At 41.8% G+C, this 72089-nt stretch overlaps 1 protein-coding gene across 4 annotated transcripts; it reads right to left on the bottom strand.

Annotated features, from left to right (window-relative positions):
* Positions 1-43959: 43959 nt before the first annotated feature.
* Zfp90 (ZFP90 zinc finger protein) lies at positions 43960-60289 on the bottom strand. Of its 4 annotated transcripts, none has more exons than XM_076837747.2 (5): positions 60119-60289; positions 59786-59852; positions 52647-52773; positions 52211-52306; positions 43960-44019 (listed from the first exon to the last, which is right to left on the bottom strand). In XM_076837747.2, the coding sequence occupies exons 2-5, from the start codon at positions 59816-59818 to the stop codon at positions 44009-44011; spliced, it is 267 nt and encodes an 88-aa protein (XP_076693862.1). In that variant the 5' UTR covers positions 59819-59852; positions 60119-60289; the 3' UTR covers positions 43960-44008. The 4 variants fall into 4 exon arrangements, with proteins under 4 accessions (XP_076693862.1, XP_076693859.2, XP_076693860.2 ...); XM_076837744.2 differs by lacking the exon at positions 43960-44019 and adding an exon at positions 44144-47859; XM_076837745.2 differs by lacking the exon at positions 43960-44019 and adding an exon at positions 44144-47859 and having other exon boundaries at positions 60176-60289.
* Between the last annotated feature and the right edge of the window lie 11800 nt (positions 60290-72089).

Here is a 72089-nt window from a genome sequence, read left to right as displayed (position 1 = left end):
CTATGTCACCTATGGTCATTTTTATCCTATTGAAGTGCTGTCCTGGATCATGGGAGGTCTATGTGTCTTAGAGTATGTATCAAGAAGTAGAGAGGGTTGGGACTAGGGCTCAGTGGCAGAGTGCTTGTCTAGCACGTTTGAGGCACTGGGTTCAATCCTTAGCACCACATACAAAATATAGACAAATAAAAAATAAAGGCATTGCTGTCCATCTACCATATATATATATATATCTATCTATACACACACACACACACACACACACATATATATATATATGCATACATGTGTGTGTGTGTGTGTATATAATTGCTAGAACAGGATTTTTTTTAAAAGAGAGAGTGAGAGACAGAGACAGAGAGAGAGAGAGAGAGAGAATTTTTTAATCTTTATTTTTTAGTTTTCAGTGGGCACAACATCTTTGTTTGTAGGTAGTGTGAGGATAGAACCCAGGCCACAGGCTTGCCAGGCAAGCGCGCTACCACTTGAGCCACATCCCCAGCCCCTAGAACAGGATTTTTCAACTTCAGTTTTTCAATTATGCAAAGTTCTAAAATTGAGATGTAATGTACATAACATTCACCATTTAAAATTAAAAAAAAAAATTTTTTTTGGTATACCACAGATTGAACCCAGAGGACTTAATCACTGAGCTAAATCCCCAGCCCTTTTTTATGTTTTATTTAGAGACAGGATCTCGCTGAGTTTCTTACTACCTCTTACTACCTCACTAAGTTGCTCTCTAGTTGCTGGGATTATAGGTGAGCACCACCACAACCAGCAGCATTCACCATTTTTAAAGTAGTCACTTCAAGAGTGCAGATTGTACAACTGTCACTACTATTTAATTCCAGAACGTTTTTTATTAATCCACAAAGAAACACTACCCATTAGCAGTCACTCCCTATCCACGCCCTTCTCAGCCCCCTGGTGATCGCCTATGGATTTAGCTAGCTATTTGTTACATTTAATATAAATGGAATTATATAATATGTGGTCTTTTCTATCTGGCTCCTTAAATATAGCATAATGCTTTCAAGGTTCATTCACCCTGAAGCATGTATCATTACATCATTCTTTTTTTGTGGGTAAGTAATATTCCATTGTATGAGTATGCTGTATTTTGTTTGGTTGCTTAGTTGTGCATGTTTAGGTAGTTTCTGGTTTTAGGCTATGCTGCTGTGAACATTTATGCACAAGTTTTTTCAATTCTCTATATATCTGAGTAGAATGAATCATCTTACTTTTTGAGGAGTTGACAAACTATTTTTCAAAGCACTGCATTCTTTATTTTATTTTTTTTCTCTCCTTGGTGGTAGTGAGAATTAAACCCAGGTCCCTCCACATATGAGGCAAGCACTTAATACTGAGCTACACCCCACAACCCACTGCTGCACCATTTTAAATCCTCTCCCAAACAATGTGGAAGTTTCTATTTCTCCACATCCTTGACAATACTTGTTGTTATATATTTTTTTGATGATGGCAAATTTATATGAAATGGTATCTCAGCATGATTTTTTTTTTTTTTTTTTTTTTTGTGGTGTACCAGGGATTGAACCCGTGCAGGGCATTTAACCACTGAACCACATCCCCACCCCTTTCTTAAATTTTTGTTTTGAGACAGGTTCTTGATAACTTACTTAGGGCCTTGCAAAATTGCTGAGGCTGGCCTTGAACATTCAATCCTCCTGCCTCAGCCTCCCAAGGAGTTGACAATGTGATTTTGATTTGCATTTCCTAATCACTAATGGTTTTGAGCACCTTTTCAGGTGCTTGTTGGCTATTTGCATATCTTTTGTTGGTAACTGTTGATTTAAAACCATTGTTCATGTTTAAAGAGGGTTATTTCTCTTTACTGTTGAGTTATAGGAGTTCTTTATATATTCTGGGTATACTAGACCCTTTTAAAACATATGATATGCAAATATTTTATCTTGTTTTGAGAGTTCTCTTTTTATTTTCTTAATAGTGTCTTTTTTATTTTTTGCAGTACTGGGGCTTGAACCCAGGGGCATTCTACTACTGAGCTACATTCCCAGACCTTTTAAAATTTTTCTGGTGAGACAGCATGGTGTTAATTTGCTCAGGTTGGCCTTGAATATAGGCGTGCACCACCATTTCCAGTTCATTAATGTCTTTTAAGGCACAAAACGTTTTTATTTTGATAAAGTCTAATTTATTTACTTTTTTCTTTGATTACTCATGCTTTTGGAATCATACCTAAGAAACTGTTGCAAAATCCAACGTAATGAAGACTGATACTTATGTTTTCTTCTAGGAATTTTATAGTCATAGCTTTTAGCTCTTTGACTCATTTTAAATTCACATTTGCATATGGTAAGAGATGAGTCCAGCTTCCTTCTTTTGCATGAGAATATCCAGTTATTCAAGCACCATTTGTTGAAAAGACTATTCTTTCCCCATTGGATGGTGTTGACATCCTTGTGGACATTTTGTTGCTTGCCATTATCATTCTTGCCTCTTTTCTGGTTGGGGAATGGTTTCTTGCTTTACCATTAAGTGTGCTTTTGATATGGGTTAAAATATATGTAATACGTTAAATATGCAATAATGTGAACAGGAACAGGAATTTCCCTTCAATTCTGCTCATTAATGTTTAATCTCAAATGAGCACTAAATTTTGTCAGTTCCTACTCTTTCCTACAGGTAATGAGGTGATTCTGTTTTTCTCCTTAACCAGGCAACGCAGTGTGGAACATGAATGGATTTCCTGCTGTTGAAATGCTCTTGCATTCTTGGGAAAACCAACTGCAATTATTTTCTACCGTGAGTTCCATTTCTAGCTCTGTCTTGGTTCATGCCTTGGAGGGGCAATGTCATTTCCTGTCTTGGCTCCTTGTCAAAAACCCCAGTTTCTTAGTTGGAAGTGTTCTAGAAGCCTCCGGAAGCTTGGATTTACTCATTAATGATGTGGTGGGAGGGGTCAAGAGGCTGCAGGGGAGAGCCTGGTGCTTTAGGCTGTGTTGGTATTTGCTACAGAGGGACAAGTAGAAAGCCAAGTTGGGGGGGGGGGGGGCAAATAGCAATCTTCTAAAGTTACCTATTTTTTTTCTTCAGCAACATATTTCAAATTCTTTGCCCTTGTCTGTAAAGTTGATTCTGTCTCTTATACATTTTTGCCTGTGAAAAGTCTAACAGTTATCATCTTATTACACTTCCCGTGTGCCAGACACGGAGTTCAGTGCTTTGTGTGCCTTATTATCAATGATGCTGGCTACCATTGATCCATTCCCAGTTCTGGGCTCTGGTTCAAGTGTTCTACATAGAGTATCTCATTTATTCCTTTCACCATCCCAAGGGGTAGGTATTATTATCTCTGTTCTACATGTGAGGAAACTACGGCAGAGAGAGGTAAACTTGCCAAATGGTCATAAGGCAGAGCTGAGGTTCAAAGCCAGGTTTGTCCCACTGCAGAGCCTCAGCTCATGACCACTGCTTTCCGTGCTCTGGGTAAGTAGCTCTGTCTGCCCAAGCGTGGCATTTATAAAATGGCCTATAAACTCCTATGATCAGTATTAAGTACTGGCAGCAGCGTGTGACCAGTGCATGATTGAGCATTGCCAAGTGCAATTAGTTGGAGTCATTTGTGGTTTGACTGGTCTCAGTGTCAGTTGTGACACATGCTCACACGCTCACACATGCTCACAGTTCCCTTTGGGAAATTGTGGTATGTGTTTTCTTTTTTTTTTTTTCCTAGTTTTTTAAAAATAACAGCCTCATTTAAGATGTAATCCATCTGCCACACAACTCCCTAATTTTAAGTGTACTATGAATTGATTTTTGTATATTCACAGACTTGTGCAGCCATCACTATAACCAATTTCAGAACACTTTCATCACCCCCCAAAAGAAGCCCCATACCCATAGACCCTCCTCGTTTTCTTCCAAACTCCCCAGAGCAATGCAACCAATTTGTTTTCTGTATCTGTAGATTTGTCTATTCCTGATATTTTGTATAAATGGAATAAAACAATAGTTTTTGTCACTGGTTTCTTTCACTATGAATGATATTTTCTGGGTATATCCATGATTTAGCACACACTTCATTTTTTTTTAACATCAACTAATATTTCATCGTACGGACATACCATATTCTGTTTATCTATCATCAATTGATAGATTTTCAGGTTTGCTTCTGCATTTATTACAAATAATGCTTTCAGGTTTTGTTGTTGTTGTTGTTTATTTATTTTTTAGTTGTTGATGGACCTTTATTTTATTCATTTACCTATATGTGGTGCCGAGAATCAAACACAGTGCCTCACACAGGCAAGGCAAGCACTTGACCATTGAGCCACAACCCCAGCCCTGCTTTCAGGTTTCGCCATAAATATTCACATATTTTGTTTTTGTGTGGACATACGGTTTCAATCCTCACAATTTGGTTTTTACACAAAACATTAGCATTATTTGTTCATCCCTCTCCCTTATTACTGGCTTCCTAGGCAAGCACTCTACCACTGAGACAGTCTCACTCACTAAGTTGCCTAAGCTGGCCTCCAACTTTTGATCTTCCTGTGTCAGCCTCCCAGTGCTGGGGTTGAGCCCAGGGCCTCCTGCATGCTAGGCAAGCACTCTACAAGGAGCTGGAATTACGGGTGTGTCCCACCAGGTATGGCAAACATGATTTATTCTAAAATAATCTTGGCCTAAGTCGAATTTAACTTTCCATAACTGAAAATACTCAAGAGCCTCCCCTTTAAGAAACAACTGGAAAAAAAAAAATGTGCTCATGAAGGCAGCAGTGGGTTCACTCACCAACTGCAACTATGTGAGTGAGGGGGAAATGGATTGCCCAGCAAGGGCCACCCGCTCTGCCTTCAAGGAATGTTTATTGCATCCTGGATTGAGTCAGACCTTAGCAGAACTGAGGTCCAGCTCCCCTTAAGGTGGAACCTCCTCTGGCCCTTGTAGGTCCTTCCAGTGATTCCAGAGTTGGCCCTCATCTGTCCCCAAAGCAGACTTCCCAGCTCAGTGATGGCCAATCAGTTCAGTGGCTTAGGCCACAAACTTGGAGGTGACGCTCTCCTCTCTTTTCTTTCTCTCATATTCCAATCCAATAAGTCCTGTTGGCTCCATCTTTGAGATGAATCTAGGATCTGACCCCTGGTGCAAGCCTCTGTCATCTTCTCCTACATTAGACAACAGTCTCTTTGCTGGTCTCCCTGCCTGGTCCCCATCATCTGTTCTCCCGTCAACAGCCAGAGCACATCACTGCTCTGCCCCAACCCTCCTGTGTCTTCCAGTCTCCTCAGCATCAGAGTCCTCTCATGCGAGCTCTGAGCCACTCAGTCTCAGGTCTCACCTCCTACTTCCGCCTCACTTCCACCTTTTCAGCCCTTTGAGACTGCTCCCATCCAGGGTCTGGCCCTACTGGCCCCTCTCCTCCCCCAGATAGCCACAGGGCTCCCAGCCTGGGTCCTGTAACCTTGGCTTAAAGGGCACTCTCCCCTAGAGGCCCGCCCTGACCTCCCAGTGAAGGGCTACACTCCAGCTGGTCACACACCGCGTCCCAACGCTCTCACCCGGTTCTGTTTTTCACCTTGGCACTTCTCACCTTCTCAAGTAGTAAAAAATTTACTTTTTATTATGTTTATTGTTCTGCCCCACTCCCACTCCCACCCACACCTCCTGTCAACACAGGAGGGCACAGATTTTCCTGTGGTTTGCTCCAGAGCTTGACCACAGTACCTGGCAGACAGTAGGGAGGTTCAGTAGCTATTTGTGGAATGAATATATGGTCAGGTGCCTGAGCTGGACCAGCCCATCCCAAGCCTTACCCCCTCCTCTAGACATGAAGGTGTTGGGATTGCTCCTAGCCCCCCACCCTCACCCTAACTAATGTCCCACCTGGAGGTGGGGCCCCTGAAGCCTCCCAAATTGCACTTTGGGTGAACATTTCCACATGAGAAGTCTCAGATTTGTGTTCATCTGCCTGCCCTCTGGGCATGCCCAGTTGTGTGTGTGTGTGGGGGGTGGACAATGTTACCCCCACAGCCTCCTTTGAGGTAGAGGCCCTGAGGTTCTTCCTGCCTTATGTTTCTGTGGATCAAAATTTGTGTTCAGGGCTGAGTTTGTAGCTCAGTGATACAGCACTTGCCTAGCATGTGTGAGGACTTTTGTTTGATTTCTCAGAACCACATAAATAAATAAAATAAAGGTATTGTGTCTATATACAATTGATTTTTTTTTAATTTTAAAAATCTTGTGTTCATTTGTTCACTGGCAGATCCAGGTTTCATGGGATTTTGACAATATACAGTTTGGGAAAGAAAAAACACAAACTCACAAGTGTCAAGTTAGACATCTAAGTCTCTAGAATGTAAGAATAAGTACTACAAACTAAACATTTAAAAAAATTGACAAATCCATAAACATCACAAAATGCAGAAAATATTACTTTTATTAGTTAATGGTTTTGACATTTTAACACTTTTTAAATGCATTTTTGACTATAAACTCTTCAGTCATCTCTTCATATGGCAATGATTTTAAAATATTCTCTATAAAACTACAGAAAAATAATTTGTCTCTTTTCCAGAATAGTTAAAAAGTGTTATCATTAACAGTTTTAAAAAGTTTCTCATTATTAATGAGTAAATTTCCCATTAAATTTTTTTTTAATTTGTAGATGGACACAATACCTTTATTTTGTTTATTTATTTTTATGTGGTGCTGAGGATCGAACCCAGTGCCCGTACATGTGAGACAAGCGCTTTACCACTGAACCACAACCCCAGCCCCATTTTTTAGGTATATTAAAAACAAAAAAAAAAAATATTAAAAATAGGAAAATGTTTTGACCATCAAACTCAGGAAAATTTCCAAAATTTTTTTTCATATATACCAAATTCACTTCAGGACATTTCATATTTTCTTGTGCAGAGATAATCAACAACACTTGTTAGGCATATTTTAAGTTCTTTTTTTTTTGTATTGAGGATTGAACCCAGGGACACTTTACCACTGACCTACATCCCCAGCCCTATTTATTTCTTTATTTGTTTATTTTAAAATTTTGAGACAGGTTCTTGCTTCTTTTAGCAAGAGGTTGGTCTAAAACTTGGAATCCTGCCTCAGCCTCCAGATTCACTGGGATTACAGACATATGCCACCATACCCAGCTCAAAACATACTTCTCAAAAGAGCCATTTCATTTACTTGTGATCTTTGGTCAGCAATTTAGATTGAAGTCAGCTAGATGATTCTCCTGTTGGTTCACCTTGGATCTCATGAAGCCATCCTGTGGCAGGACTAGGACTGGATGCCCTGCACTGCCCTCATTCACAAGTCTGGTAGTTGGTGCAGGCTCTATTTGCTGGGCCCCTCTCTCCATGGGGTCTCCAGAAGGGTGGCTTGGGCTGCTGATTTTTTTTGCAGTGCTGGGGTTGAGCCCAGGGCCTCCTGAAGGTAGGTGAGCACTCTACCACCGAGCCACACCCCCAGCTCTAGGCTTCTGCATATAGCAACAGAGGAGCTTCAAAAGGGCAAGGGCAGAGCCAGGTGTGGTGGTGCAATTTGTAATCCCAGCAGTTTGGGAGGCTGAGACAGGAGGATCAGGAGTTCGAAACCAGCCTCAGCAAAAGTGAGGCGCTTAGCAACTCAGTGTGACCTTGTCTCTAAATAAAATACAAGATAGGGTTGGGGATGGGCTCAGTGGTTGAGCTCCCTTGAGTTCAATTCCCAGTTACTGACATCCCCACTCCCCCCTCCTCGCCCCCCCCACCCCACCGCCAAAAAAAAGGGCAAGGGTAGAAACTGAAAGGTCTCTTGGGGTTTAGGTATGTGTTGGTAAGTTTGTGTGTCTGCATAACTGTAATAAAGGATGCTCAGATAGCTGGCAAACATTATTTCTGGGTGTCTCTAAGGGTGTTTCTGGGAGATGTTAACATTTGAATCACTATACCATGCAAAGAAAATCATCCTCTCCAATACATGTGGGCATTATCTAATCCACTGAGAGCCCAAATTTAAAAAAATAAAAGGGTGGGGGTGGGGAGAATTCTTCCCTTCCTGAGCTGGGTCAGGTATTTTCTTCTGTTCTTGGCATTGGAGCTCCTGGTTCTGGGGCCTTCAGCTTCAGTGACTTGGGACTCACACCAGTGTCCACCCAGTTACTGACCTCTCACCCCTGTCCAGTTCTCAGGCCCTTGGTGTTAAACGGAATCATATCATTGACTTTTCTAGTTCTGCGGCTTGCAGACAGCATATCGAAGGGCTTCTGAGACTCCATAAACCTGTGAGATGGCTTCCATATTAAATCTCTTCATATTTATCCTATAGGTCCTGTTTCTCTGGAGAACTCTGGCTAATACAAGACTTGAAACTCCCACGTAAATTCTGCCACATAAAAGCATATCACAAGACCAGCCCAGATTCAAGAGATATGGAAATATACTCAATTGTGATGGGGAGGAGCACCAGTGTCACACTGCAAAAAGGTATTTATACAGGGATTGGAAGAATTTTTTAGGCAATCTTTTCAAATGAGCCAGGCGCAGCGGCACATGGCACATGCCTGTAATCCCAGCAGTTCTGGAGGCTGAAACAGGAGGATTGTGAGTTCAAAGCCAGCCTCAGCAATTTAATGAGGCCCTAAGCAACTCAGTGAGACCCGGTCTCTAAATAAAATACAAAATAGGACTGGAGATGAGGCTCTGAGGTTGAGTGTCCCTGACTTCAATCCCAGGTACCATAAAAAAAAAAAAAAATTTGCAAATTATCTCCAGAAGAGGGTCCCAAAGCCAGGGGTGATGGCAGATGCCTATAATCTCAGTAATTTGGGAGGCTGTGCCAGGAGCAAATTTAATGAGACCCTGACTCAAAATAAAAAATAAAAAGGATTGAGGATGCAGTTCAGAGGAGTAGTACAATCTTCATTACCATACAAAAAAATGTTATGCTAGATATGGTGGCACATGCCTATAATCCCAGTCGCTTAGAGGCTGGGGTGGGAGAATCACAGGTTTTGAAGCCAGTTCAAAACCTGTGATTTGTGAAGCCAGTCTCAACAATTTAGTGAGACTGTAAGTGAGACCTGGTCTAAAAAAAAAAAAAAAAAAAGGCTGGAGGTGTGGCTCAGTGGTTAAGCACTCCTGAGTTCAATCCCTGGTGCGCCCCCCTCCAAAAAAAATCATCATGTGTCAGGAGAGGCACAGAGGTTTATTTAGGAAAGCAAGGAATACACTCTCAAGGGACAATGCAGGCAGCTATCTCTATCTCGTCTCTCTGCAGAGTGAAAGATGTGTTTTCAGGTTTTGCTTTTAAAGAAAACTTGGTGAGGGGTGGGTATGGGAAGGTATGTAAGAATGACATCAGCCCGGTGACCTCAAGAGGGGTTCTGGTGGTCTGGTCATTCTCAGGATCTTCAGGCTGTCACGGTCTCCATTATCTGATTAATAGATAATGCTGGAAAATCCCCCAAATTATAGGTTTCCTAAAATGTCATATCTCTCTTTACTTAATCTATTTATTAACAGTGCACAAGGTAGGTGGACAGATTTCCCAGAAATTTGGGAATGACAGGCCTGGGAGAGAAATTGGCTTGGAGAGGGACAGGCCTGGAAAAACAAGTGGAACTTTTATATTTCCTATTGTTCCTTTATGTCTCTACCTGTTTTCTATTCCTTCTACCCTATTTCAAGAGGAAGGCTCTGTCCATGAAGCTTCTAGTGGGAGAAAATGAATGATAAACCGTGATGGGTCCGATGGTGTCGAGTGCTATGGAGAGTTCGGCAGCAGGGTACAGAGACTAGGGTTGAACGGAGCTGGGATGTGGCAGGGCTGGGGCATGGTGCTCTTGATGATCAGAGGAGGTCCATCTCATAAAGTGACACCTGAACAGACATCTGGAGAGGTCACATAGGTATCTGGGTCACATAGGTGTCATAGGGGCAGAGTACTTTATACAAAGGGAAGGACAAGTGCCCAGCCTTGACATAGGAGGGCACCCTGTGTGGTTCAAGGAAAGAAAAAGGCTGTGGAGGCTGAAACAGCTGGACAAAGGGAAAGAAGCAAAAGGCAAGATTAGAGACAAATCATGCAGGGTCTTGTAGGTCATTATTAGAACCCTAACCTCTACTTGGAGTGAAGTGTCGAGTTCCTGCAGCATTTTGACCAGAAGAATGATGCGATTTGACTTAAACTTTGAAAGGATCACTTTGCCTGCTGGGTGGAGAGGTAGAGGAGAACAGCAAGGAGGGAAACAGAAAGCCAGGAGGAGACTCCTGCAATACTCCAGGCAAGAGAAGATGGTGGCTTGGACCAGGCTGGCAGCAGTGGAGGTGGTAAGTATGGACATCTGAAATTGTTTTGCTTATTTGTTTGCAATATGAGGATTGGGGATTGAACTCATGGCCTGGCACATGCTAGGCAGGTGCTCTACCACTGAGCTGCATCCCCAGCCTCTTTATTTTATTTTGAGACAGGGTCACAATAAATTGCCAAGCCTGGCCTCAAGTTAGTGATCCTCTTACCTCATCCTCCCCAATAGCTGGGATTACAGGTGTGCACCACCACTCCCCGCTGGATATGGTTTAAAGGTAATGATATATCATTTGCTGACACACTAGATGTAAATATAAGAAGGAGAGTCAAGGATGAGTCCAGGATTTTTGGCCTAAGCAATTGGAAGAATGGAGTTAACATTTATCAATTTATGGGAGGAGTTTAGCATGGTGGTGCATGCCGGTAATCCCAGCAACTCCAGAGGTTGAGGCAGGAAAATCGAAAATTGGAAGGCAGCCTCCACAACTTAGAAAGACCCTACCTCAAAAAAAAAAAAAAAAAAAAAAAAAAAGAAGGACTGGAGATGATGTAACTCAGTGATGAAGCGCTATTGGGTTCAATCCCCAGTATTGGAGATGGGGGGTTGGGGGAGGAGCAGGTAGTAGAGAAGGTCACTGAGTCACTCTTTTCACTTCTCTGTTGCAGGAAAATACTGCAAATATACTGGCTGGAAATGATTTATTATTTCTCTCAGTTATGCAGTTGGTAATATGGTGATCTGGGGATTTTCTGCTGACTGCTGGGATAGATCCTTCCACAGAGGTTATCTGATAGCTCCACTGGGCTGGAGGCCCACATTGCTGGCAGCTGCTGGGGCCCCTATCTCCTCCTCTACATGGGCTATCAGCCTTAGTGATCTGGCCTGGGATTCTTCCTGGTGTTGGTATCAAGGTTCCAAAAGTGGGAGAAGGAAATTCATGAAGTCTTTAAAGTCCCAGGCTCTGGAATTCACACTCTACTATCTTCTATTGGTCAAAGCAAGACGCAAGGCCAGCCCAGACTCAAATGGGTAGGGGACCATTTTAATCAGCTTCTTCTTTTTTTTTTTTTTTTTTTTTTTTGCCACTGTGACCAAAAAGACTTGACAAGAACTTTAGAGGAGAAAAATTTATCTGGCAGTCATGGTTTCAGTAGTCTTGTTCTATAGACTGCTGACTCCATTGCTCTAGGCCCAAGTGAGGCAGAACATCGTGGAAAAGTGTGGTGGAGGAAAGCAGCTCAGAAATGGCAACCAGGAAGCAGAGAGAGCTCTGCTCACTAGGGACAAAATATATACCCCAAAGGCACGTCCCTAGCGACCCACCAGCTCTAGACTTACCCTACCTGACTACAGTCACCACCCTGTTAATCCATTCAAGTGGATCAACACATTGATTAGATTAAGGCTCTCATAACTCAATCATTTTTACATTTATGCCCATCTATCCATCCCAACGTAGTTTTTTTCAAATTTTTTTGATTTTTCATATCAGGGATTGAATTTGGGTAGCTTAACCACTGAGCCACATCTCCATCCCTTTTTATATTTTATTTTTTGGTTTTTTAACATTTTTTTTAACATTGATAAATTACAGGACTCTGAAGTTGGTGGAAAGAAATGAATGCCTGGAGGAGACTGATAATGCAGGAGAAAGCAGGGAGGGATTATTGAAGGAATGGACTGAGTGGAAAGGAGGGGCTGGGATCTAGTGCTATGTGAGGGGTTGGTCTTAACAAAGGAGCAGTCCTAGGAAGCGAGGTGGGGTGTGGGGTTGATGGAGGAGGTAGGTGCAGGCTGATGTGGGAGCTTGTGGAAGTTCTCTTCTGATGAAATCATCAGCTGAGAGTGAGCACAGGGGAGGATGAGTGTATATCGGAAGAGTCAGAAGAAGGGGTGAAATAATCTTCTGGGCGAGTGGGAGAGTGAATGGCCTAAGAAAGGCAGTGAGATTGCCAAGCTACCCTGGGGGTCCACCTGATATGACTGGGCAGGCATTTAAAACCAAACAATGTGGTTGTGCATTTCCCCCAGGCCTGTTCAGTGCATGAGTGCAGGTGCAGAGTAGCAGAGTTGGATTTGAAGATGTTTTGATCTGGGTGAGTATAGCAGAGGGGCCAGGAAGCTGAGCATGCATATAGAGGAGTGACCGTAATGATCTTTAATGATGTAACATAGAATTTAAGGCACCCAAAAGAGGGAAGTGAGGGAATAAGTGTAAGAGACAAGGAAGGGTGATAGGACCCATGGGCTGCTGGTCTCAAGGGAGTCAAAGAATTGCTGGGAGTATGGAGAGTCCTTAGAAAACTTGGAATGGAACCACCATTTCACCCAACTATCCCACTCCTCAGTTTATACCCAAAGAACCTAAAGACAGCATACCACAGTGACACAGCCACATCAGTTTATAGCAGCACAATTCACATTAGCTAATTGTGGAACCAACCTAGATGTCCTTTAATAGATGAATGGATAAAGAAAATGTGGTATATATACACAATGGAATATTAATCAGCATTAAAATCATGGCATTTGCAGGTAAATGAATGGAGCTGGAGAATATTAGGCTAAGTGAAGTAAGCCAATCCCAAAAAAACCAAAGGCTGAATGATTTCTCTGATAAGTGGATGCTGATCCATAATGAGGGTTGGAGGGAGCATGGGAGGAATGGAGGAACTTTGAATAGGGCAAAGGGGAGGGTGGGGAAGGGGGGGTCATGAGGGTAGGAAAGATGATGGAATAAGATGGACATGATTACTCTAGGTACATGAATGAAGACACAAATGGTGTGACCCTACTTTGTGTACAACCAGAGAAGTGAAAATTTGTGTTCCATTTGTGTACCATCATCTGAAATGCATTCTGCTGTCATTTTTAACAAATTAGAACAAATTAATTAATTAATTAATTTTAAAAAGAAGAATTGCTGGGGTTGGATGTAGAGGTGGTGATTATAGATTTTACCAACAATCTGAACTTTGACAATCCAATATGTGAAAAACAGCACCTTACTGATTTAATTGGTATTTATTTTATTATGAAAGGACCAGCAGCTTGTCTCATAGGCCATCAAAATGTATATCTCTGCAAATAAAATACAGTACGAGTGCTGTCCTCTGGAGCTGTACAGCATGGAGCTCCTGTAATATGGGCAAATGCCAGTCACTAGTTCCATCTGTGAATTCTTTATGACCCATGCCCTCTTATGGCCTGCCTTCCTCCCCCCTCTCTTTCTCTCTCTCTTTTCCCATGATACTGAAAATATACATGGGCACTTAGAACCTAGCATCTTTGGAACTATTTCCCAAACCTGACATTATCCAGTGAACAACAACTATTTTTTCTTTGGGCCATTTTCCCCCAGGGGATGGTCCTAGTGAGGGCTGCACAGGGGCAGACTCTAAATGAACTGTCACAGCATGTCAAGTTTGGGAGCTCTAGAATTTTGAAATTAAATTGCATTCAAAGCACTTTCCCCATGCCAGTTTGCACAAAATCCTTGTTTGCCTCTTGCCTGCTGCAGGTTTAATTATGGATCCTTCTGAATGGAGGGATGAAGACACAGTGTGCTGAGTGAGCTGGGTGGTCAGTCCTGACTACTGGGCTTGTGCTCTTGTGGTTTATAATGTCTTCTCGGGTGAATAATAATATCCTGTTCATGCCAGGCCTTTTGGTCTTTGTTGATGACCTATGGGGACTGGAAGCCTGAGATCTTAAATTCAAGAACATACCTTTTAAGCCTGGTCAATCAATCAGGCCGCACAGTCACAGCCACAGAAAGCACAAGCTGCTGATGCAGAGAGACCCAAGTACTCAGAGCAGCACGCCACCTGCCAGGAAGCATAGGGTCGACTTTTGGGGATGGGGGACATTCTGCACCTGATCTCATGTGATGGGTTGCAGTTAAAAAGCAGGGGTACTAAAAATGCTGCATAAAATATTGGTGCCTAAGGGTCTGTGCATAAGGCATATATGAAACAAATTAATTTTGTGTTTTGACTTGGGTCCTATCCCCAAGATACCTCATTATGTGTATCTAAATATCCCAAAATCCGAAAGAATACAAAATATTTCTGGCCCTAAGCATTTATCATAATGGATACTCACCCTGTACCTACTTTATAAAGTTGTTATGGGGATTTAATAAAAATGCTCAGCAAATATAGCAAGCATCAAATAGACTTAATTTATTTTTTTTGCCATTCCAGGGATCTAACCCAGGACCTCATCAGCTAGGCAAGCTGTCTACCACTGAGCTACACCCCTAGCCCTAAATAGAGGTTTGGCCAATGTTCTTTCCTCCTATCAGGGGGGACTTGCCAACAACCTTTCACCTAGTCTCTTCTATAATGGGCAGTATCCTTTAGCTATTGCTCTAAAATCAGCCATCCCCCAATAGCAGTGGCTGAAGACAATTGTTCAAGAGTCTTTGGGTCTGCAGATCCGACGGCTGGCTAAGCTTGCCTTGGCTCCTGTATCAACAGTCAAGCAGGCAGGTCGAGGATGGCCACACTCAGGCCAGGCTAATCAGCCCTAGATGTGGCACGCCCTCACTTCTGCTGCATTCTATTGGCTAAAGCGGGGACAGCCAAGATTAAAGGGCTGAGGAGATAGACTCCTCCTTTTAGGTAGGGGGAGATCATGTTGTGGAGGGTAAGGAGATAGGGAGGGTGAGGGTGGCCAGTTTTGATATCAAATGACCCTAGAGCCTGGGTGCCTGGGTGTGGGGAGTTCAGAGTATACCTGTCAGTTGAGGAAGCAGGATTGTCTCCCAGCACTGAGACCAGATCGAGGTGGATTCAAATCACAGCTCCACCACTTACCTGGGAGGCCCTCGGGAGACATACTCTACCTCCCCAGCTTCGGTTTCCTCGTGGGGTCACGGCGAGGACCAAGAAGGTATTATATAGAAGGAGCTGAGCACAAGCAGCCAAGCCTGGCACACGCTGAGGGAACAGTCAACAAATGGAGATTATATCATTCTTAAATCTCGTGGCACATCCTGGGCTATGCTGAACGCTGCCTCAGCTTCCCAAGGTTGAGAAGGGAGACAAGCCAGGAGGAGCTGATTTCAGATGCAGAACCCTGAAATGGCCATGACAGAGTAAGAGCTTAATTATAGTTATTTGGGGATAGAAGTGAGGAATGTGATCTGGTGAGCAGAGGGGAGGGGTTTGGGGGGAGGGAAGGAGGGAGGAAGAGTAAAGAGACAGAGGGAGGGGAAAGCAGAGCCCTGGAGACATCTCCCTGAATCCCCCCACAAAGTGCTATTGACAGTTTTATTTCATGTTTTTTTTTTTTTTTTTTTTGTCCATATACAAGAATATTCTATGTTCACTTCATGGAGTTCGAAAAATAGAGTGTTTTCCCCACAATCTTACCAACCAGATATGCTACTGACTGATATTTACATGAGTCTCAGTGTGTGCCAACATTGTCACAAGTGTTTATCACTGCTGTCCCTTGGGAAGACCCTGCAAGCAGGCATTGCTAGTCTCATTCATTGCACAGGAGAGATAAGGAAACAGGCACAGAGGACATAAGTAACTGTCTAATACTTCACAACCTGTCAATAGCAGACTCTACATTCACATACAAATTACTTAGTGCCAGAGGTCAACATCAGTGGGTCACAGTGCCACCTGGGGACAGGTGATGCTTGGTATATTTCCTTCCATAGAAAAGTGTACCACTAGCAGGGTGCGATGGCACATGCCTGTAATCCTAGTGGCTTGGGAGGCTGAGGCAGGAGGATCATGAATTCAAAGCCAGCCTCAGCAAAAGCAAGGTGCTAAGCAACTCAGTGAGATTCTGTCCTTAAATAAAAGACAAAATAGGGCTAGGGATGTGGCTCCGTGGTTGAGAGCCCCTAAGTTCAATCCCTGGTTAAAAAAAGAAAAAAAAAAAAAGAAAGAAAAAAAGAAAGAAAGAAAGAAAAGAAAAAGAAAGTGTACCACTGTTGTATTACCTTTTTTTGGTGGTGGTAGTGGTGGGGTGCTGGGGATTGAACCCAGAGCTTCGTGCAAGTGCTTTTCCACTGAGCTATGCCCTGGCCCTTTTATGTTTTTTTGTTTTGTTTTGTGTTTTGGTACTGGAGATTGAACCCAGGGGTGCTCTTCCATGAACTACAATCCCAGCTCTTTTTACTTTTTATTTTATTTTAAAAAATTTGGGGGGGGCTGGGGGGGGCTCAGCGGTAGAACACTTGCCTCGCATGTGCAAGACCTTGGCTTCGATCCTCAGCACCACATAAAAATAAATAAGTGAAATAAAGGTATTGTGTCCAACTACAACTAAAAACTAAACATTTAAAAAAAAGAGCAATTACAAAAACCATAAATAATAAAAAATTTAAAAAGTTTCATCTTCAATTAAAAAATACTTTTTATTGTGCTCTCTATGTGTAATAAGAATTGTAATGCATTCTGCAGTCATATATAAATAAAAAATTAATTAAAAAATAAATTTTTAAAAGAAAAAAATACTTTTTAGTCATACATGGACACAATATCTTTATTTTGTTTATTCATTTTTATGTGGTGCTGAGGATCCAACCTAGTGCCTCACACATGGGAGGCAAGCTCTCTGCCACTGAGCCCCAACCCCAGCCCCTTTTTACTTTTTATTTTGAGACAAGGTCTCTGTTTTGCTCAGCTTTGCATTGCTGTGACCAAAATACCTCACAAGAAAAATTTAAAGGAGGAAAAGTTCATTTCGACTCATAGTTTCAGAGATAGGCCAACTCTGAAACTCTGGGCCTGACGTGAGGCAAAACATCATGGCAGAGAGTGTGGTGGAGGAAACCAGTTCAGGGCATGGCAACCAGGAAGCAGAGAAAGCTCCACTCACCAGGGACAATACAAACCATAAAGGCCTGCTCCCAGTGACCTACTTCCTCCAGGCACACCTTACTTGCCTATAGAGTTACCACTGGGTTAATCTGTTTCAGTGAATTAATCCACTAATTTAAGTCACAGTTATCATGATCTAATAATTTCAGCTGTGAACATTCTTGCATTGTCTCATACATGAGCTTTTGGGAGATATCTCATATCTAAACCATAACAGTCTCACTAAGTTGCTGAGGCTAGCCTTGAATTTGTAATCTTCCTTCTCAGCCTCCCAAATTGGGAGGGATTACAGGTGAATGCCACCACACCTGGCTTCCCTTATTACTTTTCAAAAGGTTATTTGGAAAATTATTACTTATCTTTCTCCAGTTTTAGTTTAGTACTACTTCTAAACAAATAGAGGTTTGTGTGTCTGTTTTTCCCTCTCCGCTTTGGGCAATTTGTAATTTTTTTTTTAATCTTTTTTTTTAAATTTTTTTTTGTTTTGTTTTAGGTGGACACAATATCTTTATTTATTTTTATGTGGTGCTGAGGATCGAACCCAGTGCCTCGTGCATGCTAGGCAAGCACTCTATGGCTAAGCCACAACCCCAGCTGCCGGCAATTTGTAATTTTGATATAATTTCAAACTGATAGAAAAGTTCCAAGGATAATACAAGAAATTCCCAGCGAGAGGGAGAAATGAGTAAAAAATTTTTATCCACAAGAATCAGTTCAATTCACTATTTGCTTCATAAATATTTTTCTCTGCATATAAATATTTAAATATTTGTATACTATATATAAATGATTTTCTGACCTTTTTGAGATTGTATTGGACACATCATGCCCTTTAAACCTTAAATATATCAGTGTTTATTTCCTGAAGATTAAAGACATTTCCATACATGACCACAATATGACCACAATACAATTAGCAAACTCAGGACATTTAACATTGCAATAATATTATCTAATCTATAGTCCATATTTCAATCAATCAGCTGTGCTTATATATTTTTCCCAGTCCAGGATCTAATCCAGGATTCTGCATGGCACTTAGTCATCACAACTCTTTAGCCTTCTTTAAACTGGAAGAGTTTCTCAGTCTTTCTTGATCTTGACATTGCTTATGATTTAGACCAGCTATTTGTAATTGTCCTTCGATGTATGTTTCCTCCATTCTTTCTTCTCTCTGCAAATGTATACATACATATTTTATAAATTAAGATCATAGTAGCAATATATTTTTAAACTTTTCATTGAACTCTAACACAAACACAGTAAAGTGAGCAGATCATAAATGATCAGATCAGCAATATTGAACCCATGTATTACTAGGACCCAGAATAAGGGACAAACACAATCTGCCCCAATAAGCCTCCCTGTGCCACCTGCCAGGCATAAACCCCCCACCCATGGGTAACCATTATCTTGACCTTTAAAACAATCATTAGTTTTGCCTAATTTTGTGCTCCATAAATGGATTAATAACACAAGCAATACTATTTTTGAACCTGGCTTTTTCACCTGAAATGTTGTGAATACTTTTTTGTGTCATTGAAGAATCCTTTCTAGCATGATATTTAATGGCTTCAGAATAATTTGTTCAAAAGGCACACCATAATTTATTTATCTGGGCTGTGCCCTGAGGTTGGGCATGTAGCTCTCTTTCCATTTTTTCTATATTATAAACCACACTGCAGTAGACACACTTCAAAGCAAGCACTGCCAAGTGACCAAAGCAAGGTCTCAAAGCTGCTCTGCCGGGATCTGAGTCCTGGATCTCACAATGTCTAGTCAGTGACCTAATACAAACCCCATAGGGGCTCCGTGACTTCCTTGCCTTGGTGATAATAGCACTCATGTCATCTGTTGTTGTTAGGGTCTAATTGTGTTAAAAAATATAGAGTTTAACACTTGGCACAAAGAAAATGCTCAATAAATATTAACTCCTATTATTTGTCATTGAGAACATTTTCTATAAGTAAAAAAAAAAAAAAAAAAAAAAAAAGTAAAAGTGATCCTGAAGGTGATCCTTTTGTTATTGTTGGAGTTGTTGTTAGTTATTTCCTTGCTCTTTGTTTTGTTTTGTTTGGGGTAGGGCATTAACACGAGAAAGCCCTAGATTGGAGGGATAAAAATCCTAGCCTCAGCTTTAACTTGGTCCAGAAGCTTCTGTGTGATCTTTGAAAAGCCTCCTGAGGTCTCTGAGCCCTGATTTCTTCATACTGTGATAACTACTGGATACTGTACAGTATAAGATCTATGACACTGGCTTTGGGGGTCACACAAAACTAGGTCTCAATTCTGACCCTGCTGCTCACCTTCCTAAGACTTGGGCAAATTATTTAAGCTCTCTGAGGCAAAGCAGAGACAACCAATCCCACTCAGAAGGTTGCTGTGAGGGCATAAAGGAGATGGTGCTAGGAACACCCTGCAGAGACCCACTGCAGGGATACTCACGACAGCTGTTATTGATGTTATCAATCTTTGCTCTGAATCAAAGTATGAAGAAATGACAAACTCTCAAGGGCTGTGTGTAATTACTGAAGTTAAGAGTATGGGCCTCTAAATAGGGGATCTTTTGCAAAGGGAGGCCAGTCAGCATGAAACAGCAAACAATAAGAGGCCTTAGGGGGAAGGACATAAATAAGAGGCCAAATGACTTCAAGTTGGAGCAGCCCTGCTTCTCAAATTTGCCTGATTACAGCACTCACCTGGAGAGTTTTTAAAAATATCTGCTGCCTGGGGTGACTGGAAGGGTCAGATGTGGAAATAATATCATCATGTACTGAGCATCTAGGTGGCAAGCCACAAGCTCAGCATACTGCCACAATATTTATTTAATTGTCACGGCAATCCTTTGAGACAGGGATTATTGTACCAATTCTACAGATGATTAAACTGAAGCTCAAAGAGTTTAATGATTTGCCCACGGTCATACATAACAAGAGCTCTAGATGTCTCTGATGGCAAAAGTCTTTTTTTTTTTTTAAGAGAGAGTGAGAGAGAATTTTAATATTTATTTTTTAGTTCTCGGCAGACACAACATCTTTGTTTGTATGTGGTGCTGAGGATCGAACCCAGGCGGCACGCATGCCAGGCAAGCGCACTACCGCTTGAGCCACATCCCCAGCCCTGTGAAAAGTCTTAAGCATGATCCTAAAGTCACCGGTCAGAACATTCAGCTCGGTCATAATGCATATGATCATCCATCATGTGTATGATATCATTGTACTCAGCAATTCAGAATCTTTTTCTTCTTTTTTGTTGGTGCTGGGGATCAAACAAAGGGCTTCATGCATGCTAGGCAAGCACTCTGCTACCTAGCTACACCCCTGGTCCCAAAGCACTTTTAAAAATCAGCTTTAGAGGCTGAGGCAGGAGAACACAAGTTCAAGGCCAACTTTACCAACTTAAGGAAACCCTGTCTTAAAATAAAGAAATATAAAAGAGCTGGAGAGTAGCTCAGCAGTAGGGTGCCCCTGGGTTCAATGCTCAATACTGCAATAAAAAATAAAATAACCTCACCTTTAATGAGGTATGATTTACACATCATACACTTTATCTACTTAAGCATGCAATTCAATGTTTTGGTGGTGCTGGGAATTGAACCCAGGGCTTTGTGCATGGTAGGCAAGCACTCTACCAACTGAGTTATGTCCTCAGTTCTTCAATGGTTTCTTTTTGCTTTTTGGTACCAGGGATTGAACTCAGGGTTTCTTCACAATTGAGCCACATCTCCAGCCCTTTTTTATTTTTTATTTTGAGACAAGGTCTCACCAAGTTGCTTAGGGCCTTGCTAAGTTACTGAAGTTCAACCTATTATCTGTCGCCAATGATTTGTTTAATCTAGACATTTCGTGTAAACAGATTCCTACAATATGTGGCCTTTTCTGTCTGGCTTCTTTCACTTAGTGTAATGTTTACAAGATTCATCCACATTGTCCATGTTCATTCCTTTTTATAGTCAAACAATATTCCACTGAAAATCTACATACATTTTACTCGTTCATTCATTGGCTGTTGTTTATATTGTTGTGAACATTCGTGTACAAGTTTTTGTGAGGATGGTTTTCATTGCTCTTGGGTATGTGCCCAGGAGTGAAACTGCAGGATCATATGGCATCTCTCTGTCTAACCATTTGGGGGAAATAGCAGGCTGTGTTTCTAAAAGCTACTGCGCCATTTTATATCCCCAAAAGCTATATATGAAGGTTCCTTTGAGAGTCTTTTTGTAAAAAACTTACAGCAATAATCCTCACAACAACCCCAGAAACAGACATCATTATTTATCCTTCCAGACAAGCACAAATGAGGGCAGAGGGAGGACGTGACTTCTCAGGGGATACCAGCTATGAGGGCTGGGGCTCCAACCCTGAGACTGCCCTCTTTCCTGCAGAAAGCTAGAATTTGTAGCTAAAATAGTAGGGTTTAGGTCTTTAGGAGATGATGGGGCAATGGGTGGGGAGGAGAAATCTGCTGATCAGAGTCTTGACGTGGAGATGGAATCTTCTAGTTTTAGGGGTGGAGAGATCAAAGCCATTTCTGTTTTTGTATTATTGGGTGACAGCCGAAACCAGGTTTTTACTAATTAATGATGACCAGAGTGCTCTGACAAGATGGAGTGCTCGGCAAACACCAGCCATGAATTATTCACAATCAGGCCTTCTCGAAACTGGATGGGAGGAAGTCGCCCAGGAAGAGAGGAAAGCTAAGCCCTCGCTCCCTCCTCCCCCAGTTTGCATGAACCTGAGCAGACATCACAGGACTCAGTTTCTCAGTCCAGAAAATGGGGCCAGGTGTGAGTTCTCATTCCTACTGGCCACTAGGCAAGGACATGGCCAACAGGAGCTGGTGACCTGGCTCCGATTACCATCTAACCATAGTCAGCACATACCCAAGAAGCCCTCACCAACCCAACAATAATAAGACATCACTAAATTAGTACCAACACATAGTAACCAGAGAGCAGAATTTTAGGCATTGCAGGCATATAGTTAACAATGCTCAGTGCTGTCACTCTAATACAAAAGAATCCATACACAATGTATAAACGAATGAAAGTAGCTGCCACAGAACTCTGTGTAAACTGAAGTTTGAATTCTATGTAATTTTTATGTGTTACAATACACTATTTTTCTATTTTTTTCCAGCCATTTAAAAATGCAGAAACCATTTTTAGCTCCCGGAATGTATAAAAACAGATATTGCCTCAAAATGTTAAACATAATTACTATCTGACCCAGCAACTCCATTTCTAAGTATATTCCTAAAAGAAATGAAAATATGTGTCTAAGCAAAAATTGGTACATGAAAGTTTATAACAGCACTATTCAGAATAGCCAAAAAGTAGAAGAAAAACACAAATGTTCATTAACTGATGAATGAATAAACCAAATGGTGTATATCCATACAATGGACTATTATTCAACTATAAAAAGGAATAAAATTTTTATATATGCTACAAAATGAATGAGCCTTGAAAACCTTACACTAATGAAAGAAGCCAGTCAAGAGGCAATATATAGCAAGCTTTCATTTGTAAAGAATGTCCAGAATAAGAAAATCTGTAGAGACATAAAGTAGATGAGGGGCTGAAGGGGCTGAGGAGACGGGTGTGTGTGTGTGTGTGTGTGTGTGTGTGATCACTAAGGAATATAGGGTTTCTTTAGAATGTGAAAATGTCCTGAAATTGCTTGTAGTGATAGAGGACCAACTCTGAGAGTATACTAACACCTGCTGAATTGCACACTTCAGGTGGGTAAATCGTGTGCTACGAGAATTATATCTCAACAGTACTATTAAAAAGTAACAACAGGGGCTGGGGTTGTGGCTCAGTGGTAGAGTGCTTGCCTAGCATGTGTGAGGCACTGGGTTCAATTCTTAGCACCACATAAAAATAAATAGACAAAATAATGGTCCATTGACAACTAAAAAAAAATTTTTTTAAAGAGAATTTTAATATTTATTTATTTATTTATTTTTTAGTTTTTGGCAGACACAACATCTTTGTTTGTATGTGGTGCTGAGGATCGAACCCGGGCTGCATGCATGCCAGGCGAGCGGCACGCTACCACTTGAGCCACATCCCCAGCCCCCTAAAAAATATTAAAAAAAAAAAAAAAGTAACAATAGCAGGTGTGCTGTGGTTTACTGATCCCCTCGGTCATCTGTGTGACTTTGGGCACCTCTGTCCTCAGTTTCTTCACCTGCAAAATGGTCACAACAGTACTGGCTCATGGAGTTGTGTGAGAACTGAGTGGCTTTAAGTCACTAAAAAATAGTGTACAGGAGTTGGCCCCCCAAAAGATATCCAAGCTGGCTGTGATGGTGCATGCCTGTAATCCCAGCAGCTTGAGAGGCTGAGGCAGGTTGATTGCAAATTTGAGGTCAGTCTCAGCAATGTAGAGAGGGCCTGTCTCAAAAAAAAAAAAAAAAAAAAAAAAGGCTGTGGCTCCCTGGGTTCAATCCCTGATAATAAAAAACCAAAAAAGTCAAAAACAATATCCAGATTACTAAGGAAATACAAACTAAAACAAGGAGACATCAATTCACAAGATTGACAAAAATTAGGAAGTTGGGTAACACCAAGTGTTGGTTGAGTGTAAGGAAAGAGGAGCTCCCATGACACATTGGGGAGGGTAGTGCCATACCATGAGACTTAGCAATCTCCACTCCGGGGCACATATGCCAGAACCTTCCCACACAGCCAAGAGTGTTCACTGAAGCTATTGTCTATGGTAGCGGAGGATGGCAGATAACTGGATGCCCCTCACAGGAGAATAGCTATGCAAATACGGCAAAGCACTTTATGGAATGATTGTGTAGCTGCTCACAACAATGAGATATGTCAGCAATCAATCAACTAAAGCCTGTAGGCTAAATTTGACCCACCCCCTGTCTTTTCACAACTTGGCTCATGATCTGAGGATGATTTTTACATTTTTAAATGGTCGGGGGTGGGGAATCCTAAAATTATTTTGTGACACGTGAAAATTATATGAAATTCAAATTTCAACGCCCACAAAATTTTATTGGAACACTAACATGTTCCTTCCCTTTATTGTCTGCGGCTGCTTTTATGCTCTGTTGTTGCAACAGAGACCATGTGGCCTGCAAAGTCTAAAATATGTACTATCCGGCTCTTTACAGTAGACTTCTGCTGATTCCTGAATTACACAAACATGCAGAGACTGGGATAGGCTACAAGCTGTACAGCTGAATGAAAAAATTAATGGATCTATTATTTGTTGCCCTGTAACACATTATCCCCAAATACAATGACTTAAAATAAAAACAAACATTTCTCATTTAGTTTCTATGAGTCAGGAAATCGGGAGTGGCTTGCCTGGATGGTTCTAGCCTGGCACCTATCCTGAGGTTGAAGTTAAAATGTCTCAGGCTGGAGAATTCACCTATGTGGCTGCCAAGTGCTTGCTGATGGTGGGAGGCCTCACTTCCTCTTAAGACCTCTCCAGAGGGCTGCCCGAGCGTCCTCGTGACATGGCAGCTGGCTTTCCCTAGTGTGGCTGATCCAAGAGAGAACAAGGAGATTGTGATGTCTTTTACCACCTAGACCTGGAAAAATCATTCTACTATCCCTGCAATAGCCCACTGGTTGATTAGGATCAGCTGTGTTTACTATAGGAAGGCTGTCTTAGCCTGCTTGGGCTGCCATAACAAAATCTCATAGACAGGGTGTTTTGGAGACTTACTGTTTTGGAGACTGGGAAGTTCAAAATCAGTGAGGTAGGTTTCATTCTCAGGCCTCTTGGCCTGTAGGAGGCCACCATCTCATTGTGTGCTCACACAGCCTCTCCCTGGTGCATGCATGGGGGAAGTGAGCCCTTGAATCTCTTCCTTTAAAGGCTCTAATTGTATCATTGGATCCTATCCCCATGACCTCTTCTAAACCTAATCACTTCCCAAAGGCTCCGCTTCCAAACACCATCACACTGGGGATTAGGGCTCTGAATTTTGTGGGACATAAACATTCAACCCATCACAGAAGAGACTACTCAAAGATTTACTACCAGGAGATCTACCCAGGGTGTTGGGGCATCTGGGAGGCTGGCTACCGCAGTAAGAGACAGAATCTGATCTATAGCAAGATGCCTCTTGATTAAAAAATTGAAATCAGCTGGGTACAGTGCACATGCCTGTAATCTCAGTGGCTCGGGAGACTAAGGCAGGAGGATTATGAATTCAAAGCCAGCCTCAGCAATTTAGCGAGGCCCTAAGCAAGACCCTGACTCTAAATAAAATATTTTTTTAAAAGGGCTGGGGATGTGGCTCAGTGGTTTAGTGCCTCTGAGTTCAATCCCTGGTACCAAAAAAAAGACTGACATTCATACAAAACTATACTTTGAGGGCTGGGGTTGTGGCTCAGGGGTAGAGCACTCACCTAGCACGTGCGAGGTGCTGGGTTCCATCCTCAGCACCACATAAAAGTAAATAAAAATAAAGGTATTGTGTACAATTACAACTAAAAAAAAATTTAAACCCAATAATTCGCATTTGACAAAACTGCATACAAACTAGGTCTTCGTTAAATAGAGTGGAGGAAGAGGGAAATGGGAAGGAGAGATAAGGATAAAAAGAAATGAATGAATGAGTGAATAGATGAAGCTAGGGCAGAGCCTTGGACAAACTAATTATAAGAGTGGACTGTGAACCTGGTGAGGTGGCACATGCCTGTCATTCCAGCTACTTAGAGGCCGAGGCAGGAGATCACAATTTCCAGGCCAGCTTGGGCAATATAGAGAGACCCTGTCTCAAAATAAAAAAATAAAAAGAGGTGGGGATGGAGCTCAGTGGTAGTGTAGAATATCCCCTGGGTTCAATCCCCAGTATTATAAAAAGTAACTACAAAAAAACAAAGGCTGTGAACTACACCCAAGTCATTTCCAGTCCCCAACACACACACACACACACACACACACACACACACACACAAGCACGCGTGCACGCACACGCACACAGAGAAAATGGGTTCCTTGTCCAAGATCACAAAAAAAGCCCAGTCCCCCTAGCTGAGCTGGCTTTCTCTGTCTGGCGTATTCTCATTAAATTCATGGTTGACCTGCAGAATCAGGTCCTGAGGAGGTTTTTGCCTGTGGGAAGGGGCGTGGGGACCAGCAGAACCAGTCTGGGAAGAAAATGGTCAGTTATTACCCAAACAGTGCTGGTGGGTTGCCCACCCTCCTGCCAGCCTTCTTCCCTCTCTGGAGACAAAGGGCTCTCAGAACACAGAGCCCTGCGAATGCCCCCAGGTCTAGCCTGCTGATGGTGAGAGAATCAAAACTCTCATTTCTTTAAAAATACATCATATTACTTTAGGCCTGGTGACTTGTTGATCTTTTAATCCTCATAAGCTCTTCCGGGTAAGGATTGTTATTTCAATACACCCAGAGAAGTGGGTTGAATTGTTTGTAACTGTGTTATCTCCCTGTGCAGTCATTCATTTATTCAGCTAATACTCATTGGACACCTACTGTGCGCTAGTCCAGTAGTGGGGATATAGCTGTGAACAGAACTGTTAAAGCCCTTGTCTTCAAAAGGGATAGGAGGAGCCGGAATAGACACCAGGAGAAGTGGAAACAGATATCAGATGGTAAACATCTGAAAGTCACTGTGTTTATCAGTGGTGGTCAGGGAAGACTTGCATTTGAACTGAGACCTGAAGGATGTGGTAGCAGCCCAGTGGAGAGGAAGGAGCAGGTGAAAAAGAATAGGCTTGGCATGTTTAAGATTAGGGAATGAGGTGGAACCCGGATCCGGTAGGTCTTTGTATCTACTTATGAAAGGAGTTTGGAGTTTATTCTGTCAGATGGAAGTGGCTCTACCATTATTAGCTATATGACCTCAAGTATGTTATTTCACTCCTCTGAGTCCTGTAAAGTGGGGTTAATAATAATAATTCATTCACTGATAGGCACCTTCTGAAATGGCCCCAATAATCATGTGCTCTGTTATTCACATTCTAGAAATGTGGGCTGGACTTAGTGACTCCCTTCTCACTAACATGACATCGCAAAGGTGATAGTGTATTCATTTCCTATTGCTACTGTAACAAATTACCACAATCTTAGTGGTTTAAGGCAACACAAATGCAATATTTTGCTGTTCTGGGCACCAGACATCTAAATGGGTCCTACTGGGCAGAAATTAAGGGGCCAGCAGGGTTGTGTTCCTTTGGGAGGCTCCTGGGGAAAATCTTGGCTGTTCAGACTTCTAGTGGCTGCCTGCATTCCTTGTCAGTGGTCTCTTCCTCCTACTTCAAAGTGCGTCACTCAACCTCCATTCCCATCTCTTCAGCTCCCTTTTAACTGCCGGCTCTCTGACTGTCCTGGGCTGACTCTCTGACACTCACCCAGCGAAGCAACCTCCAGATTATCTGACTGTCCTGGGCTCTTCCTTTTTCCCCCTTATAAAAATGCTTGTGGTTAAACTGGGCCACCTGGGCAATTCATGACACTGTTCCCATCTCAAAATCCTGAGTCACACCTGCAAGTCCTTTCGTGTAGAGTAGCATATTCACAGGTTCTGGGGAGTAGGACATGGACATCTTGGGGGTCATTATTCTGTAACAACATACACATCATTTTTGTGATTAGGTAATAAAAAGATTGTGGCTTATGTCTTGAGTGTTCTCTCTCTCTTTTCCTCTCACTTATCACTTCAGGGAAACCAGCTGTCGTGACAGGAGGCAGCTTTGTGGGGAATCCCTTGTGACAGCCAACAGCCAGTGAAGAACTGAGGTCTGTCAACAAAATGTGAGTGAACTTGGAAGTGGGTTCTGCAGCTCCAGAGAGCCTAGAGACAGCTATAGCTCTGGTCAACAGTTGGATCACAGCCTCATGGAGCAAACAGAGCCTGAATCACCCAGCTAAGCAACCTCCAGATCCATGAGCCCCAAGAAAGACAGTAAATGTTTGTGGTAATTTGTAATGCAATAATAGATGATAAATGCATTAATTCAATAAAAATGTATTAAGTGCCAGTACAATGTGTCATGTTTTCTTTGACATGTTAGAAATGCAGCAGTGGATAAAAGCAGAGAAAAATCCCTGTTCCCACAGAGTTTACATAATCACCAGAAAGAGACAAACAGTAAACACAATGACATGTCAGAAGGTGACAATTTCTATGGGAGAAAAGTTGAGCAAGGGAAAAAGAGTAGTCAATGAGGGTTTTGCTGAAAAGTGGATGCTTGAGCAGACATAAAAATGAGGGAAGAAACTTTCCATGCATTTTATGGGAAAGAATATTCCAGGAGGCAAGTTCAAGAATGATAAGAATGTGGTTTTTATTTGTGATCCAGCATCTGATCAATAATCTGTGGTAAGAATGTGCTCAGTTTTTGTTTGTTTGTTTTTGTTTTTTTTTCTTTTTTTGAAAGGCATCAGGGAGGCCAATGTGATCATGAATTTGTTGGAAAAACTGGACTAACTTTCCCACATCCTGAACAGAAGTGGTTGCTTCTTGGGATGTGAAATTAAATGTTTTGTTTTTTTTTTTCATGAATAGGGGGAGACAGGAGGGCAGGAAATTGTCATAGATAATCCCGTGATCAAATATAGTGTCACAAATACGGTACAAACCTATACAATAGGCCTCCTGATATTATGAACTGAGAAACAGACAACATAATATTTTTCTCAAAAGTGTCTTCCTGAATATAATCATGAAGAATAAGAGAGTAGTCAGATGGTACATGCCTGTAATCCCAGCTACTTGAGAAGCTGAAGCAGGAGATTCACAAATTCAATGCCAGCCTGGACAACTTAGCCAGACCCTATCAAAATAAAAAAGAAAAAGAGTTGGGCATATAGCTCAGTGGTAAAGTGTCCCTGGATTCAATCCCTGGCACCAAGAAATACGACAAAACAAATTCAGAGTATGGAATCCTCTACAAGACAACTTGCCTTCAAAAATGCTATAAAAATGTGATATGATTATTGATCAGATGCTGGATCACAAATAAAACAAAACCATAACTATACAGGATGTAGTTGGGACAACTGGGGAAATGTGAATATGTGACTTATGTGCATGAATATGTGAATATGTGACTTATGTGAATATGTGACTTATGTGCATTATGACTGCATAAGAGAAGTGTCAGGTTGTAACGCTCAAATGGTGTAGCCAAAGTAATGCAAATAAAACGAGTGTGTAAATATTCTGGTAAAACACATTGGCAACAGGTGAATCCAGATGAAAAAGTACAAAGGTGCTGTTGATTGTAGTTTAAAACGTCATTTTTTTTTTTTTCAAAATAAAAAGTTGTGAGAAAGAACGAATGCTTTGCTAGTGGCGCTGCTGGGCGGCTCCATATTGGGGGCGCCACGGATTTGAAGGGCTCCTTATTTATTATTTTTAACTTTTTGTTCATATATATTTTGGGGGGGCTCTTTATTTCTGCCTCTGACCCCCATCCTCGCTATTGCCAAGTGCCCCAAATCTCTTCCTCTCTGGTGCAAGATCCATGCTTGAGGCCGCTGAGAGCAGGTGAAAAGGAAGGAGGTGACATTCCAGAATTAAAGGCGGGAAGGGAGAAAAGAAAGAAAAACCAAGAGGAAGCCCAACAAGCTCGCCTAGGCGGGAGGATCCGGAGCTCCGGAGTTGCGGGGGCCCTCTGCGGCGCGCCACCGCCCCCTCGTGGCCATGGGACACGCACGCGGCGCCGCAGCCGGCAGGTGATCTGGCTCTGCAACCCGAGCTCTTGAACGACTGTGTCCAGAAGAGCTCCCAGTAGGCCAGGGCACCTCGCGATCATGCCCCACTCACTTCAGATACACATATTTTAAAAAGGACCTACTATAAGCCGAGCACCGTGCCGAGTACTTTGTAGATATTAACTCAATCCTTACATCAGCCCCCTTAGTGGGACTAAGACTCAGCGAGGCTAAGCAACGTAAGATCGCATATCTAGAGAGTGTCACACTTTCTAATTTTAGGTCCAAAGATTTACCCACTACAACCCACCTGCTCCTGTGATGTTGACAGTAATAACAAAATAACAGCAAGGCTTCAGTGCTGGCTATGGGCCACATTGGGAAAATTAAGACATTTAATTCACATCAGACCTCTGGGTAGGTTCTATTAATATGTTCTTTAACAGTTGGGGAAACTGATGTATTGGGAGTTTAACCCCAGGTCACTCAGAGAGCAAGGAGTATTGAGAGCAAGGACTTGAGGAACCTTGAAATTGTTCATTTATTTTGTTTGTAAATGTTTACCGAGTACCTAGGAGGTGCTGGACCCTGAACCTGGGCATGCAGCTCAGTGTACTAGGACCTGAAGGTGCGGCGAAAGGGAAAGATGACAGGACATGATGATCAACTGAAAACCAAGAGAAAGGGGAAAGATAACCCTCAAAGAGCAGACCTAGTGTATTTACAAAAATATGTTCCTGAAAGTTAGATTCTTACAAGAAGAATGGATTGGCTTAAGATCAGTCAAAAATAAAAGCAAACAGGAAAAATGAACACTTCTGGGGAAGGGAAGGAGAAGACACAGCTTAGTGAATTTTCACTGCACTGCATTTTCATTTTAAACCATTAGCAGATGTATAACACACTGATAAGTTCTGATTCAAGGATTGGCTGAATATATATACTTTGAAGAAAAGTGAGGGCACTGCTATTGTCTTGAGAAACTCGAAAAGGAATGACTTTGTAGACATGTAGTAAAATTCCTACACCTAAGAAAATAAATCTCATAATTCGATCTGACTTTTAAGGAAATGCCACCTACAACCAACTCTGCTGCTCATGTGTGGTGGTGGTGATGAGGCTTCCCAGGTTGTGGCAGCACAGGGTGCTCAGTTCCCTTCATCCTGCTAGGTTCCAGCTCTGGCCAGCCATTCTCTGGCCAGGCCATTCCTTCCCTTTCATCCCTTGGTCCTCTGCAGCTGCATCTGGTTTCTTTGGAAGGCCTCATACTTAGGCCCTCTAGACCAGTGTCAGAGACTCAATCCTTCCTTACCTGGGAGAATCGCCAGGGAGAAGCACCTGCCCAGGAGGCCCTGTCTAGAAACAACTGTGACTGCACTTATCCCCAGCTCTGGGCACTCAGTACCAGCACCAGTGGGGCTCCATCCTACCTTCCTCTCCCTACCACCCCAACACATATTTTTATTTCTTTTCAGCTTACATAGTTGTGTTAACTTTCTGTTACTGTGACAAAATACTTGAGATAACCAACTTAGAGGGAAGAGAAGTTATTTTGGCTCATTATTTCAGCATGGTTGCTGAGTCCTGGGCTAGCACAGTATATTATGGAAGGAGTATGGCAAAGGAGGCCTATTCACTTCATTGAAACTAGGAAGCAAAGAGAAAGGGACCAGGGTCCCAGTGCTCCCTTCAAAGGCATACTACAGTGATCTTATTTCCTTCCAGTGGGTTCTACATCCTAAATGTTCTGCCACGGGCTAAGACTGAGGCTTTAATATATGGGCCTTTGAGGGACATTTAAAATACAGACTATAGCATTCGTCAAACAAAATACATGCACAAAAAAAAATTTAAAAAAACAACACAAGGTTTTATATTTCTATATTATCCTTGATAGTACTTTCATCTATATTCTCTATGAAACATTGTCTAGACATGTTTGAAGAAAGGATATAGATAGAAAAATTGGGGGCTGGGGATGTGGCTCAAGCAGTAGTGCGCTCGCCTGGCATGCGTGCGGCCCAGGTTAGATCCCCAGCACCACATACAAATAAAGATGTTGTGTCCGCCGAAAACTGGAAAATAAATAAAAAAAAAAAAAAAAAAGAAAGAAAGAAAAATTGGTTGAGAGTTTGAGCAAATAAGTTGCCCAGACTGGCCTGGAACTTGTAATCCTCCTGCCTCAGCCTTCTGAATAGCTGTGATTACGAGTGCTCGCCACTGCACCCAGCTAAGTAGTTGGATTTTTGACAACCAGCAGGATCAGTATCATGTGAGAACTTTTTTTTATATGTATTTTTTAGTTGGACACAATATCTTTATTTTATTTTTATGTGGTGCTGAGAATCGAACCCAGGGCCTCACGCATGCTAGGTGAGCACTCTACCACTTGAGCCACATCCCCAGCCCCATGTGGGAACTTTTTAAAACTACAAAAGCTCAGGACCCATTCCAGATCTGATGAATCAGAAGACAGCAGGATGAGGCCTAGTGATCTGCATTTTAACCAATTCTCCAAGTGATTCCGATGCATGCTTTAATTTGGGAACCACAGTGCTAGACAACGACCAAATGTCTGACGAATTCAGGGATATTTAAAAAATAAATTTATATTTCTCTAACCATAACATTGAGTTGTGTCTGAGAAATGACAGAAAGAATTTTTTATTTTTAAATTATTTTATTTTTTTAGCACACTGCTAGGGATCTAACTCAGGGGTAGGGTTTAATAGGCAAGGGCTCTCCCACCCAGCTATAGCCCCAGCCCAAGGATTCTGTTTTAATGAGTGAGGTGAATGCCTGATATGAGGATGGAATTTTCCACCCAACATCTCTCCTTAACAAGTCAGAGAAAAAAGATGGTCCGTAGTGTTCAGATGGATTGGGCAATGTTGGGGTTGGTCTCTTGATCTTCTCAAAGGGGTTTGTGGGTGAAATTAAAAAATGAATAGAGAGTGGGAAAGGACCAAAAATGTCCCTCTTAACAGCTGATTTGGCCTGGCTGGGGGGTATGAAGGGGTAAGCATGGAGGAAATGGTTCCTGTAATTTGTACAGGACCCCCCTAAACTTACTACCCTTTGAGTTCCCAGGAGGGATTCCCTGGGGCAGTTTTTCAGACTTCTACTCATAACCTCGGTGCCTTCTCCTCCTATCACCATCCCTTCCCATTCTTCTCTTGGTTCCCTATCCTCCATCTTTTTTCCCACACCTCTTGACATTTTATTTCCTATCCCTCTTTTTCTGTACTCTTGGGTCTCCAACTTTTGATGGTAAAACTTGTGACACAAAGGTCTATACCTGATTCCCTACTGACTCTGAGGACCTCAACGGTGGAGTATGGTGCTAGGAATCCCCTCCCCAAGACAAAATAAAACAAAACCCCCAGTGCCATGGCCTTGAGGAGGAAGGGGCTGTGGCTTATTAGACTATCTTGTCCCATGCAAAGGTCCCAGGGCTGCATGATCCTCTTGGCAGGCTCATCATTGTTGTCCTGTTGAGTTGCTGGGTCCTTGAGTCAGTGAGGTCGGCCCCACCAGAATCAGGTCCCCAGGCTCCCCTCCCCTCCTAAGGTTGTTTGTTGTTGCTCACTCTCATTCTTGCTGCTAATTATTTTGTGACTCTTGTGAACTTATTCTGCGAAGTTTGTTCTCTTTGTCATATGGCCAATAAAATCTCTACTCAGTTAGCTACTCTGGTGGTCAGACAATGATTAGACAGAGAGTTCCTTAAATGCCTAGAACCACTGTGTCTTATATTTTTTTGCCAAAGGGCAAGGGACTCTTCTGCATGTTGTGGGCACACCTTAAACACTCAACCAGACAATTTACAACTCGCTTTAGCTTCACTCCTGTTTGCCTAGATCTCCAAGCTCAGTCAGAAGTGAGAGCTGGGGCCTTTCTGAGTCTTCCCTGAGCATTTACACAGGCTTAGGGATGCCACACAGCCCTACATATGCACAAGTATAGCCTTCTTTTTTTTAAAAAAAACATATTTTTTAGTGGTTGATAGACTTTATTTTATTTATTTTCATGTGGTGCTGAGAATTGAACCCAGTACCTCATACATGCTAGGCGAATGCTCTATCACTGAGTCACAACCCCAGCCCATATATAGCCTTCTTGATGCCCAGGAATATGGTGGAGCTTTGCAAAGTTCCCTATGGCCATCTCATTTCCAGCTTTTCTTGTTAAACTTTTTGGTTAGCCTTTGTAATGACTGTTTCCTACTGTCTCAGGTAGCCACAACATTAAGCCACTGACATAATAATTTTCAACAGACACCCTGGGGTTGGGGGAGGATATTTGCACAAGCAAGCTCCAAGTCAGGTCAAAGAAAGGCAGGTTTTGTGAGTGAAGCCTTTCCAGAAACCACCATGCAGTTCAAATAATGACAATTTTCTGGGAATAGTGTTTTGAAGACACTCCAAACTTGTTCTCCCCATTCTAGTATTTGTCAGGCTGTTGGTTTTCAAGGGCACCAAGGATCTGGGGATATGGAAATGGTAATAGGGTATGTTAAATGGTCACAAAATTACTGTTCTTACTGCAAAGCAGTTATTTTACTTGAATAAACGCTCACTAGACTGCTACAAGACTTTTAATTTCTAGAGTTCTGAAAAAGCTGATTCTGACAGTTTTTGCCAGTGTTGTCATTGCTTTTATGCTGCAGAGAACATCTGGAGATTGTTATTCTGCCATTCTTGCTGACCTCACTCAGGTTTCCCTTTAAGTTTGTCTTCTGGTTCCTAGGTTGAAGTCACAGTGTCCTTGTTGACAGACCAGCATGTTTAGCAGAAATGTTCCCAGGGTGAGCAGGGGAATGTGTTCAAAACTTTAATTTTTGTTTCCCCAGCCCTTAAGAGTGCTGAAAGCTCTTCTTGCCTTTGCTTTTTTTCTGTTGACCTCTGTCAACTCTTTCAACTAATGGCCAGAACCATCAACTTACCTACTCTAGAACAGGAAGTACTCAGAATGTCAGGCAGACCTTAGTGAGTTTCCCTTTCCCTCTGACATCTTGGCTTCTTAATTCCTAACTACTCTGGCAACCTCCAGTGCACTCATACATGTATTTTGTAGTTTATCCAGCTCTTCTTGGAGGTAGTTCTAAAAAGAGTGCTTATTAAAGCTACTCTGTCACATCCAGAAGTGAAAGTATCATTGTCTTGGATTTTAACTCTAAGTATGTTGAGAGACATATAAATAACATTGTTGCTTTGTACAGTTAACATTTACATTTATCCATATTTTACTATTTCAGTTTTGTTTTTTCTTGTGTCTTTGACCATTCATCTGGGATCATTTGCCTATAAGAAATAAAGTCTTGTGGAGTTTCCTTTCATTAGGTTCTGCTCATGGTGAAATTCCTGTTTTCAGTTATATTAAAAGGACTCATTGTGTTCCCAACCCTGATTTTTGCAATGCATGAAATTCAAGATTTGCAGATACTTTCAAGTGCAATTATTTCATCATCATTCACATGTCTTCCATGATTGCTGCAGGGAAGTTAGCTGTTTTTATGTTTGTTTTGATATGGGGATTGAATCCAGGGGCACTTTTTAAAAAATGTATTTTATTAGTTGTTGATGGACCTTTATTTATTTATATGTGGTGCTGAGAATTGAACCCAGTGCCTCACACATGCTAGGCAAGCACTGTACCACTGAGCCACAACCCCAGCCCGCCCCCCCCCCCCCGGGGGGCACTTTAACCTGAGATACATACCTGGTCCTTTCATTTCATTTTATTTTTTGAGATAGGTCTTCACTAAGTTGCTAAGGCTGGCCTCAAACCTGCGATTGTCCTGTCTCAACCTCCCTAGGTGAGTTGTTATTTCTTTAAAAAGTTAATTGATTACATATATATATATATATATATATATATATATATATATATATATTTTTTTTTTTTTTTTTGTACTGGGGATTAAACTCAGGGGCACTCACCACTGAGCCACATCCCAGCCCTATTTTGTATTTTATTTAGAGACAGGGTCTCACTGAGTTGCTTAGCACCTTTGCTGAGGCTGGCTTTGAACTCGCAATCCTCCTGCCTCAGCCTCCCTAGCCATTGGGATTACAGATGTGCAGAATCACACCATCTTGAAAGGATAAAAAAAATTGAAATTGAAATGTAAAGGATAAGGTTTGTCCTGAAAAGTTTTTAAGTTGCATTCAGAACCTGAAATTCATGTGGCAGTAAAACAATTCCTGGAACTGCCCATTAGATGTGTGTCGAAATCTCCCCTGACCACCTAGTTGCTCAACAAGAACAACCACCTTTCCTCAGAAGGCCTGCAGTCCCGCAGGTATACACCTCAGGGCTTAAACCAATCAGTTTGAATGTATACCCCTTCTTAGTACTGACCAATCACCCCCACCCGACCTGTTCCCACCAGTGAATGTGCTAATCATGTTTTGGAGTTGTTATTTGATTTTCCCGCAATATGTGATGATTTGCTAAGGGATGCTATGATGTATGTAAAGTCCCTGCCCTCTCCAAAGAATGTATATAAACTCTGCTTAAGTTGTTCTTGGGGCTCTTTGTTCTCTGCTCCTCTGAAGTGAGCTCTGAGTCCCAGCATGCTGGACCTCCAATAAACCCTTTGCTGTTGCATGAGACAGTCTCTTGGTGGTCTTTTCCCCCGACGTTCGCCCGGCCTTTTCAATCTTATGTGTTTTAAGATTTTATTTGCCTTTGATTTTCTTCTTTCTCTTTCTTTCTCCCTCTGCCCTTTCATAGGATCTCGTTAACTTACTGAGGCTGGCTTCGAACTTGCTGTGATCCTTTTGCCTCAGCTTTACATTTAAGATGGTATTACAGTGGTGCACCACCACGCCTGGGGGTGTCTGTTTTTTATGACGCTGTTTCTGAACAATAGAAACTCAAGATTTCCACAGGGAAAGCCACGCTGACCTAGAGTTCATCCGTTTACCTAGATAATTCCTCAGGGCTCAATTTATTGGGCCCTATTAAGGCATCGAGCAAATAGCGTAGGGGAGCTGGTTAGGGGCCTGACCTAGCGTTTCCCGGAGATGGGACACGGGTGGCTTGCGGCAGCCACAGAAGGGTGACCTGGCTCAAGACAGAACAGGTCGAAGGTCATCGGGCTACACTAGAACTGGCTCTCCACGGTGGAGTGGACGACCTCCCACAGGCCTGCGCAGACCACCGCTGAGTGCGACCCGGACAGCGTGAGACCCGGAAGCGGAAGTGCGTCCCGGCCAACGCTTTCCGCTCAATGTGAGCCAGGTGTGGGCTGCTCCCCTGGGACGCATCCGCGGCGCACCTGGTGGAAGAGTACTCCTCACTACAGCTTGTGAAATCCTTCCTTTGGACGCCTCTTTAAAGGGTACAGCGGGTCTTCCTGTAATTCATCTTAAATAGGTGTCGAAAACCTTTCTAACCTGTGTGTCATCGTTAAATTCCCAGTTTAGATCCCTTAACCTATGCAAAAACAGTTTTGTGCTTGCTTCCGGTTATTAAAACAGTCCAAAACCCGAGCGATGGCTCACGTCTGTAATCCTACCGACTAGGGAGGATGAGGCTGGAGGATGGCAAGTTCAAGACCAGACTTAGTGAGACCTTGTGTCAAAACGAAAAAGAAAAAGGGCTAGGGATGTAGCTCAGTGGAAGAGTGTCCCTAGATTTAATTCCCAGCACCGAGGAAACAAACAAAACCCTCAGTCCAGCCATTTTAAAGTCTCTTTAGTCTTAGATCCTACATGCTGGCCTGTGTCCACTCTCCACCCTGCACTCCTCCTAGACAGTGTGCTGGGCAAGGGAAATCTAAGAGGAAAGGCAGGGAAGAACCCTGTACCTCTATTTGGCTATGATAGCCTGAGGCCCTTGGCTTGCCCTGACGCCACTCCTACCTCATGTGTTCATTCACAGCAAGATGGCCTTTGTCGCCCAAAAATTCTTGCCTCCAATCCCTCTCCAGGTGAGTTATCCCCTATTTTGACTAAGCAGCCACTGGGACCCAACCCTATTGCTGCTGCCTGCTTGCTCTCTTTCCTCCTTTTGGGGAGTTCCAGGCATAGGGTGACTACTATGTTTTGGCGTTTCAAGAATAGTTTGAGATTTCCCTCTGGTTTGTTCCCCCTGGTTAGGAGTGCAGCACAGGTGTGAGAATTATAGGATCTTGGTTCCGACAGTCAATTATATGGCCAATCCAGAAACCACTGAAATTCTATCTTGTGATCTCTGACATCAAAGAAAGCTGATGGAATGGATCTATCCGTTTTTCTCAGGTACAATTCAAATGTGGTCTCTCAGAGGACTTTACACTCTGCTGCCAGCAGTAACCCCCTCCCTTCTGAAATCTCCACATGCTTTTGGGCACCAGTCTGTTTATTCTCTTGCAACCTGTCCCCCATATACACTGCTGGGGATATAAGTAAAGCTCTCAGAACTCCAGATGGCATTCCTGAAATGGGCCCGAGGTTTTGCTGGGGATGGAGATACTCCCAATATCTACAGTCATTCTGGGTGCTCTAGTTTCTCAGCCCCAAGAGAGAGGGGACGGATCCTCATTTCAGGAGCAGGAGGCCCTCTCCTCTGGATCAAACCCTTGTTATATGGTTCCATATATAAAGGGGCCCAGAATCAAGAGGTTGTGAGAATCTTAACATATTTCATCAAGTCCTGTGGGATAGTGTTCCCAGTCCTTATGGGACCCTTTAGAATACAGGGGAACTGTTACAGAACAAGTTCCACCCCTGGAGCCAAAGAGACTGGGGATTCTGTCATCACGAGTTCTTGCAATCAAACCTGAAGCATTTTAAGCTAGTCACACATAGTACCAGGCATGAGTTTATTAGAAGGGATAGGAAAAGGGGACACTGTCAAGGAAGAAAGGAAGAGAGTGAGTCTTATCAGAGAGGTGTGCCTCTCCTACCCTCCAGTTTTAATGGAGGTCCCTGGGAAGTTTCCAGAGAGTCCCACCCAGATCCATCTTTTGATTTTTTTTTTAACTAGGGATTGAACCCAGGTGCACTTAACTACTGAGCAACATCCCCAGCCTTCTTTAATTTTTAAAAATTGCTTTGGTCATACATGGACAAAATTAGGACAAATAAAAAGAAAAAAACTGCAATTAGCTGAATTTTAATGTCCAGGTTCAAAATAAATAATTGTTATAGGACTTTGGTGAGAATTTTTCTCTTAGCTTGGAGTTGCTAAAGAAGCCCCTGTTTTAGTTAACTTTTTCATTGCTGTGATCAAAACATGCAACAAGAATAACTTGAAGGAGAAGTTTATATGGGTCTCACAGTTTCAGAGGTTTCAGTCCATAGAAGGCTGACTCCATTACAGTGGGCCCAGGATGAGGCAGCACATGGTGTTTGAAAGACTCAACAGAGGAAAGCTGCTCCCTTCATGGCAGCAAAAAGAGAGAGGGGTGGGGGAAGGACATGACAGTAGAATGCATTTTGACACATCACATATAAGTGGAGTATTACTTATTCTTCTGGTTGTACTGATGTAGAATCACACCAGTTGTGTAATCATATATGTACATAGGTTAATAATGTTCAATTCATACTCCTATCCTTCCCGTATACCCCCTAGCCTCACTTCACTCCCCTCGGCCTAATCCAAAGTACCTCCATTTTTTCCCCTCCCCTTATTGTGAATTAGCATCTGCATATCAGCGAAAACATTTGGACTTTGGTAGTCAAGGAAGGGCTCTTTGCTGACAAAATACTTGAGCAAAGGGCTGGGGATGTGGCTCAAGCTGTAGTGCGCTCGCCTGGCAAGCGCGGAGTGCTGGGTTCGATCCTCAGCACCACATAAAAATAAAAGATGTTGTGTCCACCAAAAACTAAAAAATAAATATTTAAAAAATTATCTCTCTCTCTCTCTAAAAAAACAAAAAATACTTGAGCAAAGATCTAAAGGGGAGGAGAAAGAGCCAATGTGAAAGTTCTGAAGTAGAAGTTGGCTGGGCCTGTGTAGGTTACTTTAGGGAGCCAGTGGGCCTGGGGCAGTGCTACCAAAAAGGGAGTGATGAGAAGACAGAGACAGATGACATCAGGCAGCAGGTAGTGTTGAGTGAGGCTTTCATTTAGATTTATTGAGTGAAATGGGGAGCTATTAGAGGTCTCTGAGCAGATCTTAGATTTTTACAATATGGTTCTGGCTGCTAAACTGTGAACCCAAAGAGGTAGGGATGAAATCACAAATTTGAGGGCTGTTGCAAAAATCTGGGACAGAGATGTTGATGATTACTTGGACTATGGTGGTATCAGTAGAGAAAGAGAAATGGCCATTTTTTAAAATCCAGAAAATTAGCAGTCAGGCGTTACTATTGCTTGGCTGTGGGGTGTGAACAAAAAATCAATCAACAGTGGTTACCTGGTTTAGGGCCTGAGGAACTTAAGAGATGGGAGTTGCCTTTTCTCATTTGGGAAGACTGAGTGAAGAACATGCTTATAGGGAGAAGGGGGAGATTGAGTTTATCTTTAGACATATCAAATTTGAGGCATGTTAAGACATTTAAGTGGAAATACAGAGTAAGCAGTTGGTTATTGTGAATATAGAATCATAGGATGGAGACATAAAATTTGAAGTTGTCATAAAATAGATTTTTATATTATGAGACAGGTTCAGAGTCCCAAGGTGGTGACTGTAGAAAAAGAAAACAGATCCAAAGACTAAGCCCTAAAGGAATTCCCACATCTAGAGCAAGGAAAGATAACTTGTGAGAGGTAATTGCCAATAAATTATAAGGAAATCTAGGTAAGTATCACCTGGAAGCCAAGTGAAAACATATATCAAAAATGAGGCAAATGATGTTGAAAAGTCAAGCAGACCAAAAAAATACTACCGCATTTTGCCATGTGGGGGTCACTGTGACCTTTAACAAGAGGAGAAACAAAGAACTGATGGTAGTGGATGCAAGAAAGATCAGAAGAATTGGAAACAATGAGCATTCCACATCTCTTATTGAGGAAAACTGCTATTAAATGAAGGAAGAAATGGAGTAGTGGGGAAGTGGAAGGAGATGGAGAGTATACCATGTATGTCTGAGGAAAAAATACACATTATTATGCTGATGGACAACACTTAGTAGAAAAGAAGTTTTTAAGATGCAGGAAAAAGAGCAATTGTATGTTGTCATTTAAGGATGGGTCTAATACACTAGAAGAAGAGTTGGTCTCAATAAAAGAATGAAGTCCACTAGAGGATAATGAAGGAAGAGCACAAGGACAAGATGCACACACAAGTTCTCTTTTTTCACATTTTTTAGAGCATTATATTATACATAGTAGGTGTGTTTATTTGGACAAAAAAATCATACATGTATGGAATTTGATTTATTCCATCTCAGTCCCCATCCCCTCCACTTTTCCTTCACTTCTTCCTTTTACTCATTTTTTACTTTTCATTTACTTATTTTTGATCAGTTCTTGCCAAACTCAGAAAATCAAGGAGTTCTCTTTTGATTGCTTTTTTTCCCTCAGTTAACTAGGAAACAGGGCCATCAGCTGAGGGAGGAGTGGGGCTAAGTGTTAAAGGTTTGAGTAGAGAGAAAGTATAAAATGGCACCTGAGGGCTGGGGAAATAGCTCAGTTGGTTGAGTGTTGCCTTGCATACACAAAGCCCTGGATTCAATCCCCACCTCCCCCACCCCACAAAATGGCACCTGAGAGGGGGATGATGATTAGACTAGGGAAACAAATGGCAGACAAGAAATTTAAGTGGGACTAACATCATGGTTTTGTTTTTCTCCATTTGGCTGCATAGGTACAAGAGTGGAATAGGCAGAGCTAGATTTTTTACTTTTTGCCAGACGTTTTGGTTCCTTCATTTAAATACTGTATTGAATAATGAGGATATACCACACATAGAATCTATTAATATGGTTCCAAATGTAGGTGCCCACATTTTTACTGTTTCAAACATTGCTGCTGTGAATACCCTTATGAATGTTTCTTTGTGCTAACAGGAGAATTTCTAGCATAGGGTATGTACCTACAAGTGGAATTCTTGGATCATGAAGTATGCCTAGCTTCAGTCTTACTAGATATTCCCAAATTACTCCCCAAAATTATTATACCAGATTACCTTCCCTCTCAACAAAGATTAACAGGAGTTCTCATTTTTCCCCTGCTAGATTCCTAAATTTTTGCCAGCCTAACTGCTATGAAATAGTGTCACATTTTTACCTTTCAACCTTCTGATTTCAAGGTTGGGCATCTTTTTATTTATGAGCAAATCTGCTTTGTCTTTCCCTACTCAAGTGCTCACTTTACAAGACTATATTAAGTACCAACTATATGACTGGCATTGTGATAAGCAGAACAAAAAGAGCCTCCCTATTGGGACTCACAATCTAGTATGAGAAAAAAACCAAGTAATCACAAACACAAATTGTGGTAACATAAAGGACATTTCCAGTAAGGTATGAAAATTTAATGAAGGGAGATTAATTTAGTTGATATAGGATGTAGTTAGCAAAAACTTTACTGAAGTGACATTTGCATTTTTACAGATGAGTAATTAACCAATTTTCTAAAAGCCTATTGTCACTGTAAAGAACTGAGCATCACTACCTGATAAATTCAAAAGTATTTTTTTACCTTTCGTAAGGTGTGTTAGATACTCTGGCAGATATAATGCTTGCCTTGGGCCCTTCCACAAACACACAGGAGTGGAGACTGGTTTTCTCCTGGCTCTCTTGCAATTTTGAGACTATTCATCCTGCACTGAATACTGTTGCATGCAGCTTATTCTTGTCTGAATCTCATAACAACTGGCATACTACTCTATGCATGCTGAATCTGTAATACCATTCTGGATATTTTATTTGATCTCATTCTGGATATTGTAAGAAAAAAAAGTAGGGTGTTTTAAAACATAAAAATGTTCCATGTCATTATTTTAAAAACCAATACCAAAATCAAATAAGGGACTTAAAAAGATCAAGACACTGCATCAACATGAAAGACATTTATGATAAACTTTTTAAAAGCATAATACAAGATTTTATCTATCATATAGGCAAATGTAAATAACTGATATATTAAAGATGTAGTTAGGAAATTTAATTTATTGAATAGTCAAGAAAAATATTCCAAAGTCCTTAGCCACTTTGTCTTTCTCAGCCTCCAACCTAACCTGTCATCATATCCCTTCATCCATTCATCCCCAAATGAATTACATGTACTTCCTGAATGTAACATGGCTCTGGAGACATCATAGTTTGAGGATAAGAGCTATACTGGTGGAGTCAGAAAATCCTGGATTTATAGCCTGAATCTGTCTTGGACAGTACAACTGTAGGTAAGTTATTTATTTAACAAGGCTATAATACATGTATTCAGTTTATTTAATGCAAGAAACAGAAACACAAAAAATTAGGAAAAAAGGAAGAACTGTTGGACTGATAGTGGGGAGCTCATGGAATTCCAGAGAGCTTCAGGAATTGAACTGGTCCAAGGGACCTCAGGGAACAGAAACAAGAATACTTGGATGTCAGCTTCATCTTCTGCTACTACAGGAGACCTCCCATCACTAATAACAAAAATCAGACTCTAGGAAGCTCTAGGCCTTCACCTTTACAGCCTAGATATTCAAAAACAGTTTCCTTGAGCCAGGCATAGTAGCACATGCCTGACTCAGGAGGCTGAGGCAAGAGGATTGCAAGTTTGAGGCCAGCTCCAGCAATTTAGTAGGGCCCTCAGCAACTCAGCAAAACCCTGTCTCAAAAAATAAAAAGGGGAGGGAATGTAGTTCAGTAGTAAAGCACCCCTGGGTTCAATCCCCAGCATACCCCCACCACTACTAAAAAAAAAAAAAAGTTACCTTGAAAGTTTAACTTTGAAAAAATTCTAGCAAAGGATTCTGATTGATTTGCCCCTAAAAATCAGGACTAAATACCCTCATGCATATTTATCCCTGATTTAGGTCACATGCCTGACTCTAGAAAAATTACTGAGCTCTGGGGACACACTGATTTGTGTTCCTGTGGTCACTGAGGAGGGATTGTTACAAAAGAAGAAAAGAAAACACTGGGCAAAGACAAGGGCTGCCACAGCATCTCTAACCAGGAGTTGTGAGGATTAAATGAAATGATGGAAGTGAAGCACTAAGCACAATGTCTTTCACACACTAAACATAAATAAATGATAGCTACTATTAACTTACCTGGCTGAGAAGAGTTTATCAGTTAATCCCTTCTTCTTGATGTGGCATCCTTTATCTTAGCCAAGTTCTGAAAATTGAAAAAGACAAACTGACTCCCATTCAACTCAGAAGGCAATTTATTGAAAGAATACAATCATGTTACAGAATGCATTTCACATAGCCCTAAAAGGCTGGATATTCATAAGTGTACCGTGCATGACTGCTTGTATTAGGAAAGCCCTCTGCTCAATTAGTCACTCATCTGTCCTTGGCTTCCTCCCTAGGGAGTCAATGAAGATGTGCTGAGAATCGATGGAGAATCAACTTTAGATTTAGACTTGTTCCACACATAAACTAGTGGTCTCCCTCTGGGTCTTCTGGAACTGAGTTTTTATAAACTTCAGTAACAGTGAAGCAGCACTCAATTGGTTACAATTCATGGGATTCCCTCCAAGCAGTCCAATATAGGGACCCCTTATCCCTCAGCACAAGTTTCTGACAGGCATCCTAACCACATGGTCAGAGAGGACCTGACTGAATTACCCATCATCAAACTATGTGTCAACACAAGCATGGCTTTGACATTGTGTGTGCTAAGCAACAAGTGTCACAGAAAAAGGTTTCTTTGAAGGGCTAACATCTAGAAAAGGCAGATTTACTATGGAATGTCCTATCCATCTTGATTCATAGGTGACACACTCATTGGGCTTCACATACCACATTTCAACACTCATGCTTATTTATCCCTGAAAAAAAAAATGATGAACACTGTTTAAGAGCTACCTCATTGAGGATGAGAGAAGGGTGTTGACTCCTGCCGTCTGGCACACAAAGAATAAAGTATGAAGGGTTCACCATCATCACCACTCATTTCACCCCTCCCTGAGAATCATAATCAGGGCTAGGAAATTTGCTTGTCTTGCAGGGGAATGACTCTTGCGTGAAGGGATCGATGTCCACAGTTGCTTTCAAATTTGTCTGCACTACCGATGTTAACCAATGAAGGTTCTGGAAATTCTTTTCAGAAAACTTATGGGAGGCACTTGAGGCCATTAGGGGTCAGAGTGGGAGATTAATATTTAGCTCAAGCTTTTCAGATGGAGAAACACCATGCAGCTAAAACAAGCCGATTTTTTTTTTGTAATGGCAAAATATTCTTTCGCACACACAGTGAGCCAAAGCATGCTGTTTCTCTGAGTCAAAAGACAGAATTTATGGCAACAGGTAACTGGTTAACTGGACTTATGCAGTGTAAAATTAATTTGGAAAAAAAATCTGCAAGTTGGTGTTGTTTTCCCATTGATCTGCTACAGGAAACTTGGGACAGGATTTTTTTCATGGGAGTGCAATGAAAAGTACAATAAAAGGACTTGCTAGTTCCATAAAACTGGCATGTTAGCTGAAAGTATAATATAACCAGGAAAAGGAAAAGTTACCCATAATTCAACTATCTAGTTTCTGTTAACACTTTGGCTTGTAAGCTTGCAATGTTTGTAAGTTTGAGACAAATTTGCATACTTTGTTGTCTCTTATGATTTTAGGAATTTCAAAGTGCCCAACCAACCCATGGGTATCTATTTTAAAATTTATTTTAAAGCCTTTTGAATTTCAGAATACCCTTTCATAGTAGCAATGCTATGGAGCCAAAGACTCAGGAAACCTCCATTCTCCAATCAGCTTTGTCATTATAGGATGTACCATCCTATAATGCACAAACCACCTCAAATCTTTGGCTTTCAGTACTCTTCATCTGTACAATGAAGTGGTTGGGCTAATTACCTAATTCTTTAAGTGGTAAATTCTTGGAGGTGGAAATGGTTTCCACAGAGAATTTTATGTAACAACTGCAGTTGAGAGCAACTGTCAAGCAATGTTTAAAATAAGTTTTGTCATTAGTGTGGCAGTTTTTGTGGGTGTTTTTGTTTTTGTTTTTTTAAAGGCTGTAAACAGTGGAAGTTACATGTCAAGCTGTCAAAGTTGGTGATCTGAATACTCATATTAAAAGCTTTATAAAGTCCAATGTGTAGGAATATAATTTCCAAATGGCTATATATGTTGTTTGTAATTTTTCCAAACACCTCTAATCACATATGAGAATGTAGTTTTTAATTTATTGTATAAAATTCTGTCTAGTGCTAAATTTTCTCCACACACATCATACAAACACACACACACACATTACATTCTTGAACTTTCTCTCCAATAAAAATCCTTGAATACTGAATTGGAACAGTATTTTAGCTAAAGCTTTCTATATATTCCTAAGTGTAGGGTTCCTACAGTTTATTTCGTGTATGAATTCTCTGGTGCTTTGTAAGTGCTGAGCTTCGACTGAAGTTTTTCCCACATTCCTTACAAGCATATGGTTTTTCTCCAGTATGAATTCTCTGATGATCATGCAAGTTGGTTTTCTTTCGGAAGGCCCGCCCACATTCATTACATTCATATGGTTTCTCTCCAGTATGAGTTCTCTCATGCTGAATAAGAGATGAACTCTGACTGAAGGCTTTTCCACAGTCAATACATTCATAGGGTTTCTCTCCAGTGTGGGTTCTCTCATGTTGGGTAAGTGATGAGCGTCGACTGAAGGCTTCTCCACATTCATTACATTCATAGGGCTTCTCTCCAGTATGAATTCTGTGATGCTCTATGAAACTTGTACTTCTTTTAAAAGCTTTCCCACACACATTACACTGATAAGGTTTCTCTCCAGGATGGGAAACAGATTGTTGACTAAAGGCCTGCTCACAATCATAGGGATTCTCAGCAGTATGGATCCTCTGATGGTCAGTAAAGTCTGTAATGTGACTGAAGTCTTCTCCACAGTCATTACAATGGTAGGATTTCACTTCAGCCAGTAGATTTTCATCTTGAGTAAGAGATAAATTGTGCTTGAAATCTACACTATAGTTATTGCTTTGGTAAGGTTTGCCTCTCTTATGAATCCTCATATGCTTATAAAGGGATGGGCTCTGACCAAAAGCCCTCCCACATATACTACATTCAAAAGGTTTCTCTCCAGTATGAGTCCTCTCATGCTGGACAAGGGAAGAACATCGACTAAAGGCTTTCCCACATTCCTTACACTGGAAAGGTTTCTCCCCACTATGAGTGACCTCATGTTGAGTGAGGGATGTACCATGCCTAAAGGACCTCCCACAGAGATTACAGCGATAAGGCTTTTCTCCAGTGTGAATTCTCTGGTGTTGAACAAGGGAGGAACTGCGCTGGAAGGCCTTCCCACAGAGACTACACTGATAGGGTTTCTCTCCAGTATGAGCATTCTCATGCTGACCTAGGGATGAACTATGCCTGAAGGCCTTTCCACACACATTGCACTCAAAGGGTTTTTCCCCAGTGTGAATTCTATGATGCTCAATAAGCTGTGTCTTCCAGAGGAAAGTTTTCCCACAGTCAGTACATTCATGGTGTTTCTTTCCAGGATAAATTCCCTGACCTGTACCATTGGGGAAATTATCTTCTCCTTTATGAGTTTTCTCATGTTTAGTAAGTGATGATCTGTGAATAAAGGCTTTTCTACATTTATTACATTTATAGGGTTTCTTTTTTGCAAGGATATTGTTCTGATTAAGCAATTCTCCATTATGTCCCAGATTGCTTCCAAGTGTTTCACATTCACTAGGCCTTATGCTTGAAGGACTGTTCAGTTGTGGAACCAGGTCTGTGTTCAATCTAGAGTCTTCACCAGATTTATTTTGTGCAAAACTTCCCTCTGGTGGGATTTTCTTCTGGGTAGATGCTTCTGGCCCCCGATGTTTCCTCCAGTTTTCCTGATGCCCCTCTAACTGGCTACTAATATCCCAGGGGTCTTCTATTGTGGCATGTGAGAAATCATCTGTGCTGTGGAATACTTCAGATATACCCTGCGGCAGATTTGATGATTTGGCTTCAGGCCTGGTCTTCCAGTCTGAAAGAAATGCAAAGTGCAAAAGTTCCCCTAATTCTTCCTGTTAAAACCAACCACTGTAATAGAAATGAGGAAATGAAAGAGATAAATTATACATGATTGTGTTTTGAAAACAGTCTCATAGTCTGTGAAGATCCAAAATGAGGAAGGGAAGAGTTAGGAGAGGTGATAGTGAAAACTATAGATGTAGAATATGTGGTAAGACTATAGATGTAGAATGTGTGGTAAGACTATAGTGAATTAGGAAAGCCCATATAGGTGGGCTTGTTAATGAACAAAGGAAAAAGTGAGTATGAGTGTAGGCATAGATATAAATGTAATAGGATCATAGTCCATCTTGTAGGATCCTGTATGCTTTACATGTTTCCTGTCCATTTTACAAACAACCACAAAATCTACCTTCCTACTACATTCATTTCATAGTTCTTTTCAAGTCACCTCTGAAGTTCTGGGTCTCCAAGTAGTGCAGAGAAAAATCTTCAGTCAATGAATATCTGACATACTTGAAGATCAAGAATTATAATTTACAAACTGAGAAAAAGTAGAATTTCAAGAGGCATTTTTTTTTTTTGGTACCAGAGATTGGGCCCAGGGGCCTTAACCACTGAGCAATATCCCCAGCCCTTTTTTATATTTTATTTAGAGACAGGGCCTCCCTGAGTTGGTTAGGACCTTGCTAAGTTGCTGAGGCTGGCTTAAAACTCGCAAAACTCCTGCCTCAGCTTCTTGAGCTGCTGGGATTACAGGCATGCACCACTGCACAGCAGTAAATCATCTTTGTCCTTACCACTGGGGCTACAGTTTTAGTGTAGAGCTCTGATTCTATATTAATCACCTCTCTTGACCAAAAAGGATTTTTTTTTTTTTTGGTTAGCTATGTAAATGAATCTCTAAGTCTGTTTTTACTTCAGAATACCAATAACAGGGAATTAATTAATTTCTAGGTTCTAAAAAAAGCAAGCTTTTAAAACTAAGGAAAGGAAGCTTTCTGCCCTTACAAATGGAAATTTGTGAATACATGTGTCAAAACCATGTGGATGGTACATAAAAGAGGTAAACATTTCATTGTATGTAACATTTTCTTAAAAAAAACAAAACTCTAGTTAATGATATGCATGCTGAAGTATATAGTGATGAATTGTACTCATGCCTGCAACTTCCTTGGAAGTGCATCAAAAAGTGGACCGATAGATAGATGAACAGATATGAAAAAAGATTTCGTTGTCCTTTACAATAAAAAATTGTAAAGGACAACAAATGTGATAATTCTGGTAGTAGGTATATTGTGTTCACTGTACTTTTTTTCAATTTTTCAATATATTTTACACTTTTCATAATGAAATGTTGAGAAGGGAAAAAACAACAACTAAGAGCCACTAAACCTCAAATTCCTTACCCTTCAAGAATCAATTCTAAATTCTTAAGGCCTGAGAATGCTTTGTATTTTCTTAGAATCCTTATCAGTGGGGCATTCAAGAAAGCTTATTGAAATTAAGGAAAGAGAAAGTTTTCTCCCTAGCCAGATTCTATAATAGTCAATCAAATAGACAGTATATACAGAAATATAAATAAATCTGAGTTTGTATAGTGGAGAGGACAGAACTTGTATTTGTGACCAGGGAAGAAATAAATATATTAATGTATATCAGGTTTTATTTGAATCTGAACTCAAAGAATAGATGGCTTTGGGGAGGTAGAACATACTCCCTAATGAGGGAAAGCATATACTATTTATAAGGGGAATTGCTACTTTGCCCATTATTCATTTCAAACAAAGGGGAATTTGTTTTAGTAGAAACAGAAAGGTAATTCTAGAAGATATTATAGGGAACTTTTAAATTAAGGGAACTTCGGGAAACTTTGGTATATATACACAATGGAACATTACTCAGCATTAAAAGAGAATTAAATCATGGCATTTGCAGGTAAATGGATGGAGTTGGAGAATATAATGCTAAGTGAAGTAACCCAATCCCCCAAAACCAAAGGCTGAATGTTTTCTTCAGTATAAGGTGCTGACTCATAATGGTGATGGTGGGGGGAGCATGGGAGGAATGGAGGAACATTAGATAGGGCAAAGGGGAGAGAGGGGAAGAGAGGGGGCATGGGGGTAGGAAAGACGATGTGATGAGATAGACATGTATGAGGACGTGCGAGGACTCGAATGGTGTGAAAATACTTTGTTTACAATCAGTGTCTTGAAAAATTGTGCTCTATATGTGTATATGAGATGAATTGCATTCTGCCATCATGTATAACAAATTAGAATAAAAAATAATTTAGTAAAAAAATTAAAGGAACTTATGTTTTCTTATAATGAGTACAGTAAATAAAAGGAAAGTTTTGTCAGACGTGAAAGATTTATGAAGATAATATATTAAAAACCAATATGGTCGATGAACTGATGAACAGTTAAACAAAATGTGGCATATTCATACAATGAAATAACTCAGCATAAAAAGAAATGAAGTATTTATATGGGCTGCAGCATGCATCAACCTTGAAAACACTGTACCAAGTTAAAGAAGCCAGTCATATATTATATAAATCTATTTATACAAAACGTCCAGCATAGACAGAAAGCAGATCAATGGCTTCCAGGGGCTGGGAGGAGTGGAGAGTGGGCTGTGAGTTGCTAATGGGTTTCTGGAGTGATGAGTTTTTTGAGGGTGATGAGCACATTCTAACGTTTTGCATAATATAGTATACAACACAGTAGTGGTGTTTACACAGCTCTCTGAAACACACACACACAAAAACACTGACTTATATGCTTTGAAAAGGTGACTCTTACAGTATGGGAATTATATCTTGATAAAGCCATTGTTTTAACAATTCAGCATGGATTATAAAAAGAAAAGACAGTGAGAAATTCTACCTGTGAATTATAGTATACTATCTTAGCCCAAGGCATAATTTAGGATGCCACCAGTGGAAGTTAAGAGACAGGGAAATTGAAGATGCTTCACAAAAGAGGAAAATAACCTGGGTTGAAAGAAAAAAAAAAACAAAAACTGATTATTGTGTCTGGCCTAAGGGATCAGAAAATCCAGTGGTTTCTAAGAGGCAAAGGCAGAAATGAATAATGGGCAAAGTAGCAAAATGTGCTGACTGGGGATGGAAGATCATAAAAGATAATATGAGCTCCATGAGACTTCCAACTGAAGGTCCTGTGAGAAGGAAAAAAATGACCAGGGTACAAGTAAGGAGGATTTCTGGATCCACAGCATAGAATAAAGAGCTGCAGCTACCATAAAGGCAGGCAACTTTTTAGAAAGGTCACAGAGAAAGAAAGCAGAGAAGGCTGAAGATTCCTAAGTGGCTTCACTTGGGGCAAAAACAAAAGACCCTGTTACAGTAAGGATGTTATGTGTTCTCCAAAGGCCCATGTATTAAAGGCTTGGTCCCCAGGGTAGAGCTATTGGGAGGTGATAGAATCTTTATGAGATGGGACCCAATGGGAATTCTTTAGGTCACTGAGTAAAGGCCCTTGAAGGGGATCATGGGATCCTAGCCTTCTCCTCTTTCTCTTTTGCTTCCTGGCTGATGAAGTGAGTGATTCCACTTGACCAAACACTCCTGTCACGATGTGATGCCTTGCCACAGACCCAAAGCAACAGGGCTAATTGATCATGAGTGGAACCTCTAAACCTGTGAGCCAAAATAAACCTTTTCTCTTTAAGTCAATCACTCCAGGCATTTCATTACAGTAACAGAAAGCTGACTACCACAGACTTAAAACCCATAACCCCACCCCACACACAAGCCAGGAGACTGGGAAAGGATGTACTAGAGGGATACAAAGGGAGGCAATGAATCCAACCAGCATAATTACAGAATGGAAGCAAGATAGTGTTGCTCCTAAGACAGGTGTTTAAGGAATGTGGCCAGGGAAAGGTGTCTAGAAGCAGGTTATAAAGAAAAAATCAAGGCTGAGGTATTTCCTACAAGTCCATAGCATCCAACAGTGAAAACAACAAGACAAAATAAGGAGGAGATATGGAAGTTCAATTTATGTCTGAATGAGTAAGAAAAAGGATTGCTACATAATGAAGGTAGTCTGAGAATACCCAAGGAAAATATAATCTAGCAGGCAGATGCAGGATAAGGCAGAGATAGTATTTCTGAGCTAGGGTAAAAGGCTACTTTAAGAGAAGAAAAAGGGGTACCATTTTCTCTTAAGACCTACGTTCAGGAGAGGTATCAGTGGAGAAGACAGACATGCATAGATGTCACTCAGAAGATGGCTTCAGCTTCCTCTGCAGGTCTAAGAGGTTCCTAAGCTTGCTGATGGTGCCCCCTCCCTAAGCTTGTGCCGCTGTCTGCACAAGTAGAATTCTCACTCATTTACCTGAACAGAAAGGCCTTTGGATTTCTCCCTCTGATATCCATGGCTCTTCTCCTTGCTCCAATTTGAAGATCACTTCTGGCTTGGAAACTTGATACCCTGCTCATGGGTAAATACACAAGATTTGGGTGTTTGTGCAAGGACAAAGAACCCTCCTATAATCAGTACTAGTCCTTGATCCTCAGGAACTCTGAAGGAAAAAAAAGGTGCAACTTAAGGAGTCATGCAATCAAAGTGCCTATTTCCATTTCTGCAAATAAAGACTTTTCACCTAAAGAGAAGGCTCAAAATCCTAGAAAGGTGAGTCCTAAAGGCATGAATAAGCTCTAATCCCTGGACACCCTGCTCATAGTTACCTAGACTATGAGCACCACACCCTTAGCAACTGAGAAAGGAAAGACCCGCCAACAGGAGGGACACCAAGGGAAGTGATTCTTACCAAGAGAAACCAGGTGGTTGTAGTTCTCCAGCATCACATCCCTATATAAGTTCCTCTGAGCAGGGTCCACATGGTGCCATTCTTCACGGGTGAAGTCCACAGCCACATCTTTGAATGTCACTGATTCCTACAAGATCACATTCCTGCTCAACTAGGGATCAACCCTACAAATGTTCCCATGGCAATACTGGGAACATATGGTGGGATTTATTAGAAGCAGTAATCATGTGTTTGCAATGTTGGGTTATATATGCTGTCAATTATATAACTCTACAAAGAATCTAGTATATCTGTCAAGAAAGTCATGAGGGGCAATTTGTCTTATAACCCTATATCCCTACTTAGCTATCTTCCTGTTTTCCTTCCAAACTAAGGCTGTTTATAGAATCACCGATTCCTTGTGGCCCAATTATTTCTGCTGTTACAAAAATTCAAATACAGTGGCAAGTAAAAAATGACAGCCCTCTTTCACCCCCACAACTAATCCATCCCATTTTGCTTTCCAGAAGCAATTGCTCTTAACAGTTTGGTATATACATTTACAAGTCTCTTGTCCATATTTTACACATACATACAGAAGTTATGTTTTATGACTTTCACATTAAAATTCTACAACCTGCCTTTTACATTTGACTATGTATCTTGAAGATCTTTTCATACTAGTATATATAATTTCACCTTATTACTTTGAACCATTTCAGCACTCTGTAGTATAGCTGTTTCACTGCCTAAAATCACAATACCTTTATTATATTTATTGATTTTTATGTGGTGCTGGGGATCAAACTCAGTGCCTCATGCATGCTAGGCAAGTGTTCTACCACTGAATCACAACCCCCAGCCCTTCACTGTCTAAAATCAATAGTATCCACTATATTAAAAATAAAATCTAAGCTCTGCTATCATGCACTAGGCTGTAGTTATCCTGATCTTGCTGTCCTTAACTACATCAAGCTTATTTGTTAAGTGTAAAATACACAAAAGATTTCAAAGATTTAGTACCAAAAAAGTCAAATACCGCCTTAGTAATTTTAAAGTATTAATAACAGAAATGATACTATTCTGGATATATTGGGTTAAATAATATGTATTACTAAAATTAATTTTATCTGCTATTTTTCACATTTTGAAAACTAGTAAATTAAAATAACTACACAGATATAGCTCCTATTTCTTTGGGACAATGTTGTTCTAGATTATTCTAGATCTCTGCTTCAGTTCACCCTTTTCCAGGCTACTGATTCGTCTTTCTCAGACTTTGCCCTTCTGCCATAACACCTCATATTTCTACCACATGGACTCTGCCCTAATAATATATTTTCTTTTGTGTCACCTTGCCTTTGTACATCCTATTCTGATCACAGTGTACTTTCTTCCCTCAGCTATATGGCAAAAATTCCCAGACATCATTCTAGAACAAGTTCAATTTTCCCTTCCTGTGTGGAGCTTTTCCAGAACTTCCAACCTCCATGTCTTCCTCCAGCCTTTAGTCCACTTCTCCACTTCAGAATTACTGCCATCTACTCAAATTTTTCTCCCTCAAGAATTTCTCATACTTCATTTCAGAATCACCACCACAAGCATTTTGAGAGTGAATAGAATTACCTGGGAAACTTTTATCTAAATTGCCTGAGACCTTGACAAGCATTTTTAGAAGTTCCTTAGGTGGCTGGGCATGGTGGTGCATGCCTGTAATCCCAGTGTCTTGGTAGGATGAGGCAGGAGGATAGCAAGTTCAAGGCCAGTCTCAGCAATTTTAGCAAGGCTCAGCAAATCAGTGAGACCCTGTCTAAAAATAAAAAAGATATAAAGGAGTGGAAATGTAGCTCAGTGATAAAGTGCCCCTGGGTTAAACTGCCAATACCAAAAAAAAAAAAAAAAAAAAAAAAAAAGCTATCAGAATGTTTCTACAAATGAAAGTTAAGTTAAGCATGTCTCTAAAATCTGGCAGAGATCTCTTTCTCTGAGAGCTATTTCACTAAAGAATACAGATGAAAATTTTTCAAATGGTATTTTGAAAGAATTATCTACTATAATCAAATGGGATTATCCAGTATTATTTATAATAGTAAAAAAATGGAGAAACGATTTAAATGTCTTAAAAGAAATGTCTAGGGCTGGGGTTGTGGCTCAGTGGCAGAACACTGCGTTCGATCTTCAGCACCACATAAAAAAATAAATAACAAAATAAAGATACTGTGTCCATGTATAACTAAAAATATTTTTTTAAAAAAGAAATGGCTATGTAACTTTTAATACATTCATGCAAAACAATATAATACTGCTATTAACACTGATAGAAAAAGATAAATCCTCATAAAAATGATATAAATTTTTATTTTATTCTTTTTCAGTAGCAGGAATTGAACCCAGGGGCACTCACTATACCACATTCACAGCCTCCCTCCACACCATTTTTTTTTTTTTTTTTTTTTGGTACTACGGATTGAACTCAGGGGCACTCAACCACTGAGTCACATCCCCAGCCCTTTTTTGTATTTTATTTAGAGATAGCGTCTCACTGAGTTGCTCAGTGCCTCACCATGCTGAGACTGGCTTTGAACTCCTGATCATCCTGCCTCAGCATCCCCTGTGGCTAGAAGTACAGGCATGTACCACCGTGCCTGGCTCCCCACACACCTTTTTTTTTTTTGAGACAGGCTCTCATTAAATTGCATAGGGCCTCACTAAGTTGCTGAGAATTTACAATCCTCCTGTCTCAGCTTCCCTAGCTTCTAGAATTACAGGCATGAGCCACTGTGTCTGGCTGAAATAAAAATTTAAATGTAATAATTAAAATGTTTAAAGGAAAAAACATGAATAGAGAGAAAAGAAGGAAATTCATCAAATCACTAATACAGAGGCACTAAAGAAGAGGGATCACAAATGCCTCTTTTTCTATTAAAACACCATTGTATTGAAATTAATATCCAGAATATACAGAGAACACCTAATACTCAACAAAAAAAACAAACAATCCAACTGAAAAAAAAAATGAGCAAAGGAGAGCTACAATCCCAGCTATTTGAGAGGCTGAAGTAGAAGGATCACATTTGAAGCCAGCCTGGGCAACTTTATGGAGATGGTGACTCAAAAAGGACTGAGGATGTAGCTCACAACTAAAGCACTTGCCCACCATGTGCCTGCCAAGTCTTGGGTTCAATCCCCAGCACCACACACACACACACACACACACACGCACGCACGCACACACAAGAAAAAAGCTTGAATAAGCATTTTTTCCACTGGGGATGTGGCTCAAGCGGTAGCGCGTTCGTCTGCCATGCGTGCGGCCCGGGTTCGATCCTCAGCACCACATACAAACAGAGATGTTGTGTCTGCCGAATACTAAAAAATAAATATTAAAATTCTCTCTCTCTCTCTCTCTCTCTCTCTCTCTCTCCCTCTCCCTCTCCCTCTCTCACTCTCTCTTAAAAAAAAAAAATTAAAAAAAAAAAAGCATTTTTTCCAAAGAAGGTATGCAAATGGCCAATGAGTATATGAAAAGATGCTCAACTTCATTAATCATTAGAAAGTTGCAAATCAAAACTACAATGCAGAAAGTATAAAACTGCCACTGGGGGGTTAGTTGTTCTGAATGTTCACTTATTATACCCACCTACCTCAAGATTACTCTGAAGTAAGCAATAGAAAGGAGGAGTCAGATGGCCCTGCCCTTCAAGGGCTCAAAGCCTGAAACTGATGGGGGAAAACACACCACTCCATACTATGTAAGAACAGTAACATCATAGGCATGCACAGCTAGTTCTTCTAGGAATGCACAGAGGGAAGAGAAGGTGTATTTGACCTAAGGCTTAAAGACCAGCTCCACTTCTTAGCTCAGAAGGAAGCTGGGAAAGGAATAGAAGGAGCTCTAACATTCTTGACCAGAAATCATCCTAACCTGATCAAGAAGTGGCTTGACTTCCCCTGATGGCCCTGAAGCATCTTGTCTTGAATTTGGGTGACATAGACCACGTTTTCCTGGGTCTGGTCAACTAGATGATCTAACCACAGAGCTGTTAGAATCTTGAGTCAGCAGAGACCAGTCTTTGATCCCTCCCCATTAAGTTAAAACTCTCAATCATTTCTTACTGTTTTGGTGAATGGAAAACACCTTTTTATTTTCCCTAACTGAAAATGTAGTACACATATAAAGAAGGAGAACACGGATGCAGAGTGTTTACACTGATAAAGCTACTCACAATCCTAGAGGCTACTAATTCTAAGAGCTTCCATCTCTTCCGTCTCTGCTCCCATTCCCTCCTACTTCAGGTGGAGACACTCTGGCTATTTGTCAACTACACCTACCAAAACACCTCTAAAGGAGCTCCAACTTTCAAACTTTCTCCTATGACTCATCAGTCATGGCAATATTTAGAGTTATACTAGCTCCCTGCCTAAAATCAGTTCCAGCTATACTGGTCTCCTAGCTGCTCCTTGAATAAACCAGACACATCCTGCATTAGGCTGTTCCCTCTAACCACTGCACTCTTCCCCTAAATGTCTGCATCCTTAATTCCCTCACATCCTTTAAATCTGGTCAGATGTCATTTCAGGAAGGATAAGGTTTACTTTAGCCTTGCTATTTAAAATTGTACCCCTACTGGGCATGATAGTGCTTGCCTGTAATCCTACCACTTGGGGGGTGGAGGCAGGAAGGTCACAAGTTCAAGGCCAGCCTTAGCAATTTAGCAAGACCCTCAGCAACTCTGCAAGAGCCTGTGTCAAAATAAGAAATAAAAGGGCTGGAGATATAGCTCAGTGGTAAACCACACAAGTTCAATCCCCAGTACCCACCACCCCAAAATCTGTACCCCTATCACAAGTCCCCTACCTTCCCTCTTACCTTTCTCTTTTTTCTATGAAACTATTCTAGAATACTATAAAATGTACTTAGTTACTGAATTCTTCCAACTCTCTTCTCTTTCTAGAATATAAGGTCCATAAGAACAAAGTCCTTTATAATTGTGTTCACTGAAGTATCCCAACTGCCTAGACAAGTGCCCAGACATATAATAGGGGCTCAATGATTTATCTGTTGAATGAATAAATAAATGAGTGAATGGGTTATAAGACCAAAAATAAAAAAGTACAAGCTCCTTAGTGTCCACTTGCTGCCTGCAGCCCACATCTGTTGTCACAGGTCTTACCTCTCAACTCCCCTAACACACAAAGTCAGTCAGCTCTACTTTTACCCCCCTTATTTTCACCTGCTTAGACTCCATTTCTATTCATAGGTGGCATCTCCACTGATTCCTTTCCACAGGCAGAACTTCTTATCTTCTCCCTGAATTCACAGCAGTCTCTGGACCTCTGCAACAACAAGGGACTCCACCTCTCTTGTGCTATACTTCTGTGTGAGACTCTACCCCCACTCATCTTTGCACTCCCCTGAGGACCATGCTCAAAGAAGGAAAACCACTGATAAAGGAAAGTTCTGCCTAAAAAGCCCCACTTAGGGCCAGTGTTCTGTTCTTTCCTGTCCCTCATCTCCAGTCATCACCTGCAGACTGAGTTAGAAAACTCAAGAGACCATCAAAAATTCCAGGAAAATGTCACTAGCCAGAGTGCTTGGGAAGTATAGCTCTAAAAGTAAAGTTTAAAGAGGACTTAAAATTCACTGCTTAGAACACATAGCCACTGTCACCATTAAAAAGCCCTCCTACAATATTGATAATTTGTCACTTGTAGGTTGAGTAGTGTCTGAAAATAAGAAAGAGAATTTGTAATTGGAAGATAATCTGCTATTCCTAAAATATATCATTTATATTAACAATGCTTAATAGACACCCATTCCAATTTAATAACCACTTGTTTTCTTAAAGATGAAAATGCTCTTTGGCAGGAATAACTGTTACTATGAAATTAATTCTTCCTTAATTGTTGTTACTCACTTTTAAATTACTAATTAGCTTATTTATTTCATGATAATCTATTATTTCTTGGTGTATTTGATTCATTAAGACTGTCATATTAAAAGCCTTGAGTGTAGTCTCTATCCTTAATGTTCCAACTTCCCTTCTTAATACATGCAATAAACATTTAGGTTTCTAAACAAAGGGGGGGGTGGGAAGGAACGCTCCTTCAGAAAGAGCCATCCCCCAGATGAAATATTAAGCCATCCTAATTCTTAGCCTACAGAGGAAACACTGAAAAGGTGATAACAATGATTACTCAAACTAAATAACTATTTCTAGTACTGTCATAAGGCTCATAAAACAAAATTAAACAAGCAGTAAAAGAACACAGGTGTATTTAAGCATACTCTGTGTGCTTAATTTAGGGTAAGCTTTTCTTTCTTTTTTTGTAAATGGCTTTTAAAGGACATTAGTAGTTGGTACGTTTTTCTGGATTGATCTTGATTGTCTCATATACCAACATAATTTACAATTTTTCCTTAATTCTAAAGAGTATGGACTAAAAGATCCAGATAAAACTGGATATATTTTTCACCAATATACTCTATGTAAATTAATGGATACTCTTGAGTTGTGATGTTTCTAGAAAATGCACTCTCTGTCACAAGAACAAATGGGTTCACAAATCAGCTTCATATTAATTAATTAATATGGAGATGCGTGTGTGCACTATCAGACCTTTGTTAAAGCAGAAAAGGCCACAAAAAAATCTCGGGGCTGGTTAACTCTGGTGGTTTTTGTTTTCTTTTGTTGTTTTTGGTCTTGCCCAAGAAAGCCCCATCACCAACCTCTTCCTAGTCATATTTTGATCAGGTTTCTTTGGCCCCTGATGGGCTTCTGGATCAGAAGGGGTTCTTCTCTTTTCACTCACTGACTGTCACTTCCTCTTCTACAATTTTCTATCTTGTCACCCCACCCACTCCATTCCTCATTGACAGAGTTCAAAGAACTAGCAATGAGGACTCGGGACTTCCCAACACATTTAACCTTAACTCCTCTCACAGGATTGCACCACCGTGGTCTCCTCTAACCCACAGTGCCGCCAGACTTTTGGGAATCCCTCCCCACAGGCTCTGGACATCCTGGGACTTTGCGTGCCTGGGGCTCGGAGCGGCAATCGAGCCAGGAATGGGAGTCTCTAGAACAATGACTGTTCCAAAAGCGCCCCAGAGCACCGCTGGATGGGATGCCCCGGGAGGTTCGGAACCGGCGGCTCACCTGGGGCGCGGCCATCGGAGGCCTGGGGGCCATTTCTGCCTCTGCGGGGCGGGCTCCTGGACAGCGGCTGCGGAGAGAGGACAGCGCGCACTCACCAGGCTGCAACCAGGGTCCCCACCCTGCCCGCCCCGCCTCCGCCCGCGCTCCCAGCCACTTCTGCCCGGAGGGTGGGGAGGAGGGCGGATCCCGTCAGGGCCAGCCGCACCTCCTCCCCCAAACTGGGGCTAGGCGGCTTCTCGGACAACCCCCTCCAGCCACGCCCAGTCACACCCGCAGGATGGTGGGCGAAGCCCAATTGACACCCCTCAAACCCGTGAGAAGTGTTGCGCCGACCCGCGCACTCCGAATCAGCGCCTCCAGGGGGCTCAGGACTTGTGACCTCAGGCCTACCCAGGGCCTCAGGTCGGCCCTCGACCACCGCCGCAGGCTCTGTTCTCTCCAGGTCTTTTCTGCAGAAGGGTTAGCTGCCCAAAGCGGCCTCCGCCGCAACTGGGCTGGACAATGGCCGCAGCGGCGGGGTAGAGCCAGAAGTGCGCCTGCGCACCCGGAGCCTCGCTCCCGCACCCCCAGAGCCGTGGCGGGCACGTGAACTACACTTCCCAGAGGGCCTCGCGCGCGGGCCTCTCAGAGGCCGCCCCTAAGACTCCGCGCCCCCTGGTGGGGACCGCAGTGAGGGCCAGCGGGCCGGGCCGCGTGGATTGAATGTTGGTGTGTCCTTTTAGTGACTGAGCCTATCTAGTGGCCGGATACAGCTCTGGCGCCTGCGGTTGAGGCAGACAATAAAGACGTAAAACACAAGATAATTTCGGGAGAAAGTGAGGCCAAGTTAGAGCCTGGGGAACGTTGATGCTTCGATGCCATCTTCACCCATGGGTCACTACCAAAGTTTGGACATCCTGACCCCCTAGACTACATCTATAACTAAGATACTATTTAATGATATTAAAGGAGAGAAAAAGGAAATTTCAGATAAATCCACGACCTCCTGATCGATGGCATAAGCAAACTGCTACTACCTGTTACTTCATTATTTGATCTCCTATTACTCAGGATTTTCTGCTTGGGATAAGCCTTAAATAGTGTAAAATTTTAACACAAAGATAGGTAGACTTTTAGATGCAGCCAATGGGTTTATATAATTACTTCATATATCATAAAAGTCAGTCTCAATTTCCTAGACCTAAACTGGAATTCTTTGGAGCATCACATACAAAGTAGAAAGTGATTATACCTACGTGTTCCTGATATATTACTTTATCGAGAGTGTGTGCATTAAAAAAATATGCTTTCTTCCATTACTCCCTGAATATATGCTCTGGAATTAGCAATGTAATGTTCTGAATTAGTAATTCAGAAATATGAATTAGAATGGTCTGGGGTGACCTAAATCAATAATTTAGTAACTTGGATTTAAGGAGGCAATTACAGAGAGAAAAGAATACCAGGCCGACGGGACCCCGGGTGCAAAAGTCCTCCGGTGGAAATAAGTTTGATTTGTTTTAGAAACAGTTGCCTAAGGCAGCTGTAACAAAGTGAGGGATGGGAGAGTGGGTGGAGAAGTTAGGAAAGCAGGTAGGCTAGGGCTCCATCAAGTTTTGGGGGGTCATGATAAAAAAAAAAGAGTGTGGATTTAACCTTGAGTGATGGGAACCACTGGATTAGCAAAACAGTGGAGTTGTTTATTACTGTGAGGGGATAAGAAGACCTTTTCCTATTGTCTCGGAATTGGTAACCAGGACCCAGAATGGAGGATTAAGTTCTTTGTATTCTAAAGAGATACATTTGGGGCATCTTTCTAAAGAGATACATTTGGGGCTAGATGCATCAAGTCTTACATAGGAGTGCTGATTTGCACTGTGGCTATTAACCATTGCCCCCAATGCCACCCTTCTTTCCCCACTATTTAAGAAGATTAGGATGGGAAAGAAAAGGAAGAATTCCTCCAAACAGCAAGTTCTCCTCCTAGTATGGAATGTGGTGTTCCATTCCCAACCACAAGATAAACTTGAGAAAGAGAACCACTCAAATACTGACATTACCCAGGAGAGGAGGTTTTTATAAATTACAAGGGAAAGGGAATTAGAGAGCAATGCTGAGTATTAGGCGGGCAGCCTGAATTTCCATCGATTGGGTAGTAAGTGGATGCTAGAAAAAAATTGGACTTGGGCCCACAGGGCTTTGGGTAGTACAGCCCACAAACTGTAGGAGCCTGTGGAATTAACTGGGTATGAGAAAGAACTGGGGAGATTGGAAGAGGTTGAAGTGCACCAGAATCCAGAGCCAGAATTCCCAAGACAGGTGGTATCCAAGGGTTTCCTTAGGAACAAATGTACTTCCATTTCTATCAGTGTGGCTCAGCAACTCAGTAAATGGGATTCACTGTTGACCTTCTTTCTCTGGCACCCATTGTTACCTAGAGATTCACTATTTACTTTTCTCTTTCAGGACTCATTGGCAATGGGAAAGGGTGAAAGTCTAGCATTCAGCTTTTTAGTATCTGCCTCCTCCCTTCAGGACCCATTGTTGTTGGGTTCATTTACCCATTTTTGCTGGGCCTTCCCAACATGGTTGCTTTTGGTGGAGATCCTGGGAATGAACCCAGGAAGGGATGAACCCGGGAAAGAATGAAAGTTTGCTTTTTTCCTCCCAGAACCCATTGCTACTGGGAGAGGATTTACTTGGAGAGGATTAATGATTGCCTTCCTCCTCCTTCTTCCTCCAGGTCTGACAGTTTGTTGGGGTTGTCATTTCCCTGTCCTGGGGGTTATCACTGTCCAAGTCCTTCATCTATCAATACTTCACTCCTTTTATTGCTGAATAATATTTGATCGTATGAATATACCACATTCGTTCATCAGTTGGTGGGCATTTGGGATGTTTACACTTTTGTTTTTTTAATGTATTCATAATTGCAATGCTATTGTGAATATTTGTGTACACATTTTGTGGAGGCATATGTTTTCATTGCTCTTGGGAGGTACCAAGAAGTGGAATTGCTCAATATTTGGCAACTCTATGTTTAGCATTTTAAAGAACTGCAAATCTGTTTTCCAACGTGGTTGCACCATTTTACATTTTCACCAGCAGGGTATGAAACTTCCACTTTCTTCACATCCCCACCCACATTTGTTACTGTGTTTTTTATTATAAATTTTCTAATGTGCGTATGTTAAATTTTACATTATGTGGATTTCACCTCAAGGGGAAAACAAAGCATAAACAAACAACCCCCCCAAAAAAATGCAAATATTTTTCACAATGAAAGGCAATGAACAACAATAGCAAGCAAACACATACAATGCAGAAGATGTTCAGTAAAGCCTCGCTGATTCCTAAAATAATTTTCACTAGAAGTAAATACACATTTTAGAGAATGGCCAAGATCTGCTCTGAACAATTTAGAAGGTAACATCATTTCAGACCCATTTTTCCAACCTCTTGGCATATACCTCTTGAATGCCCTTCTCAGGCATTCCTTCCCAAATCTGTTCCACCTCTTTTGTGCTTTATTTTGAAACCTGGAAACTTATTATGCACCCACACATTGCAAGTATAATTACATCTATATATGCATCAGCACCCAGAGCAGCATCATGCCCACTGCCTCCAGCCCTGGGCTTCTTACTTCATAAATTCTCTAACTCAGGCTGTCTGGTCTGATTGGATCCTGCAGTGGGCAGGATAATGCTCCCCCACTCCCACCAGTCTATGTCCAAATTCCCAGAACCTGTGAATATGTTTCCTAACATGGCAAAAGGGACCTTGCAGATGCAATTAATTTTATCATCTTGAAATGGAAAAGGTATTCTGGATTATCCAGATGGATCAATCTAATCACATAGATCCTTAAAGGTGGAGAACTTCTTTTTTGGCTGTGGTCAGAGGGAGTTGTGACTATGGAAAAATGATCAAAGAGATATAATGTTGTTGACTTTGAGGATGGAGGAAGAGGGTGGGAAGCCAAGAAGTTGAAAAAAGAAACAGACTTCCTTGTAGTACCTCCAGAAATATAGCCCTATCAATATTAAGGCTTAGGGGTGGGAGGGAAAGAGAGGGGGCATGGGGTTAGAAATGATGGTGGAATGTGATGGACATCATTATCCAAAGTACATATATGAAGACACAAATGGTGTGAACATACTTTATATACAGCCAGAGGTATGAAAAACTGTGTTCTATATGTGTAATATGAATTGTAATGCATTTTTCTGTCATTTATTTAAAAAAATATTAGGGCTTGACATCAGCCCAACATCTTATGACTCTGGGTTTATCATGACAATGTATGAATTTTTGCTTAAATTATGGTCATTATGACCCAAAATATGATATAGAATCAACGAGTTTAATTTTTTGAAGGGGTACTAGGAATTGAACCCAGGGGTGCTTTACTACTGAGCTACATCCTCAACTACCCCTTTTCTGAGGTCCTGGGAATTGAACTCAAGGTCTCATACTTGCTAAGCAAGCACTCTACCACTGAGCTACATCCCTGGCCCACACCTGGTAGTCTTTACTCTTTGAGACAGGATCTCACTAAGCTGCCAAAACTGGCCTCGAACTTGTGAGCCTCCTTTCTTAGCCTCTCTTATCACTGGAATTACAGGTGCTACCATGCCTTATGCAATCTGAGTTTAAGGACTGTATTTGGGTATTTAAAGACATAGATTGATACTAGTAATAAGTAAGTTGTGATGTATTCAAACAACAAATATAATGAAAGGAAGGCAGGAAATGAATGAACTAGAGCTCCATTCTAAGCATGATGAATCTCACAAACATAGTATTGAGTGAAGGAAATGCAAGAAGTTAAAATAGAATGATTTTGTGTACATGAAGTTAAAAAAACAGGCAACATTTACATATAAAGTTCTGAGATGCATACTCTTTAGAAAATTTATAAAGAAAAACAAGGAAATGTTTATCATAAAAGGCAAACCAGGTTTCCTCTGGGGAGAGGGAAAAGAGTCTGAACAAGAAGCAGCCCATGGGGAATTCAGGGGTTTGGGCAACGTTCCATTTCTTCACTTACTGTGGGCTGCAGGGAGGGTAAAAAGATGCATAACTTCAGTTTTGCAGCCAGTTGCATGAGGAGGATAATTGTGCCACTTACTGAGGTGGGAAAAACTAAGGGAGAACAGGTTTATTTGGGGTAAGGCATATGTGGAATTAAGAGCTGTGTTTTGGCCATGTTGGATTCTAAGTGGACAAATTTCACTGGGAGTTCAAATTGACCGTTTCAATATATAAGCCTGGAGTTCAGAGAAGATGAAAATTTGGGAATTGACAGAATACAGATGACAAAGCTAAGGGACTGGATGAGGGGAAGAAAAATTGGTAGTGGGGGGGCACTCCATAGTCTAGAAGCTGAGATGCAGTGGCCAGGAAGGTAAGAGGGCATCGGGAGTATGGAGCACTGGAAGTCAATTAAAGAAAGTGGAAAGGGTCCATGTTGTTTGCAGACTCCATAATCCAAAACCATCCTCAACCAGAACCTGGGGCACCCAATGTCTTTCAAGTACTGTCTTCTCTTCATCTTTTCTGTCCCTGATCGTATCTAACTTTATGTTTGCGCTGAGCTTCAGGGCTAATTGCTACACCAAGGACACAGGTTCCCTGATGGTTTGTGGCTGCTAAATGCTACTTTCATCCTTCTCTTCTTAGGAAGTAGAGGTAGGGACTGTACTAACACGGGGCACTCCAGGATCTACCCTATGGGGCCACATCCTTCCATCAGTGGGCTCCCAGTTACATCCTGGTACAGAACAACGTGACCCTGTGCAGAGTCCTCTCTCCAGACCCTGCCTCATTCTTAGTGGGCTGGAAGATGCAGGGCAAAGCCACTGCCTCTTTCTGGACCCCAAGGACCAAAGCTCTCTCCCTGGGCACTAGCAGGACCACAGCCCTCATTTAAGGCCATGTCTGGGAGCCAGAGCACCTCCCCAAGGGCCTTAACATAAAGTCAGCGTTCAGAAAGAACCTGGAGAGACCTGAGGGTGACCTGAGGGATTGGAGCTGAGTGTGCACAAGCTTTTAGCACTCAGTAGCAATAAAGAGTAAAATGATGTGAAAGATACTTTTTATTTGTTTTTTTAAAAAAAAAAAACAAAAAAAACAAAAAACAAAAAAAACCTTCAAGTTGACCGTTTCAAAGAATATTTATAAAACCCGAGGTCTTAGTGGGAGTTGGACCAAGGGGAAGTTTTAGAGGCTGAGGTCCCTTATTCTTAGTGCTCTGGTGGTTGGCTTGGCTTTCTGCACCGATGAACACACATATAGTCGCACATCCTCAGGGGGATTCACAGGCTTCTCCTCCCAATTCCGAAATGGCACCCTAAACCACAACTACACGCTCCCCAAGCCACCCCTCGTCCCGGAGGCCAGACCATCACACTCAGCCCCGGGCACCAGAAGTGGGGGTGTGAGTCGGGGGTGTGGTTCACAGATGACTGTTCTGGCGCTAGGCCCCTGCGGGATCTGGGCCCTGAACAAGAGCCAAGCTTGAGGAAAGAGAGGACAGCCCGCCGGGAGTCCTGTTCCAGGCAGGCCCTCCACTCCGTTGGCTGTCCAGGCTCTGATGGGCGGGAGAGGGCGTCTGGGGGAGAGCGCGGCCCTGCGGCTGGCGGGTAGGGGTAGAAACCAGCCAGAATTCGTTTGGACGGTTTTCTCAAGCGCAGGGCTCTGTAAGCGCCCACAGCCCAGCGCCCGGTTTGCTCCCGGAGGATCGACCTTACTAGCCCAACTCCACGGGGCGGGTGTGGGCGGGGCGCTAAGTGAGCTCGCAGCCAATCAAAAGCCACACACTTAGCTGCGCCGTCTCTATGACAACGGCTTCGGGCGTCCTACCGAACGCTGTGATCCACTCAGCGAATGCCAGAGCCAGGCCAATCTTTTTACGTACATTTTTTCATCCGAATTTAACAATCTATGAAACGATCCTCTTCCCCGAACAGTTCAGGCTAGGCGGGCAGGGCGGAGACCTCCACGTCCCCACAGTGGTGCTCTGAAAAGCTTCTTCACCCCCCACCCCAGCCCTGGTGGACAAGAGGCCACACTTCTCCTGGGGTAAGGAGGACATAAGAGTCAATGGAACCTTGTCCAATTCCTTCCTTATTGCGCGCGCTCTCTCTCTCATATATATATATATATATATATATATATATATATATATATATATTTGCCGATGGACCTTTATTTTGTTTATTAATTTATTTATATGTGGTGCTGAAAATCGAACCCAGTGCCTCACACATGCCAGGCAAGGGCTCTACCACTGGGCCACAACCACAGCCCCATCCATCCCTCCCATCCCACCCACCCCCCCCCCCCCCCCGCTCTATCTTTAACACCCACGAAAATTGGACCTTCAATTCCAAGTTCGGCCCGCAATGCGCAGTGGGCCCTGCCTTCTGGTTGAGGCCTCCTCCCTAACATAAGAACATCCAAGTTACAGTCACTTAAAACGTTCATAAAAACGTCCCACCATGAAAACCCATGAGAGGAGATGCAATGGCGAACGTAACCCGCTCAAATCTGATCCTGTTAACACCAGAGAAAATGCAATTCCTGGAGCTACAGGGAACCCGGGTCCAGAAAGGCACCAGTAGGCCGTTGACTGGGAGCCGCATAGCTTTGGCTCTCCTTTGCCTGCTCTGAAGCCGAACTGCGAGTCCACCCCACGTGGACCCCGAGGAGCGAGTCTCAGCCCTTCCATATTCCACCTCTAGCATCTACGTTGACCAGCCTCTCCAGAGCGTTCGTCTCCAGACCGCTGGGCTCGAGTGCCCCCTGCTGGCCACTGCGATTCATTACCGCTCTAAAATCTTTCGCATAACAATAATGAGAATTTGGCAGTTTCTATTTGGCAGGGATAGACCCGGCATTTTGTGTATATCATCTCAACCGAATTTAACAACCTATGAGAGATTCTCATCCCCATTTTATACGTGAGGAAATGGGTTCAGAGGATTTAAGAATCATGCCAAGGTCACTCAACTATCAATTGTCAGATCTAGGATCCAAGTGGCTTCTCTCTACTGTATTATGCGCTCTTTCCTGTCACAGATGAGTCCCTAATGGCCCCTCCTTGAGAGCCGTTCTGGGCTGCCTCTGACCCTGTAGGCTCAGCACAGTTCTTCATGGCTCTCATGACCTCTGTGGACCATCTACCAGTCTTCACTCAAGAGCCTAGCTGGCCCTGAGACCAATCTGATGACTGTGACACCGCGTGTGGGGTCACCATGATGAAATCTTAAATTATACCAGTGAATTATCCATTCATTCCAAATAGATTCCAGGATCAGGTTCCATTAATTAGCATATATATTTACCTATTTGATATGTTATAATGGCCATCTTTTTTCCCCTGCCTCTGCTCAACATCCCATTCCTCATCTGTAAAACAGCAACCCCTCCTTTGGAGAAAGGTATTTTCCCTTCTTCTGTGAAGTTCTGGTGAAATGACAATCATAGCCTCCCATGTGACTCAAAGTAGGCCAATTAGATCTTTTTTTCTGGAATGTTTTATATAAATACTAGGAAAGAAAGGCATTTTCTCCTGGGTTGTAACAGATTTGTGAGAATTGAGGGCAACACATAAACAGGAGCCCAGGCTCCAGGCCCTTTTATAGTGATACCTTCCCTGCCCCCTTCTCTGATCCATGACAACCATTGATCTATTTATCTGTACATTTTTGTCATTTTTCAAATGTTAAATAAATGAAATCATACAATATGTGAACTTTGGAGATTGAAGTTTTTTTCCACTCAAAACAATGCCCTTGAAATCATCCAAGTCATTGTGTGTCTCAATAGTTGATTCCTTTTTTATTGCTGAGTACTATTCTATTTCATCGAATGCAATTGTGTTGTTTGAAAACAGTACTACAGTTTGTCATTAGTTTAGACTAATGAAAGTCCCTTAGTTGGATATATGAATGGGGTAGATACTGGGGGAAAAAATGAACATTCAGACTCCTAGACCCACTGAGTAGCAAGCTTCTGACCTTGTCACAGACTCTCCAAAATTGCATTGGACAAAATTTGCTCTTTGTCAGTTTCCTGACCACTATAACCCTGCCATCCACCTTTGAATTCAACTGTATTTCTCCAAAAGCTCCTAAAGTCCCAGAAAATATTTTTCAGTTCAACAAAATCTATATCTAATTAGCCTAAGCTTTCTGGATCCCTGCTGCCTCAGATAGCCTCGCAAAACTTTTCTCGAGTTTTTCTGCCACCCTGGGCCAAGCTGAAGGGCTCTGAACACCCTTGCTCCATCCCAGCTGTGGTAACTCAGGTCCAGCCAAGTGGTGTCACCTCAGGGTCAATGCAGTCCCTGCAGATAACAAGGGCCAGAGATCAGAAGCTCACTTTGGGTTCTAACTGAGCCACTTGTCTCTCCCTGGGAGGCCTTCCTGCGTCAGTCACTTGCCCCTTGCTTTATCAGATCTCTTTGTATGTCAGTTGATAGGATGGGCCTCAGGAGTACCCTAGTATTCCATCTTTGTATTGACCCTGTGGCCTGGTCTGCTTTATCTCAGGTTCTCCAAGTGGGTTTGGAGTCATGAACAATATTTATCCAAGGAAGGCTTTCTCTTTATACCTCTGGAACCCCCAAGACAAGTATTTTCAATGACCCTGAATATGGTTGGTTGTGTATGAAAATTGATCCCACTAGGCCCTCTACCATGCAAATGATATCTCAGTTGCAGCCAAGCAAAGGACTCTGGTTGGGAACAAAAAAGAAAAGCAGAGAAAGAATGAGAGACTTGAAATTCAACAAGATTATTCTCATGTTATAATTATTGAATTAACTGGGATTTTGTTTATTTTATTATTATTATTATTTTTTGAGACAGGGTCTAACTATGTTGCCCAGGTTAGTCTTGCTTGAACTTGTGGGCTCAAGTGATTCTTCCACCTTAGCCTCCAAAGTATGTGCCGTTGCCTAGTTATTGTATCTGAGTTTTTAAATAAAGTTTCAAATTAATAAATTTGTGAATATTCTAATTTAGGTAGTTTTTGGTTGTGGATAATGTTATCCTATATTACAGCCAGATATATGAACCCAAGGGACCCAGGAGAACTTGTCCTGAGGCTGAGCCTGCCAGGACCCCAGTACAGAAACAAGCAGGCTCCAATTCCAAAAGGATTTTACCCACTAGTGTGCCCTGTAAATGTGGGCTGAGTTTATGAAATGAAAGCTTTCCTTTATTATAAAGAATAATGAATTTTGAGAGAAGTTAGGCCCATACCTTCATTTTATAGAGGAAATAAGAACACAGATAGGTAAAGTCACTAGTTGGGGGAGGAAGAAGGATATGGTACAGGAAGAGAGATTAAGGTTATCAGCAAAGGCGCTTCTTAAGTTACATTATAGCATCATGTTATAAACTCTTATTAAGTGAAAGCTGACACTTAAATCAATTTAAATTCAAAACCAGGGGCTGGGGTTGTAGCTCAGTCGTAGAGTGCTTGCCTCGCATGTGTAAGGCACTGGGTACAATTCTCAGCACCACATATAAAAAAATAAAGTTCCATCGACAACTAAAAATTTTTTAAAAAATCTAAAAACTGTCATTAGAAACAAAACACATTGCTAGACTGGGTTTAGATTTTTTTTTGACAGATACATAACAATTCTTTATCACAGAAACATATAAAACAAATAAGCATTCATATACACATTATATATTATGGTTGAGTGTTACTTCAAAATGGGCTTTGATCATTTACAAGGCTTATTCCCTTTCTTTTCTTGCTGCTGTATGGTTCCAACATGTGTCTTTCCCTTTCTGAGTTTCCATTTCATCTGCATAATGAAGGAGTTGATTTAGCTGATTCAAAATCTCATTTTATTTTTCTTCCACAACTGCTAGGCCTCGCTCAGTTGGTGAAAGTGTGATCTCTAAGGAGGTGAGGAAACACGAAGGTGAAGGTCATTTGGGTCCTTTGCCTCTGCCTGGGTCTTGTTCTGGACTCACGGCCTGCCTGGAACTGACAGCCACAGTCCTTTCGGCGAGCCTGGGGCGTTCTCCTCACCTTTGCGCCTTTGTCCAGCTCTAAGGCAGCATCAGTTCCGCTGTTTCCATGGCGACCCTCCAGCGGATATAGCCTAGGTTTCCCTCTAGTGGACATCCGAGGAACCCGCCGCTCTGTCCTTTGCCCTAGAGTGTTACACTCACAGCTCTAGGCAAAGAGGTGGCTGACCTACCAGGTCTCTGTTCCATTTGCCACTGCCCTGAGCCTTAGATTCAGGCTCTCGGGTCCCACCTCTCAGCTATTCTGGCTTCTCTACCCTGGGCTAGGTTTCTCTGGCTTTGTCACCCAGGGCCAGTAACCCTAAGTATCCACCCCTTCCATCCAGGGTCCTGGGGACTTAAGAAGGGCTGTCACCAAGGCACTTCCAGAGTCCCTCTATAAAGCACAAAAATCCGATGTCTTATGGAATAAAACACCCTTCCTAGCAACCCTTGATCCAGATCTTAGCTTCCAGAGCCACTTCTCTGGATGGACCTTATTCATCCTTGGGGTGGTATTCCCTAAGATACCATAGGACACAGTGGCCAAAATCCAGGGGTCTATTTGTGTGTGGGCGGGGGATCATCATTAGAGCTGGATGTCATAGTGTCTTGGGGAGTCGCTCCAGAAAGCACTCTAAGTCCAGATTTCGAATCAAAATAGCTTTATTTACCTGGCCAGGGACTGTCACCCACCACAGAGACTCAAGCTCTGTGGGAGGACAGCAGCTTCCTGGTCTATCCAAAGAGAATATAAGAAATATAAGAACAAAAACCACCACTCAGTGACTTGCTTATTGTCATGTAAGCTAGCCAATTATAGAAATTAAAACATTAATAAGTGGGACCTGTGGGCTCTAGGCAAGACTGGAATTTTCCAGTCAGCAAGCAAGCGATAAACAGAAGCTAAAAAAGCCTTAGCTTTGCAGTTCAGTTGACCACAGTCCTGGGTTCAAGCAGGTGCTAGACAGTCACATCCTGAATTTGGGCAGGGGTCAGGGGGGCGAGAATCTACTTCAAAGTCATGAAAGACCCAGAAGGGCACTCAAACCCAGGATGTAGCTCTCCATGACCACCACTGCATCCTGAGTAGGGCAGAATTTGTGGGGTACAAAGTACAGAAAAACATTTTTTTTATAAGAAAACAGTTTTCATTTCAGTTTCTCAGAAACAGCTCTTGTAACAGTTTTTTATAGGAGGCAGCAAAATGGAGTCTTAGGCCTCTAAGTTTTGGCTTTATAATTGTCTTATCTCACTTATCAAATTCTTATATCTATAATCTATAT

The sequence above is a fragment of the Callospermophilus lateralis genome, chromosome 18, assembly GCF_048772815.1.
Source record: "Callospermophilus lateralis isolate mCalLat2 chromosome 18, mCalLat2.hap1, whole genome shotgun sequence".
NCBI classification, from domain to species: Eukaryota; Metazoa; Chordata; class Mammalia; order Rodentia; family Sciuridae; genus Callospermophilus; species Callospermophilus lateralis.
Note: the sequence above shows the minus strand (reverse complement) of the source record. Positions and strands in the feature narration are given on the sequence as shown.

What these genes read in the sequence shown, in the direction of transcription:
- Zfp90 (XM_076837744.2), bottom strand. Translation starts at nt 59,818, where the DNA reads ATGGCCCCCAGGCCTCCGATGGCCGCGCCCCAG. An exon ending in CTCCGATGGCCGCGCCCCAG is followed by an intron (nt 52,774 to 59,785) that starts GTGAGCCGCCGG and finishes GTGATCTTGTAG; the next exon opens with GAATCAGTGACATTCAAAGA. An exon ending in CAACCACCTGGTTTCTCTTG is followed by an intron (nt 52,307 to 52,646) that starts GTAAGAATCACT and finishes ACCCATGAGCAG; the next exon opens with GGTATCAAGTTTCCAAGCCA.